The sequence below is a fragment of the Nyctereutes procyonoides genome, unplaced genomic scaffold (assembly GCF_905146905.1).
Source record: "Nyctereutes procyonoides isolate TBG_1078 unplaced genomic scaffold, NYPRO_anot_genome, whole genome shotgun sequence".
Taxonomy (NCBI): domain Eukaryota; kingdom Metazoa; phylum Chordata; class Mammalia; order Carnivora; family Canidae; genus Nyctereutes; species Nyctereutes procyonoides.
The window spans coordinates 1159997-1232085 of record NW_026575137.1 but is presented as its reverse complement, the minus strand read 5'-3'; positions in this window follow the sequence as shown (position 1 = coordinate 1232085).

The following is a 72089-nucleotide window of genomic DNA, read 5'->3' as shown; positions in this document are numbered from 1 at the left end:
AAAAAAAACACCTCCCAAGGAAGAAAAACCCAGTACCAAATGGCTTCATTGGTGAATTACACCAAAAACTTTAAAAAGAATAATGCCAATTATTTCAAAGTTTTCCATAATTAAAGAAGAGGGAACATGCCAAAACTCATTTTACAAGACCAGCATTACCCAGATACCAAAACCAGATGAAGCCACTACAAGAAAGGAAAACTATAGGACCATAACACTGATGAATATGGATACAAAAATCTTCAGTAAAACATAGCAAACTGAATTCAACAACGTTAAAAAAAAAACCATACACCACAGTCAAGTGGCATTCAGCCTGGGATGCAAAGATGGTTCAACATATGCAGATCAATAAATGTGATACACCACATTCATAGAATGAAAGTTAAAAATAATTTGTTTATTTCAATAGATGCAAAAAGGCATTTGATCAAATTCAATATTCATTCATTATTAAAAATTCTGAACAAACTGGAAATAAAAGAAATGTAATATGATAAAGGTCACATATGATATGCCCCAAATTAACATCATATAGTGAAAACTAGAAAGCTTTCTCTCTACAATCCAGAACAGGACAAGAATGACCTTATTTCCATTACTATTTAACATAGAATTAGAAGTAATAGCCAGAGCAATTAGCCAAGAAAAAAGAAGTAAAAGACATTTAAATTCTAAAGGAACATGTAAAACTGTCTTTGTTTGCAGATGACATGATTTTATATGTAGAAATCCTAAAGATTCCACTAAAAAACTGTTAGAACTAACAAATGAATTTGGTAATATTGCAGCATATAAAATCAATACAAAGATCAGTAGAATATCTATACATTAACAATGAACTATCTGAAAAGAAAATCCTAAAAATTTCCTTAACAATAGAATCAAAAATAATAAAATACTTAAGAATAAGTTTAGCTAAGGAAGTGAAATATTTATACTAAAAATTTCTATTGAAGAAAAAAATTGAAGACACAAATAAATGGAAAGACAACCCATATTCATGAATCAAAAAACTAATATTTATAGATGTCTATATTGCCCAAAGCTATCTATAATCAATACAATGTGCATATGTGGAAATTCTCCTTTCATTTTGCACTTTTACTTACAATAATTAGATGACTTCTGTGTGCACTAGAAGTGTTTTGACCGATGACATTTCATGTACTGCAAGCTAATGGCTGCAACTGTAATAATTCTTTGCCTATGTATATCTATGTGCCATAAGTCTTAGTACCTGAGACATATCTCCTTAAATTTATATTAATAGTTTTTAAACCTACTCTAATTTTGTTTCTTGAGGAATATAAAGCCAAAGTGTAAATTTACCAACTTTAGTAATGAATGCAGACTTCCCACTTAAAAATATTGCCTTTCAGACAACTGAAGCCACTTCTTTATTAATCATTCAGGCTTGGATTTGGACAAGACTGCAAAATAATGTTTCATAAATTCTAAAACCTTTTAAGCTGTTAGTGTCTCGGTAGCTTTTTTCACAGTCGTCCCTGGCCAAAAGAAATGTCTAAGAATTTCTTTTTTGAAGTACTTATGTCTAAGGGCATAATAATATTAACCTGTGTGGTATGCAAAAGATGTGTTTGTTTTTCCCCTATAATTTAAATATAACATGGTATCACTATTTGTGTTCTGAGGTGCCACAGAGCTCCTCAGGACACTGTTTATGAATCATAAATCCAGGTGCCCCTGTGTTTTTTAGTATAGATTGAGTAACAAATACATGCAAGTCTTTTTTATGGGCAAATTAAAAAAAACAAATTTAGTGTACATTAAGTAATCAATTTTGCTGGATACAAATGCATGGAATATTGATGATGTGCATACCAGTGAAATTTTATTATATCAATCCATATGATCATTCTGACTAGTTCATGTATGGCTCCTTTTTTTTTTCTTTTTTTCTTGTATGGCTCTTAAAAATCAATGTATTGTGGATCCCCGGGTGGCTCAGGGGTTAATGCCTGCCTTCAGACCAGGGCATGATCCCAGAGTCTTGGGATCGAGTCCCACATCGGGCTACCTGCATGGAGCCTTCTTCTCCCTCTGCCTGTGTCTTTGCCTCTCTCTCTCTCTCTCTCATGAATAAATAAATAAATAATCTTAAAAAAAATCAATGTGTCACTAGAGTATGTTCTATATTTTATATATTTAATTTCAAATTAAGCTTTTGACTCAATGTTTTTAGCAATATATTCATATAGTATTGGGACATGCATTGGGTTATATTTATTATTTACGCAGTCCATGTTCTTTATTTTCCAAAAGATGTGTTTCTGTTTGCTGATACATTCTCAGTAATTCGTTTATAAATATCGTCGAGATTTTTCAAGTTATAGTTTTTGTGGTTTGAACTGACCTTATTTACACTTCTTTAAACAACTACAATTGTTTCTTTAAAACTATTTGCCTTAGAGAAGTAGTTCTAGAACGATTATTCTTTTTCATTTATATGCATTCTGGATTTGTTTTGTTTTCTCTGTAGTAAAAACTTCTAAACTGACTAAAGCATCCTATTAATAGCCTCTTGCCCATTTTTTATTACACTTAGCTTTACTGCTTGATGTACTCCCATCTGCTTTTGAGCAACCTTCCTGGATAAAACTGTTTGACTTGTGTTCAACTTTCCTGGGTGAAATTGTTTGACTCCTTTCAGCAACTTACCAGTCTCTTCTCTGCAGCAATAAAATTTAACTTCCAACAAGAAATACACAAAAGTGCAGAGTAAATGAGACAGCATACTGTCCTAAATATATGAATGGGATAGGAGTCCGCATACCAGGTTAGTTTTTCTAGATTTTCCCCCAAATTATTTATATTAATCTGGGCCTAAATCTCTCTACGTTATTATCCTAATCGTAACTTGAACTGATTGGATATTTGACCCATAAGGTCTTTATTAGCTCTAACAATGTCCAATTGAAAGGTTTAAGATTTCATGAAGAATTGAGGCAGGGCCCAGAAGGAAACTGACGTATATATTTATCGATGCTACCAACAAGGAGGACTCCATGAATTTTGCTGGTACATAAATTATTTAATTTGTGTGGCAAACTGCTACATTCTTATGATTTTTTCTGTATGATATTACATATGAAACTTTCTTATGGAATGTTTAAAATATACCCTAAAATTATTTACTACCCCAAAACTATGCTTAGAGATGTGTAATTACTTTCACTTATTTATTTAACCTATTATTTCCAAGTCATTTGTCCGACTTGCTTATTTATCCCTTTCTAAAGAATGAACTTTGTTGCACTCATCTTCCCATGTGGGTAGCCCTAGCAATGATGCTGTTTTAAAAAGTGCATGCAATGTATATATTGCAAGTTCCTAACTATAGAGACTCCAGCCACTTATTCCTAAACAGACTTAGATATGGGTGGAATCCTGGGCCTTGGATATGTGTGCCCAATTCTACCACAGAATTGCTATGTGCATATTAGACATGATTTTTATTTTATTTTAAAGATTTTATTCATTTATTCATGAGAGACAGAGAGAGAGAGAGACAGAGACACAGGCAGAGGGAGAAGCAGGATCCATGCAGGGAGCCAGACACGGGACTCCATCCTGGGTCTCCAGGATCATGCCCTGGGCTGAAGGTGGCGCTAAACCGCTGAGCCTTTCAGGCTGCCCTAGACATAATTTTTAAAATATAAAATTCTTTATAGAAATTTTACTCACCTATAGGACAAAGTGTAATAGCATCACTTATTTGACTAATTTGCACATGTATTAAAGTAATATTACCTTGATTGAAAGTACTTCATCTCATATGAACCCTGACAATCAATAGTATTAATAAAAAATTGATTTAGCGGGGATCCCTGGGTGGCTCAGCGGTTTGGCGCCTGCCTTTGGCCCAGGGCGCGATCCTGGAGTCCTGGGATCGAGTCCCACGTCGGGCTCCCGACATGGAGCCTGCTTCTCCCTCCTCCTGTGTCTCTGCTTCTCTCTCTCTCTCTGTCTATCATAAATAAATAAAAATCTAAAAAAAAAAAAAAGTTTTAAAAAAATTGATTTAGCATCCATATTTGTCATGGTAAAGATGTGGATTATGGAATGTTACTTTTTCAGTATTTTTTTCCCTTCTCTGCTTAAGGCTAGTTATAATCAAAACATATAAAGCTACAACTCTGATATTTGCAATTTTCACATTTTATTTTGTTAGTATTTCTTCCTTTTTACCAACTTTCTGCTGCATTTAAACAATAATTGTCCAACTTTAGGATAAAAATAGTAATATCATTTAATTCTGAAAAGTTCAGTTTCACATCTTTACAATGTGCTTAAGGCATGAAACACACAATTAGCTTGTTTCTTTCTCAGTTCTCCAAGATACTGCCTTCAGAATGTCAAAGAATTCCTGTTCGAAATCTCACATCGACATATGTCTTATATTAAAACTACTCCTTTTATCATTTTATTTACTGAAGCATGGGGCATATGCACATGTGTATTGTGTGTGTGTCTGTGTGTACATGGACCTAGAACATATGAATATGAAGTAAATGAATTATTTTCATCTACTGAGGGAAACACTAGGATATATTAAAGATTCATATAAATTTTAACTATAAACTGTTTTTAATAAAATTTCTCTTTTTCATTCTCTCTTTGTGTCTTCCTCTCTGACTCTACTCTGTTATGTAAGAAGCTGGACTATTATTTATAGTTAAGAGAGAAGAAGGGAGATGATACATCAGGCCAGTCTTGCTGTTACTAGGGTCTTAGTGCTACACTGAGGTCCGAAGCTTGTGGCCCAGAGAACAGAAGGAAAGGAATTGAGATTTTAGTAGTAATTTAAAAATTTTTTATCTTTAACTCCCTTATGACTAAAGGGCTCACTACTTTGTATCCTACATTGAATACAGTGATGTGAAAGGAGCACATGTTTTTGTAGAAAAGGAAAGTGGAGTCAGAGAGCATATGCAATTTGCCCAAGCAAGTAATTAGTAGAGACAAAATTCAAACTCAGGTTCTATTTTTTGACAGCTACATCTGTAATTAATAACTAATAATGGAAATAACAATCATACTTTAGAATTATTTATTGAATGCTCATATGAACTGTGTAGCAATTAAATTATGGATTTTCCAATTAAACAAAAAAAATCATTGATATTTCTAATCAAATTCCAAGACATTATCTTTTCTCAACTAAGCTGATTTAATCTATTTTAAATTTTCAAAGCATTCACCAAAGCATATACTTCAGTTCAACGAAAGATTCAAATTTGCATAAGAAAAATAACAAGTAAAATCATACATTTGTGTGAAATTAAAACATACCAATTCTCATTTTCACTTAGTTTTTTCCTTCTGTTTAAACGTAGTGAACTTCTATTGTTTGAAAATTATTTTTGCCCACACTTCTTGTGTTTTTTTTTTCTCTTCTTCATGCCTGCATTCTGATCTTTTTTTGGTTCATTAGCACTCGTGCAGAAAGGGAACTGAGAGCCTGAAAGAAATTTAAAAATTCACATCAGCCAAGTGTTTGTTCTCAGGCCTGGCATGCAGTTTGGACTACCAGTGTGACTTTTGGCAGTTCACTACCATACCAGTATACTTGGATAAAGCTTTCATTGAACTTCCTGAACATAAGTTGTGTTTTTTTTTTTTTTTAAGATTTTATTTATTTATTTACGAGAGACACAAAGAGAGAGGCAGAGGGAGAAGCAGGCTCCATGCAGGGAGCACAACGTGGGACATGGTCCCAGAACTATGGGATTACACCCTGAGCCAAAGGCAGATGCTCAACCGCTGAGCCACCCAAGCGTCCCTGAACTAAGTTAACTTAGGATGTTTGCTTCAGGTTACTTTGTGCCTCCACAGAATGGGCTTTTTGATTTCCTCAAAGCAATAACTTTCAACAAATTCATTATCTCTGAAATAAAATTTTGAGTTATTGACTAGGTAATCCATGTAAATGTAATTGGAAATCAAATAGCTTTTAAAAACCATTAGATAGGAGCACATGCATGGCTCAGTCCGTTAAGTGTCTGACTTCAGCTCAGATCAGGATCTCAAGGTCCTGAGATTGAGTTGTGCATCACCATGGTCATCATTGTCCTCCTCCTCCTCCTCCTCCTCCTCCTCGTGCTCCTCCTCCTCCTTCATGGGCATTCTGCTTGTCCCTCTCCCTCTGCCCCTCCTCTCATTTTCTCTCTCTCAAATAAATAAAATCTTTAAATAATAATAATTATTGTAAAAATAAAACCATTAGACATAACAGTTTGCCTGAGGAAGGAAGAACGCATAGGGTAAGAGGTCATCCAAGTTAGAATAATCATTATCACCATGGAAGCATTTACTGAAGTTGAAATAGTAGGGCTTCTTTACCAGCCTTAGAAAAATTGCTTTGTAAACAGTTAAAGAGGCAAAGAATTCTTTATTCAAAACCATCGCAGTAGGGAAGTGATTGATCTCAAGTACCCTGAAATAAAAGGATGAATTTCTAAACCCTGGAGTAAGTTAGTGAAAGAGAGAACTTGGAAGACATAGGAAAGAGGTGGGCCATTGTGATTGGCCATGCCGTGTTTGCTACCTGTCTTATCAGCTGTTCCCCCTGGCCCCCCACAGAGACCTGGGTGTAGGGGTACAGCTTCCTCAGACAATTACTTTTCTGAGGGATGGCTCCTAGGTCTTTGAAAAAGACATTCCTGGGTTGTAAAACTGGCTAGAGGCTGGGAGAGATTTACATCTCAAAAGGCAAGAGAAAGAATTTAAAATCGCAACTATTGAAAGTAAATGCTCTAAGAGAAGGGAGGTCAGGGGCTGACAGCCAGGAAGAAGCCTGCCTAGGATTTGCTCAAGCTTAGTCAACATTCCCCTCAGAATATTGAGATTCTCTTGGTCACAGTGTATATAGGAACATGGAAAAAAGTTCCCGAAGATACAGATCATTAATTTTAATCCACTATTCAATAAGGTCTACTCACTTTAACCTGAGTCCACCGCATAAACTTGAATTCACAGGTATATTATCTAACTTTACCTAGGCTGCATGTTAGGAAAATTTGATACAGCCATAAGTACTTTTACTTAATTAGTCTAACATGAAAAGTTTTGCTGAGCAATCTCTCCCTTGAATTTGCAAAATATAATTGCATTTCTTGTTCATATTCATTCAACTGCCTGCTGAGGGAAGACAAACACTTTCTTTTTAAAGATTTGTGGCACACAGTTCAAGTTGCAATATGCACCACCACAGAATTTTTCAATAATGCAAAAGCTGAAAATAGCTTAGGAAATGTTATCCTTGGGCTATTTATGTCTTTGGCAAAGAAAGTTCATTTAATATAATTACCTATTCTTTACATTTTTACATGGAATATGTCAGTCTCCAAACTATGGTCTCTAGGCAGTAAATTCTAAATTCCAGGAAGTAGATCTTTTTCTTTCTTTCTTTCTTTTTTTTTTTTTTTAAGTTTCTAAAGAAGATTTTGAGACTAGCAGTAGGCAAAGGGCCAACAGCTATACCTAGGCATCAGCTCTTCTTTCTAGTGATAATGAAGTGTATGAAGTCTATAAGGTTATCCATAGACTAATGCAGCTTTAAAGCAATGCCACTGTCGGAGTTGAAGAATTTATCAATCTATAAAATTTGAAATTTATAAGAAAAAAGAATGTTATGATATTTTAAGTGTAGCGATCACTAAATTATTTTAAAAATATTCCTTTTTTTAAAGATTGATTTGTTGATTGATTTTAAAGAGAGAGAGAGAGAGAGGGCACAGGGAAGGGGAGGGGCAGAGGAAGAGGGAGAAAAATCCTCAAACAGACTCCCCACTGAGCAGAGAGCGGGCAGCGGGTTTCAACTGCAGGGCTGGATCCCAGGACCCTGAGATCATGACCTGAGCCACAATCAAGAGTTGTAGGCTTTTTGTTTTTTTCTAAGAATTTATTTATTTATTCATGAGCAACACAGATTGAGGCAGAGATATAGGTAGAGGAAGAAAGAGGTTCCCTATGGGGTGCCTGATGTAGGACTCGATCCCAGGACTCCAGGATCAGACCTGAGCCAAAGGAGGCCGCCCAACCACTGATCCACCCAGGTGCCTCAAGGGTGGGAGGCTTAACTGACTGAGCCACCCAAGTGACCCTTAAAATATTCTTTAAATGAAAATATCATTGAGAAATATATATTTAATTATGCAATTAACTTAAGTAGTTAGTAAGAATTTGTCATGCCAAAATTCACAAATAGATTAAGTTGACTGCTTTTTTTTTATTGCAGAAAGTGGAAACCTGGTCAACTATACCCCCAACACACAAAAAGAGGAAACCTAGCTCAAAGTAATTTAACCGAACAGGGTGATAAAAGAGTTATTAACAAAATATTAACAAAGCAAAGATAATGCTCCATTAATCAAACACACAGACACACACACTACTCTGAAGATAAGACCTCTCCTTCCCAATCCTCCGAGGAGAAGCGCTTCTTCTCTGCTCCCCAGGCATGTAATTGATGGCAAACTTGCCAGAAAAAGCATATTATTTCTTCCTGGGATGTTTTTCCCAGTCACATGGACATTCTAGGTTGTATGCTATGACGTATATTGCTTATCTTCTTGAAAAATAAAGACATATTAATTGACTTGTGTCTTCAATGGATTATTTTTCTCCCTACTTGGTCATTTTGATTCTTTACACTAGAAATATTTAGTTTGATCTTCCTTCTGCTATTGAGTTTAAGAATGACTATAGTTTCTATCATCCCTTGTTTCCAGGGCCCCTTTTTTTCTACTCCTTTTCCTGTTGCACCTTTGCCAAAGAATACTTGGTTTTCACTGCCACTTAAAATGTGTTATTATACATTAGGCACATCATCTCCAAATTACTGTGGAAAGAGAGAACTTAATGAAGATAAAAGTAAGGACAAGGTAGAGTGGAGGGGCGGAGGTACACTGAGAGAGCAAGGGAAGAGTTGAAAATAATTCTATCTGTATCAGAAAGTAGTGAAAGTAGTTTCTGTGCATTTGATAGAGCAGAGTCTGCTCTTCACTGTTATCATTTTGGTTTTGGACTTAAAGGCAGACTATGTGGGGCTTAATCCCAGGACCCTGAGATCATAACCTGAGCCAAAGGCGGACATTTAACTGATTGAGCCATCCGGGTGCCCCTAGGTCTTGCTTTTTATCATCTTAATTTCAACATAGGTAGTACCTGTCAGTCTCTTGCCTATATGTAGTTCAATAAACACACATTGAATGAAATTTAAAATTTCATTAAAATGTCATTGCATTAACAACCTGACCTAAGATGAAATGAAACTTTATTTAGGAAACTATGTGCCAGATAGCATATCAAAAAATTAAGGGTCACCTGGGTGGCTCAGTGGTTGAGCCTTTGGCTCAGGTCGTGATCCCAGGGTCCTGGGATCGAGTCCTGAATTGGACTCCCCACAAGGAACCTGCTTCTCCCTCTGCCTGTGTCTCTGCCTCTCTGTCTGTCTCTCTGTCTCTCATGAATAAATAAATAAAATCTTTAAGAAATTAAAAAATAAAGGCAGACTATAGAATTGGTTACAGACTCTCACTACTTTGATTAGCTTCACCTACTTGGTTTTGTTTCAGAGGATATTGATCTCTTAGACCAGGACTCTTTTTGTCTGATCAACATTGTCAACATACTTTCATGAAACTTGATTCCTTCCTAGATGGTAATGATAAGTTCTGCATTTCAAAGATTTGTATCACAATATTTATTTCAAATCATCATACCTGGTGTAAAATATGCAGACAATAAATTCCTATTTTCACTGAGCTTCCTGCATGCCTTAAAATTCCTTATTTCTATGTCATGATCTAGGATGTATGATTTATGTGTTTATAAATGAGAAATTCTCTATTCCCTTGCAGGACTTAGGGCAATAAACAAAAACTCAGATTTTATTGAGAAATCTTTCTCCTAATCATTAATGAAAATACAAAATAAAATTATTTAACTGCCATTTTGTGTTTATTCAAGAAACCATACATTAATCCATTTAACAATCTTAAAAAATTTGCTTAATATTTACCTTGTCCTTTGTATTTCTAGTGTTATGGAAAATACAAAATATGTTATGAATATCCTTTACCAGGAAAAAACCTCATGTGTCAAAAACATGAAATAATATTTGTATCAAGCAAGGGAGTTTATAACTGAAGGCAAAATTAAAAGACGTGTTGGAAGTGGGGGATAAATTCAAAGAATAAAGAAGTTAATAATGCCAGGGTTAACATTTACTTACTGGAACTATGAAAAGATGAATAGAACATAGGCATTACTCTTGAGGAACATCACAGAGTATACAACAAAGAAACTATATTATAATTGTAAAAGCACATGATAAATGCAAAATAGAGACAAAAACAAGTGTGCAGAATTCTACTCTAGGGAATGTTAGATAGGAGGATACAATGCAGTGAGTTTTGGAGTTTAATTTTTTTTTTTTTTTTAGATCGGAGAGGCTTTGGCTAAGGAGATTTCCTGCAGGAGAAACAACTTCTTTAAAAGTCTGAATATATAAAGAAACGTATTGTACTTAGGAAAGGTTAACTAGCATGTGGAGCATAGGTAATGAAATTCAACCGAAACAGCTGGATTCCATCTGTGTTGTGAAGGGGATTTTATATTTTTTTCAATCATACACTTAGTCTTTTTAAGTAAGCAATGGAAAGTCATTGAATGTATTAAGCAAGAAAATAATATGAACACATTTGATTTCTTTAGGGTGGATTCTGGATTCAGGAAGAATGATACTACAGATGGGAAATCAGTTAGATTAATACAACAGCTGAGAGATGGTCAATAACTATATTGAGTGATGATAGGATAGAGTGTCATAAAGCTGCAGAATAACCGTGTACCATTCATGCCTGCTTTACAGATGGTGTAAAATAGTGGTGGTGTACTGAGTAGTAATACCCCAAAGATATCCAAATCCTAATCTGTGGAACATGTGAATCTGTTAATTTATATGGTATAAGAGGTTTTGTAAACCAGATTAAGTTAAGTGTTTTAAAAGGGTGATAATCCTGGATTATCCATTTAGGCTCAATATAATCACAAAGTTCTCTATAAAAAGAAAACAAAAGGACGAGAAAGGAAAAAAAAAAAAAAGAAGAAGAAGAAGAAGAAGTGTTCCGAAGCCTGGGTGGCTCAGTCAGTTAAGTGTCTGCCTTTGGCTCAGGTCCTGATCCCAGGGTCCTGGGATGCAGGCCCGAGTCAGGCTCCCTGCTTGGTGGAGAGTCTGCTTCTCCCTCTCCCTGTGCCCCTCCCCTGCTCATGATCTGCCCCTCTCTTTTTTTTCTCTCTCTCTCAAATAAATAAAATCCTAAAAAAAAAAAAAAAAAAGATGTGTTAACAGGAGCAGAGGTTAGTTGTGCAAGGTCAACCAAGGAATCAAAGTAGCCTTAGACGTGGAAAAGTCAAGGAAATACTTCTCTCTGGAAGTCTCCAGAAAGATCATCTTGATTTTGGACTCTTAGTTTCCAGAATTAAATACATATGCATTGTCTGAGACCACTAATTTATAGTTACTTGTTACAGCAAATTAAAGATAAATATAAAGTAACTGTCGTGTAACTGATACACTTAATAATTGAAATAAGAATCTTCTATCAGTACCATTGTTCCTTCCTGGCCACCTCAGTCTCAATTTTCTCACATTTTAAATGAGTTGATAATGCTACATGATTTCTGAAAAATCCACTCCAACTAAAAATATGTATGGTTATATAGGACTACCTTGTTATAAATGAGCAAATAAAAGATTTTATGATCCCTTTTATATAAAATAAGTGACCTTAGCTCATCACTGTGAATGTTGACTTTTTAAAAGAGCTAAAACATATTATCTGCAACAAATTTCTGCTAGATCCCCTGAGACTCCAGAATATGCTTACTAATTAACATATCTTCTTAAAATATGTAATTATACTAGCAGAAAAACATTGAAAGCCAGAAACCTGCTGTGACAAAAGGGAATTGTGGGTTCAATCAGTTTACATTTAGAATAACAGATTGTGAAACCATGGGTGGAAAAAAAAGTCTCCTGAGGTAATTTTATCTCTAATCTATAATCCATAAAAAGGGAACAAATTATGTGCAATGCATCACCTTTTAATTGAGCTGTGAATCTGAACTGTTTTAGAAATAATTAAATAAAATCCATTTGCACAATTATATAAATGTATAGTTTCCTTTACATGACAAAAATTATTGTTTTGTAGGGTAATGTGAACATGAGCAATTAATTGTGATGTTAAATTTCAAAACCAACCTTAACATCATACAAAATAATTTATAACTGTATAATTATAAAATTATCGTTCTATGCTTGGAATTATTAATGTTAAGGGTGCTTCTCTGAAAAAGATTGAGCACAATAAATAGCTATACCTTTGCCATTTTAAATATTCATAAGTTGTACAAGGACAATTCAACGGGCACAAGGGAGACAGTTTTTATCTTTTGAACTTAGATATTCTTAGTATTATGCTAAATCCTCTCAGTGATCTTCAAGACTTCTTTGAACATGAAACAATAGTGGGGACTATTAGCTCTTGCCAAATTAATACAGCTAATTATGTTCTCATTTATCTATGTGCATAATTTATGTTCTGGTAATAATTCTGGGTTTAATGTTTAAAGAACTGGAACCCTAAAGTGTGTTCATTTAATTTCAATCGATTTTTTAAAAGTATAATGAAGATAGGGTTTATTATGAAGACAAATATGCAACACAAAATACAGTCCACCTGAATAATTAACTGCTCAGTGACCATCAGAGAATAGAGTTCTTGATTTCACCTACTAAGGTTATGAAGAACAATGTAAAATACAAGGTGGTTAATTTAAAACCTAAGCAAAAACCAGATTTTATTTCAAATATAATTTTCAAATATAGTACTCTCTACTAAAGTCAAACATTATGCATGTTCTTTTTTCTTTTTAAAGATTTTATTTATTTATTCATGAGAGATACAGAGAGGGAGGCAGAGACAGACAGAGTGAGAGGCAGAGAGAGAGAAGCAGACTCCACGGAAGGAGCCCAACGTGGGACTCGATACCAGGTCTCCAGGATCACGCCCTGGGCTGAAGCAGGCGCCAAACTGCTGAGCCACCCAAGTGTCTCCATTATGCATGTTCTTAACAGCATACAGCATATTCATATCATTTGCTTTATTTTCGTATCATTGCTAGAGATAATCAGCATTGTAGACTTTCTTTCTAGTGCCAATTTCTGTTCATAGAATTGGTTATTTGAGATAAGCGGTATTATCATGATCATAATTTTACAAGTAATAAACAAGAGCTGACAATAAAAAAATCTATAAACAAAGGAAGCTACAGAAAGGGTATATAGTTTCTATAAAAGAAAGATTTTGTAGTTTATTAGCATTTCAATGAAATCCATTGGTTGGGAAGCATTTAAGCTGAGAATCTTCTTGAGAACTTATCTTTCATCTCAGGGACATTCAAGAACACATGAAAATCTTTCACTGGTGGAATCTAAATAAATCTTTATATTCAGTTCTATATTGATTCAGTGTACAATGAGATGTAATGCATGTTTCTACATTTTCTGATAAAGTCCAGAACTTTCTCTACAACTGTATTTGTGTTTGAATATAAAGGGAAGCAGCCAATGCAGCAAAAGTAAATGTGGAAAGTTTATTTCATCTCTAAAGACGATCTTATTCTGTAGTCAACGACTAACCATGTGCCTTACAGAGTGACCAACAAAGAAAATGTACAGCTCTAGAATATCCACAGCAAAAAAAAAAGTTATAATAATATATGGCTTCACAAACTCATAAAGGTGCATCCATTTCCTAGAGCCTCTACCTTTTTCTAGTAATGAGATCCTGTCCAAGACCATCCTTGTCACCTACTTTTACGCTTATCTTTATTGCCTGATTTAGCATATAGGATAGTAAGCAATAATAGCGTATTGAACGATTAAGCATGAAATTGATATTTCTTTTCTTCTTATTTTCAATGAAGAACATGCTATTTTATTTGAGTATTACTTTTAAAATACCAGTATTACAATATAAGGAAATTGGAAGACTCCAAATGGTGACAGAGACTTGCTATCTTGCCATGCAGTATGTGTTCTTTTGTGTCTAGCTTCTTTTGCTCAACAAAACATATTTTTTGGTTATTTGGTTATTTATTTATTTTTATTATTTGCCCATGTTGTTGCAGGTATCCGCATAGGTACCTTTTATTGCTGTGTAATGTTTTACTGCACGAATATATGAATTTATCACAATTTGAAATTTAGTCAATTCCAGTTTTTGGTTACTATATATAAAGCTGTTTTTTATTCAAGACTATTTGTGAACATATATTTTAATTTATAATATGTAATATATAGGAATAGGTTTGCAGGTAATATGATAGATATATTTTAAACTTTATGAGAAAATGTATTAACAACTCTCTAACATTCATACCATTTTACACTCCCATTAGAAATATATGAGTTTCAGTTACTCTATGAAGTTGCCAATATATAGTATTGTTAATGTTCTTTTTCCTATTCTAGGAATTGGTATCACAATGAATTATAATTTAAAATTTTATTATGCAGTTATTGAGCACATTGTCATGTGTGTATTGGCCATTAATATATCTTCTATTGTGAATTGCCTTTTTAGATCTTTTGGCCAATTTATAATTTTATGTGTGTTTTTATCATTGACTTAGAGGCATTTTTACATGTTATGGCTAGGACTCCTTTTGTGAAATAGAAGTAGTGAGCATATTTTGTCTTTCAGGAGAATTTACCTGTTCTGTTTTTAGTATCTTCTGATAATTAGAAATTACCCTGCTTAAATAAAATGTATCATTTTTTCTCTTACGTTTAGTGGGTTTTGTTATTGTTCAAAAAATATCTTTGCTTATTCCAAGATCATAAAGTTATACTCCTATTTTTTTTTTCAGAAGGTTAATGGCTCTTGTTTGGCTCAGATTCATGATCCCCCCTGAAATATTTTTAAATTTTTAGTATTGAGATAGGCTCAAAATTTATTTACACATGTGTATACCTGGTTGGTCCAACACCATTTGTTTGATTGGTTTTCCTTTCTTCATCAAATTGCCGTGGTGCAGATATTGGAAATCAATTGATGATATATAAATGGATTTACTTCTGATATTTTTATTCTGTTCCATTGAGCAATTTGTCATCATTTATATTTGTAAAACACTGTCTCAATTACTCTATCTTTACAGTAATATACAAAACAAATTTAAATCTGCCAACTTTGCTTTTGTTTCTTAAGCTTGTTTTGTCCATTATAGAGTCTCTGCATTTCTATATAAAATTTAGAATCAGCTTGTTAATTTTGACCAGGAAAAAAAGTCTACTGGAATATTTTTTGAAGCTATAGATTATTTTGAGGAGGATAGACACCTTAACAATATTTATGCTTGCAATTCATGACACAGTATACTTCTATATTTATTCATATAGTTTAAAATATTTCTCATTCATTATTTTTTCCAGTTCAGGGTGGAAGTTTTGCATATATTTTACTAGCTTTTCCCAAAAATTTTGATGCTTTTGTAAATAATATTTTAAAAGTTTAATTGTCCAAGTGTTTATTTGCTTTTTGAATATAGTAATACAATGAATTTTTAAATAATAACTTTATATCCCTAGGCTTTGCTGAACTCATTTATTAGTTTCAGGATTTTTTGGTAAATATATGGTGTTTTATTTTTATTTTTTTTTTAATATTTTTTATTTATTTATGATAGTCACAGAGAGAGAGAGGCGCAGAGACATAGGCAGAGGGAGAAGCAGGCTCCATGCACCGGGAGCCTGACGTGGGATTCGATCCCGGGTCTCCAGGATCGCGCCCTGGGCCAAAGGCAGGCGCCAAACCGCTGCGCCACCCAGGGATCCCAATATATGGTGTTTTAAACAGACACACAAACATATATACATACATACATATATATGAATGCATTCATAAACATGAAATCAAATTACATTTTAAAAAGTTTTCCCACTCCTTTCTTATCTTTATTAATTTGTCTTTTGCTACACAAGGTAAGACTTCTCATGAAGTACTGAATGGATATGATAAGAGTAGACATACATTGTTGTCTCTAATCAGTAGGGCAAAGCATTTAATGTGTTCCAATTAAGTATGATGGTGGCTGTAAATATTTGTAGAAGCTTTTTATCATACTGAAGAAGCCTGATAAAAATATTCATATATGTATATATATACACAATATATGTTGTTATGTGTGTATGTAAGATATATATGCTTTGTGTATTCTTGCTGAGGATATATGTGTATTTATTCTTAGCACATGTCTTCAATGTATATTCTTATAGTATAAATATCTGAAAGTCCAATTCTGTAAAAACTGTTGTCCATTTTCTCTTCAAATATTTCTTAATGTCCATTACTATTTTATCTCTCACTCTCTGTGACCTTAATTACACATATACTAAAGTGGTGTGGTCTCCTAGATCTCAGATCCATCCTTTTTTTTATGTGTGTGCTTCAGTTTGGTTAATCTCTAGTGACTCACTTTCAAGTTCATTGCCTTTTTTATTCCTGTGGCACTCAGGCTCCTATTAAGCCCATCAAATGATTTTGTCCTTATCTATTTTTTAAAGACTTTTTATTATTTTTTGAATTTTATTTATTCATGAGAGATACAGAGAGAGGCAGAGGCAGAGGGAGAAGCAGACTTCCTGCAGGGAGCCTGATACGGGACTCGATTCCAGGACCCCAGGATCATGACCTAAGCGAAAGGCAGATGCTCAACCACTGAGACACGCAGGCACCCCTGTCCTTATATATTTTGTCTTATAGTTTTGATTTTCTTCTGAAGACGTCTCCTCTTTTTTAATGTGCCACACAAACTGTTCGCTGGGTTATTTAATGTACTTATATTTTCCTAAAAGTTCTTTACTGCCCATTCCAATTTCCACATGCTGGCTTCTAGTACTATTTAATCTTCTGGTCATGGTCTCATTTTTCTACTTCTCCAGCTATTTTGTGCTTGTAAAAGAGCCATAGAGACTGATGTAAAAAATACGTACACTTCCAGTTCTTTCTCCTTCAGGCTGTCTGGATGGAAAGATGCATCACTTTAACTTATAGTTGAGTTACTTCTGTGTTTGTTCGGCTTTTGTATTTATTTTGATTTTATTAATCACTGGCTTCAAATGTTTTGAGATGGAATCAAAACTTTCTTTTAGGCAAAGCTTGGAATCTGAACGCTGGCAATACTCCAGTGATCTCTCTCTTTACAACCCAGTCACCACCTTCTGGAGCTGCTCAGTGGTTTCCTTTATGCACTTTGGGAAGTCTCCCTTAATCTTTTGGCCTTTCCATAGCTTTTTTTGGGTGCTGCCTTCAGTTGTTGAAGACTTCCTGTGCTGAGGGGGATTTCTCTCAGCTATTTTGGTCTTTATACTGCCCTCTCCTGGCCCCTGCTTGGAGCTCAGCAAAGCCTCTGTGTCCTCTGTGTCAGCTCTCTTTTTCTGGCCACTTTCACACAAAAAAAAGTGCTATGCTATGCACTTAAGAAAGGCCATTGCATTTTTGGTAATTCGTTTCAATTTTCCTGTACTACTGCCAGCTTTTGGTGAGCAACCACTGCGTCTTCATGAAGGACTGTCGTATACCTCGAGAAGTTTCTGTTAGCTCTTTTGACCTACCTTCCGTTCTCCAGACGCCGCTGGCTTCCTCATGTATGGTGCACCTAGGTATCCCTCAGGTTATTTCTTTCAGCATTCCTACCCTCCCCAAAGCCTTGGGCCACTTGCTGACCTTGAGTTTGCAAAGACTCCTGGTCCTGAGGTCTTTGCCTCTGCTTATGACATATTGCTGTTCTGCACTCAGTGAAGATCCTTCAGGACAGGAATGGCAAGTGAATTCCTGTGATTGGAATTCTGTAAATTTCTCATCTGTCAGGCCAGTCCTGAAATGGCCATTAAAAGTTAAAAATTACCCTTGTCACTCTTTACCCTGACCTATACAGTTGACAACACAGAAGTTAGGGCACCAACCCATGCACAGTCAAAATTCTGTGTTTAATTTTTGACTCCCCCCAAACCACAGGACTAATAGCCTACTGATACCTGGAAATCTTATCCCTAACACAGATAGTTGATTAACACATATTTTGTACGTTAAGGTTTTATATAGTATATTCTTACAATAAAGAAGGCTACAGAAAGGAAAATGTTAAGAAAATAATAAGAAAAATAAATTTTAGGGTCACCTGGGTAGCTCAGTGGTTGAGTGGTTGAGTGTCTGCCTTTGGCTCAGGCTGTGATCCCAGAATCCCCGGATCAAGTCCCACATCAGGCTTCAGCATGGAGCCTGCTTCTCCCTCTTCCTATGTCTCTGTTTCTGTCTCTGTGTCTCTCGTGAATAAATAAATAAATAAAATCTTTTTAAAAAATACATTTTACTGTAAAAATACTGTAAAAAATATTTTCCTGGCTTGAAGAAAACCCACATATAAGTGGACATGTACAGTTCAAACTAGTGTTGTCTGAGGGTCAGCTTTATGCTGTTGATTCCTCTTTGAACCACACTCAGGATTGTTAGTAGCCATGGACTTATTTTTCATGGAATTTATTTCTTTCTTTTTTTTTTGCATGATGAGCTCTCAAATTTTCTTAAATAGGTAGCTTGTCTTCATTGTTAGGTGGCAATGATGGCTTCTTGTAAATTTCTATATTCTAATCAGAATGGAAAGCCAAATTGTATGAGTTTTACCCTCTGCCATTTTGTTTTATGGACTAAGTACTTGAAAGAGGTGAGTATTATTATTTTACAGGCTCATCTACTATTAAACTAGATTTCCCCCAAAAATTATTCCCACATTTATGATGCCTAATGAAGCTATATATGCTGATCCTGGCATATAGCAAATGAGAACAATCTTGAATAAACTTGTGATTATAGAAATATAAAATTAACAATTTAATTTATTTCAGCTGTAATTAGTAATCTGTTGCTGGCCCTTTTCCCATTTTAAATTAGTGGCTCTTAATAAAATGATATAAAACTTGTGCTTTTTATCTGCCATTGGGGCTTTTCTGTTGTAGTCTATCAAACACTACTATTGTTCTGCCTACATGCAATGACTTTCTCTACTTCTACTTTTAAAACACCAATTGATGATAATGTCCTACCATAGCATATCATTAAAAGTAATTATTAAAGAAAAGAATCTCCCAAATATATATTACTGGAGACACTAGAGGGGCTTTTTTGAGATAGTGAAGAAGTAGTGTATTTTCAGATCAGTAGACTAGTAAAATTTTGACCCCATTCCACTTTCAGTCCTTACATTTTTTTACAAGGTAAAATGCAAGCTTTATTAAGAATATACACCGAAAGTCCATTAAAAGTCATTAGACTTTGCCCTCACACTGGCTTTGCTGATATAATTATGATCTTACCTTTATAATCTTACTCCATTAGATAGGAAAAATATTGTTTTAATATTTTCCAGTTACATTAATGTAATAAATATTCTTGCCATGATTTATGGGGAGCATCGATTTTACATTCACACTCAAGATGATTTTCTCGTTTAAACGATGATTGCCACTTTCAAAGAATGCCTTTGCTTGTTAAAGTATAACATCTGAATTTTGAGCTTAACCAAACCAAACTAGATTATGAGAAAATGAGGCTAATAATATACGTTTATTTTCTCAAAACAGTGCTTTTCATCTAAGTTGTGTAGAAACCTCATGATGTTTTAGGAACTATCCAAATCAATAGTTCTCAAACTTTTGGCCTTAGGATCACTTTACACTCTTAAAAGTAGTTAAGAATCCTGAGGAGTTTTGTTTTTTTTTAAGATTTTATTTATTTATTCATGAGAGACACACACGGAGAGAAAGAAAGAGGCACAGGCAGAGGGAGAAGCAGTCTCCATGTAGGGAGCCTGATGTGGGACTCGATCCTGGGACTCCAGGATCACGCCCTGGGCCGAAGGCAGGTTCTAAACCACTGAGCCACCCAGGGATCCCAAATCCTGAGGAGTTTTAACTTATATCAGTTATAGTTACCACATTAAAAATTAAAAAATATTTAAAATAATCTATTTTTATTTGTAGTATATATTTCATTTATAATATATATATTTATACAAAAATAAATACATTGCATGTTAACATAAATGGTATTTTTGTATAAGATAACCTTATTTCTAAAATATTTTGTTTATTCTCTTAAAGTTTGACTTAATATACATCTACTGGATTTTTATATCTACATTTTCATTTTATCTATTGCAAGATTATAAGAGTATAACCTCAGAAAACCTCTATGGTAATACTCTTGAATGAATGAGAGTAAAAGGGCAAATCATGTATTTATATTATTATAGAAATAATAATAATAAGTTTTTTTTTCAAAGGGCCTGGGCAACACTTTTAGAACCATAGAACCATTGAATAAAACACTCAAATATAATAGTTTGTAGATAATACTTCCAATAAACCTTGATATCTCTATAGTTGTCCCTTATCGATTTAAATTTTCCCCAAAGGTCTAGAACCATAAAAGTTCTATAATCTATTTGGCAAAGGTCCTTTGCATCATATAATGTGATGTCTATAAACCAATTTTATTGTGTATTTTCTATTTCTTTAATATTTATATGTATAGGATCAAAATGATGCACTGTAGCACTTTCTACACTAAATGTAGAGATTCCATTTGGTTTAGAATAAAGTTATGTGGGGGTGTCTGGATAGTTCAGTTAAGTGTCTGACCCTTGATTTCTGGTCATGTCATAATCTCAGGGTTGTAAGATTGAGCCCCACGTTGAGTTCCATGCTGGTTGTGGAGCCTCCTTAAGATTCTCTCTCTCTCTCTGTCCTTCTGCCCCTCTTCCATCCACATGCACAGTCTCCCTATCCTAAAAAAGAAAAAAGCTATGTGTAATTTCTGCTTCTTTCCATCCTAGCACATGACAGATGTTCAATCAATATTTGCATTAATTTAAACATGTATTAATTAAAGACATACTTACTGTGGTAGACACCTTCTGACATGGTTCCCATGACATGCACTTCCTAACATTTAGATCTTTGTTTTCTTCCTTTAAGTGTGGGTGGAAACTAGTGACTTGCTTCGAATCAATAGAATACAACATAAATGAGGAGATATCACTTCTGTGATTAGGCCACAAAAGACTGTGACTTTCTTGCCAGTTCTCACTCTCTCTTACTGTCATTGTCTGATGCCTCTCTGCTGCTTGATCAGATTAAGCAAATTACCATGTTGTGAGATGCTCTATGGAGTGGTCAGATGCTCTGTGGAGTAGGAACAGAGGGACAGGTAACAGCTTGGAAGCATCTGAGGCCTCATTCCAACAATCTACAAGACACTGAATCTAGCCAACAGACACAAGAGTCAATGAGGAAGTGGGTCCTTCCCAATCAGTCTGGAGTTGACGTCCCTCTGTGAGAGACCCAGAGACAGAAGAATTAGCTAAGACCTACGCAGGTTTCTGACACATAGCAACTGTGAAACAATTCCTGCTGTTAATTTAAGACACTTGTTTGTGTGGGATAAATAATTAAAACAATAAGTACTATAATAGGGGATAAAAATGAATGGGGCAGGAACCCTGCCCTTTACATAGATCTTTAGAGAAGATAATACACAATACAGTTATTTGTAGTTTTAGAAAGACTCAGCTCCATTCTAAATGCCTAATTGAGTAAAGGTAAAAAAAAAAAAAAAAAGGTAAATTGAGGTAAAACTCCTCTTACTTAATCAAGTTCTTTTAAAATTGAATATTTTGCATCATTCTGTTTTTATCTTAAACTTCAATCTTATTACTTTTTACAAATAAGTATATCTTGTATAATAAAAAATAACTATATGCTGTCACTTCAATTGTACAAGCCAGAAATCTAGAAATCATCTTAAAACCCCCATCTGTTTCATCCACTGTAACTATACAAAGTCCACTGTAATAAATCATCACGCTAGATCTATTTTCCTACTTATTAAGTTGGTAGACTTTTCAAGCTCTCATTCTTTCTGTATAGATCCACTAAAATTGCTGTAATTTAGTCAGTAATATCCTTCTCTGGCCTTTAGTAATTGTTCTTTAATTGTTTTCCCTTCTTTAACCTTTCTGCCATTCTAATCTACCCTCCAAAATGTTGCTCATGCGGTTGATATAACAATCATTTTTGATCATGTTATTTTTTTCTCAGAATTTCTCAATGGCTACTCATTATTTGAATGAGAAAATCAGCAGTAATTAGCCTTGCTCTGTAAGACTCCCCATGGTATGACCTTCATGTTCTGACTGGTCATGATTCGGCACTGCCATAAGTTTTCATTAATAAAACAGTATTCTTATCTTGTACACTCACCTCTCCATTTATCCTGCCAGCAACACACAGGCAACAATTTTTTCATACTGCTAAATTGCCCTCACGCCATCTCTGCTTCCTCACAAACCCACTCTGTCTAGCATTTTCAGTCCCCATCACCTACCCCATGCTACTCTTGAGGTGACAATTTTGAGAGGTCTACCCTGTGACTATTGCAATGCTAGACAGCAGAGACAAAACTAAGTCACCATCTTGCTTTAGGGGAGTGTAGAATTTAGCAGCAATGAATACTGTCTTTCTCCTGATTTTACTTATTTTTATCATTTTATTTTTATCTTTAATTTTTATTTTATTATTTTATTTTTACTGAGATTTTAAGTCTCTTCTTTAAAATGTTCATCTCTTAGGTTAACCTGACCTTGTAGGCAGAAGGAACTGTTCTTTTAATTATGACCAACATAGTTCTTTTAAATGCATCTAGCACACATAGCATTTGGAATATTACATTTTAAGTGTTTGTATGTCTAACATTTCATTAGACATCCCAAGTCAGTAGTTTATTTTTCTTTTGGTTTTCTTTTTTTTTTTTTAAAGATTTTATTTATTTATTCATGAGACACACACACACACACACACACACACACACACACAGAGGCAGAGACACAGGCAGAGGGAGAAGCAGGCTCCTCACAGGTAGCCTGATGTGGGACTCAATCCCGGGACTCCAGGATCACGCCCTGAGCTGAAGACAGGCACTCAACCACTGAACCACCCAGGGATTCCTTCTTTTGGTTTTCTTACATAGAAATGAGCATGTGGTATGTGCTTAGTAATATCCACTGTATTGACAAGTGTTTGAGTGCCAATCTTCTCAAAGCTCCATGTGTATTTGTAAGCTATTTTCTTTATTTTTTAGATCATGTAAAAGTTGTTGGACTAGCTAACATGTATTAGAATTTGATCAAAACAGTCTTATTAATGAAAATCAATGGCAACACATATTCACATTCCACTCAGTGTGAAAGGCTGTTAAATTTGAGTGGAACCAAAAGTCATCTACTTGAACTTTTCACTTGAAAGATATACTAAAAGAAGCCTTATAAAATAGAATGGGAAAGTGAGGCTTATGACCTGTATCTCTTCCTTTCCAGGGCAATTAATGCTTTCTTTACTGGAGAATACTCTTTTCTTTTCTTTCTTTCCTTTTCTTTTTGTTTCTTTCTTTTTTTTTTTCCTTTTCTTTCTTTATTTTTTCTTTTATTTTCTGTTTCTATCTTAAGCCAAAGAACAGCTTTTTTTCCCTTCAGCTTCTTTACCCTCTGTAAAAAAAAAAAAAAAAACTGAAATTGTCATAAATTTGATTATCTAGGGCATAATTAGCAGTTCACAATATGCTCTGTCCTCAGAAATCAGTTTATAGGGATCATCATTGCTATATAAACAGTAAGTGCCCACTATGTAAATTGGGGTTTGCTTTTCTGCCCATCATCAACTAAGATCATTTTAATTCCAAGAAATAGAAAACTCAATTCAAACTTATTTAAACAATAAAGAGAATATATTGACTCATATAATTAAAATTCCTAGGCACAGTTTACTCAGGGCTCTGGCATGGTTTGTTTAAAAATCTCTAAGCTTGTGATCCCCCTGTATCAAATTCCTCTTCATATTGGCTCTTTCCACTTTAGCAAATGGCTTCAGCAATTACAGGTCTCCAATTAACAGACCATCTTGTGCACAGCAAGTTTTGCACTGAATGAACCATGGCTGGACTTAATCCCTTTAGCCAGGGGATACCATGCAGTAATTATTTCAGGTTTGGTTTATCCAGAACAATCACTGCGGTAAAAGGATTGGGATTGTATTAACTGATTTATCACCCAAACAATGTAACTACCCCATGGGGAAATGATAGAATGAATGTGTAAATAGAACTACAATAAACAGTATAAACTGTCAGATAAGGGAAACATTAACCTAATTAACTTTTTCAAAATCATTGCTTTTCACTTATATGGTTAGAAGAATTAACAAAAAAGTAGTTATTTAAAATATTGTCTAACATATACTGGATCCAGCTATTTATCTTATCAATTCTTCTCCCTCTCCTGGCTGAATCTTTCCATCAGCATACAAAAATACTGCTATTTATCCCATACTCAGAACAAACAAATAAACAAACAAAAACCCTCTTGACTTATTTGTCTTTCATTTGTTATTGAAACACCTCAAAAGAATTCTCCATATATACAAATCTAATTTCTCTTCCTCCATTGTTTTCTAAACCAGTTCCAATGAAAGTTTTGTCTTCACTCTTATTAAGGTCACTAAGAACCTGTATGTCCCCAAATCCAATGATCAGTGTGAATTCCACCTTCTACTTGACCTATGAGGAACTTTTGATCTGCTTGAACTCTTGTTCTCACATGAAATGTTTACTTGGCTCCCAGGACATGGTAATCTGTTTGTTTTCTTTTCCCCTACAAATCCAATCATTTCCTCTTTTTTTCTTCCATTAATTAGTGTTCTTATGTCTAAGAATTGTTGATACAAAAAAACCTTGGGCATCTGGGTAGCTCCGTGGTTGAGCATCTACCTTCAGCTCAGGGCATGATCCTGGAGTGCTGGGATTGAGTCCCCCATCAGGCTCCCCACAGGGAGGTCTGCTTCTCCCTCTGCCTGTGGCTCTGCCTCTCTCTCTCTCTCTCTCTCTCTCTCTCTCTCTCTCTCTCTCTTTCTCATCTCTCATGAATACATAAATAAAAACTTAAAAAAAAAAAAGACCTGGAGTGTCTTCATTTCTCTCTACCTATGCTAGTATCTTGGTGACCTCATGCAATTTCATGGTTCTAAATACCATCTACATAGTGAAAGCTCCCAAATATACAAATCAACAATTTGGTACTTTCACATGAGTCATAGATTCATATGTATAGAATGATCTATTAGGTATGTTTATTTGACTCAGTGAATCTCAAACTTAATCTCAACTTACTCCAAGTCCACCTCTTGATACCTCCTGCAGAAATAGGCCTGATATTTCCCATTCTGCATGAGGCAATTCCATTTTACTAACTATTCATGGCAAAAACCATGGTGATACGTTTAGTTTTTCTTTTGCTGTGACAAAACCACATGTACAGCCTCTCCAAATCCCTATTTTTAAAAATATTTTATTTATTTGAGAGAGAGTGAGCCAGAAAGAGAGAGCATGAATAAGGTGAGAGGCAAAGGGAGAAGCAGACTCCCTGCTCAGTGGGGAGCCCGACACAGGGCTTGATTTTGGGACCCTGACATCATGACCTGGGTTGAAGATAGCTGCTTAACTGACTGAGCCACTCAGGCACCCCGAAATTTTCATTTTTTGATTCAGAATTTGCTGAACTTTTTTTGTGTCCACTGATCAATTCAAAAAAACTTTTAAGTGAATTTTGCTTACCATTATCTTCTTTCCCCAGATTCTGAACATGCCTTCCATTATCTAATAAGAGTGAGTATTGGGGCTAAAAACTAATTAATGAGGACTTTGGTTTTAAAATGAGGTTGTTTATTTACAATATAAACTACATCTTCAAGAGAAGCTAATAAAAATATGCTTTAAAATTCAGTTACAAAAAATGCAAATTGGTTATAGTTTCGTTTTTCAAAATCTTATTCACTAAATCATTGAAACAAACTGTTTCAGTAGTTTCTACCATTAATTGAAAATGTCAATGAACTATTTTTTAATGCTTGGTTCCATTCCCCAAATCATGCAATCAGCTTGCTCTTTCCCTAGTACACTTATGTAATTGTTTTAGTTAAAAGCCTACAGTTTATACCTTAGACAATTAAATGACACAAAGATGGATTGCTCTAAGCAACCATTCATGGTAATTGAACCGCTGTCATTTGTAGCATGTACAGACTATTGCAGAAGTTTGAGCTCTGAGTGCACAACCTACTCTTCACCTTTTGTAGAAAAATTACCTGGTTCCTCAGAGTATATTGTGTTCTCTATACTATCTTGTGATTTTCATTTTCCATGAAAGCATGATGAATGCATTATATATATAAATTCCCAGTCTTTCTAGTAAATGCAGGGTGCAGCCATTAATTAAAGTGTGACCATTCCATTCTATAAAGTATAACTTCAACCAAACTGGCAGATGTTACCTGCTTCATTTCTCTTTGTTCCAGAAGGTGACAAGAAATATAATTAACCTTTTCCTCACTGCATCTGTGCAATTTTATATCTCCTTTATAAAACATGGAAACACACATGCACACATGCATATATATCTTATAAACCAGAAAATTATATGAGCAAATCAATGCATTGGGGTGATGTTAAATATATGTAATCTTTATGTGAAAAATATATTATTAAACTCTATCAATATAAATATCTAATTCCCCAACAAGTATGTTACAAATACATGCAGTATATTAGCATTAAACAACATAGAAGAATTTGGTACTTATGACAGTTCTAAAAAGGAGTAAATTATGCATTTAAATAAATTTAAGAAATGTTTTTAGTGACTTAGGCAAACAGTTCAAATGAGCAAAAATTGCAGGTGTTACCATTCTTGTTTTTGGTCCAGAGGCAGATAATTGCCAATCAGATTTCTGTCTGTGGCTTTATCGTTGTTTTTACCTACACTTTATTCAGATTCTACTAGTAAAAATAATTCTATCACATTCCATTATTGTATAGAATTCTAACCAACTAAAGGAATATTATGTATGAATAATTTTATATAGAAAATGTTAGCCATGGTATTTGTATTAAAAATAACAGCTGCCCTTTTAATCACTGAAAACCAGATACTCTTTAACATAAAGAAATACAATAGTGAATTTTAGCTCTTTGACACTATTCCAAACTTAAACCCTATTGTAATTCTAATGAAAATGAACTATACTAAACTTTGGCCCAGAAATGATGACATTATATAATTTTATAGGAATTCTTTTTTTTTTCTTTTTGTATGCAAAGCTATATCATTTTAATGATGCATGAGGAAGTGAGACAGAGTGAGTCTATGGCAATAGAAGTTTTAAATCAATTGCAGGGTTGTGTTATTCTCCCCAAAATAGATAGAATGTGAATCTAGAATAGTTTCTAGGTTGTTCCCAAGTTTAGCAATGAACTTCTAAATCCTAATAATCTTGTTGAATGAGCTCTTCACATCCTGAGGGGAAAAATATCAAGTATCTTCTATTAATGAAACTAATTGTTTATGTATAGTTTACTTAACAGTTAAATGTAAAATAATTATACTTCTTGAGATAGTCTTGAAACAGCTGAGGCACTAGATCCAATTCTATGAACTGTTATCCTAAGTGCATCAATTATCAAGAATGGTCAGTTCTGTCAAATGTCAATCCTGGATAATAGGTATATCAATAATTAATGGCACAAAATCTATTTGACTGACAGTTTTACAAATATTTTATGATTATATTAAATAAATAATCTGGGTCAGTTTTTATTTGCATCTATTATTTTAGAAAAGATTTATGCCTCTCTTCACCTTCTATAGTTTTATTTTTATAATATAGATTTACTTACTCATCTTGTCAGTTTTAAGAATATGACAACTCTGAATTTTGACACAGGTATTAGGTAGTTATTATATCCATGTCTTAATCAGTTCATACTATTATAGTGCCATGGATGGGGTGGTTTATAAACAACAGGAATTTATTTCTTGTAGTTCTAGAGGCTGGAAGTTTGAGATCAGGGTGCCAACCTTATTGGAATCTGGTGAGAACCTTCTGAGTTGCAGACTGCTTGCTGTCTCCTTACATGGTGGGAGGGATGAGAAAGCTCTCCAGGGTCTTTTTTATAAGCGTACTGATTATATTCATGAAGGCTCCACCTTCATGACCTAATCACATCTCAACATCCTTACCTCCTAATACTATCACATTGAAGGTTAGGGTTTCAATATATGAATTTTGAGGAGACTCACATTCAGTCCATAACAAACCATAATGAGTTATATCTTTATAAGTTTTGATTAATAAAAATGTGACCCTCATTTCCTTAACTCAGTGTTAGGAATACATAAGCCCCTATTCTACAGTTGAAGTTCTTTTTTTAAGACTTTTTAAAATTATTATTCATGAGAGACACACAGAGAGAGGCAGAGATATAGGCAGAGAGAGATGCAGGCTCCCCGCAGGGAGCCCGATGTGGGACTCAACCCTGGGATCACGACCTGAGCTGAAGGCAGACACTCAACCACTGAGCCACCCAGGCATCCCTCTTCAGTTGGGAGAAATTGGGCTATCTCAAATAGGCGTGTTTCTGCTTGTTAAATGTGAAGGGTGCTGTGGCAGGAGAGGGCTGAACCAATCATAAATTGCTTACATTGTACTCTAAGACATAACTCAGATTTTCTCTGACATTGTTGTAAAACGATGTCCAAAAGAGAAGCTTCAGATTAATCACATCAAAGTCTAGGAAGGGCCATCAATGTAACACTTCTTTTTTTACCACGTCCTTCCTAGGGGATTTTGTTGCTGTGGCAATTTAGGCTTTGGATCAAATAAAGTGAAAGGGGTGTGCAATTATGCCATTTCTCTTTCCAATCTTTGCCTGTGGCCTCCCCGTTTTAGTGGATTTTACAAGTTACGATTTATTTGATACATGAGAGTGGGCTCCAAAAAAATGGAACCAATCTCATCTCAATGTGAAAAACATCTGCTCATGTTTCATGAGCCAACTCTTTAAAATTTGAAACTCCAAAAAAATTTTTTTTGAAACTCCATGAACAACCTCCAATCATTCTCACCCTTTTCCCCCTAATGACATATACATACTTACCACATTGCTTTAGTTTTATGGATTTATATGTATGTCTCTTGTACTAGATTGTAAACTTTCATGATAAGGAACTTTCCCTTACCTATCTTTGTTTCGCCTCCACCCATAAAACCATTGTGATTAGCATGTGAATACCCAGTAAATTTTGATGAAAAATAAATGAAGAAGCAATTTTTTCTAACTTATTTTACAATTTCATTTCAGTACTTTCATGTGAAGCACTTAACACCCCATGCATGGGGTATTATTTTAATATCTCAGGATCTATTTCCACAAATAGGAAATAAGCTTTTTACTAAGGAATACTGGTTGGATAGCTCAAACAAACTTTGAAGCAGTTCATTGCAAACTATTAGATATCAGCAAATGGAATTTTATTTCAGCCATATTTATTGTGTGATTTTTAAGTAACATAGAGAAAAGTCAGTGGACTTTAGTGGAAAAATCAAATGATGAAGAATTTTCGGATTTAGAATTCCATTGAATAATAAAATGGTCATTGGTTTTCTATATGGTTTTGCCATGTCACTTACACACATTAGTAGCATTCTCTCAATTGCTTAAATAAAATTGTTAATTTGATTAAAACAATTGCCTCGGGCATACATTGTTATTACATATGAAAACATTCTGACATATAGTGATGGAAACTACTTGATAGAAATGTAATTGGCCTCTTGGAATAATTTTACTTATACTCAACCCATTTCATGCCAAAAAAGATACTATTACACAATAACCATGTCAATTTGAAATATTACTTGAAAGCTGCTTTTGTGTAATAATTCAAGAAATTAAATTATGGAGTTCAAATAATGATAGTAGAGAGTTTTAATAACATTTCCAGTCCTCAATATTCCTGACCAAAAACTTGTAAAAGTAAAAGTGAAAAAGCTACAGTTCTCATTTGTAAGCGAACTATGTAAAAGAAACTGAAAGTATGAACATGCTTTCCATTTGGAAAGTAGGGGATATTAGCTTTGTCAACAATAAACACAGCTTGCTGTTCAATACAGTAGTTGAATTTGATTGTATCGTTATTTTGAAATATGTTTCTGTCTTTGTGTATATTTCTTTTGTTTTCATTACCAAAGACTAAATATTGCTTGAATGGCCTTGGAGCTATGGTCATTTATATCTTGTGGGAACAGGCCTTTAGAGACTATAAGTGTATCAAACTGCAATGAAGAAGGAAACAATTTCCTAATCTCATACACAGTTTTGTATTTCCAAGGGCAATCAGATAAAACATTTGTGACCTTCCATCTTTATTTTTAAAAATGAACCATGATTGAAACATTTATATATAATACATTCTTTAGAAGAGACCTTGCTGATAACAGGGTTCTAAAAGATTGATGCTCAGAATAAAAACTATTTTGACCTTCAATTCCTAAATTTACAATGCCTTTGAAAAGACATCTTTGAAATTTCAATAAAAACCTTAAAAACCATATTTAACATATAATGTATGTTGACTGGGCATATTGTTTTATTACAATAACAATCTTGAATAAAAATTGTACATCTTCAATATCTGCAATTACTATTTAGTTCAATAAAAAGTGTGGTCACAGACAGAATAGGCAGGCAGCCAAACTTTAAGTATGAGACAAAAAACAACTTCAGCATTGTGCTGGGGCAGAGCTACAGCCTACTGAGAAATGATGGAGGGAGAAGAAAGTCCAGCAGAGAGAGAGAGAGAGCAGTCAGAAAGTGGCCAGGTTTGTGGATTAAAGACTTTGGGCAAATTCCAGGTCTATAACAGTCAAAAATGAGTCAGAATACAAAATTAAGAAGAATTTTACGTGTTTTTGGAATGAAAGAAACTAGGATCACAATTTCTTCAAAATAGCCAACCTCTGAAATATCCTTATATTATGAATGAAAAAAGAAAAAAATGTTTATATACTATAATAATCTTCATTACCAAACCAATTTTCTTAAATATGGGAAAGTGTAACTTTGCACAACTGCTAGTATTTCTCAAGCTCAAGAATTGGATAGCTACTTAATTATATTACATATCAAATATGACCAACCATATCTTGAAGGCCAAGATAACTACACAGTATGAAAGGTGGTAAAAGTTATACATGCCTAGATTTAGCTGTCAAGCAAGACCAAGGTCAAGCTTTACTGCTTTCTCGATGGTTCACTTAGAAGCAGCTCAATTTTGGTGACTGCCATGATGATAAGCCTCATGTAAAGGAAACTGCCAAACTCATAGGCTTGATTGAGGGAATGTCTCAAAGAGTTCCCTGGGAATAGGTAGTTATGTTTTTAATCAGATGAAACAGCCACCTTGGTAACAGCTGACTGAATCTGAAATGGTCAATCAACCCAAGGTAGAGAATCTATGGGCTTGGCAATGGCCTGTAAGCTCTGCTTGGCAAGAAGGCTTTGCAAAAGAGAGATCATAGTCTTATCTGGGCCAATCTCATTCTCTTCAAAATGTAAATTGGAAAGATGGAGAGGGAGCTAACAGTGGATATGCCTGGGTAGAAACAGAGAAATAGCTTCTGAGAATGTAGCTGCAAAACAGCAGTGATTACGCAAACACACTGCTGAGGGGTGGAGAAGTACAATCTAGAGTTGGGATCTTTTAAATTTTTTATTTTCTTTCTTTCTTTTTCTTTCTTCTTCTTTCTTTCTTCTCTTTCTTTCTTTTTCTTCTCTTTCTTTTTCTTTCTCTTCTTTTTTAAAGAGACAGCACGCATGCAAACGGAGAAGGGCAAAGGGAGAGGGAGAAAGAGAATCCTCAAGCAGACTCCTGGCTGAGTGCAGAGCTTGACACACCCTGAGATCATGACCTGAGCTGAGACCAAGATTCAGCTACTTAACCAACTAAGCTACCTAGGCACCCTTAATTGTCGGGTCTTTTATCTGCAATGCTATCTTCCTGTCTTCATAAGTGCCTTGAAATTCCTATTGCCAACAAAATCCTATCAATTGGGTTATTAGAGTGCATATCTTTTTTTTATGACATTATTCTTACTTCCATTAAATCCCATTACTATTTTTAGGACCCATTTTAACACTTAAGAACCTGCTTTTTCATTTAGCAGAATTTCATAACCTTACCTAAACTCTCTCTTCTATAGTGCATAATGGATATCAGCCACTCAAAACTCCTCAGTAATGAAACTATCACACAATTAAAAAATATTATAAAAATTCAATCATTTTCCAGCTTATAGGACTTTTATTTTTACACATACTATTTCCTTTGCTCTGCATAACATCTGTAATGAAAGTAGAGAATCTGTTGACTCTTCAACATAATAGGGCTAGAGAGATGAAGGATATATGAAGAAAATATACTACCCCCAGGATGTAAACAGAGTTTGTAGTTCCAAATCCAAATCTAATATTCTTTCCCATATACCATGGTTTTTAAAATAATATACATTACAATATATGTTTAAATGTATATATTTAGAACTTAACAAGGAAAGGATTTCAATTGGTAAGCTGCTTCTGCATTCTCTCTTCTCTTATGAATTTTATTTTCTCACCAGCCTTATAGAGAACAAAACTTAAACTGCACTGAAACTGGCTTAATGATTTCAAAGAAGCTCACTATGTGATTAGGGCATAAAAATGTTTTAAATCAACTAACTTTTAAATACCTAAAGACACAGGGAAAGCTAACACATTGAGCACAAAACTAGTAGTGAAATCAGAAATAGAAAATGATCAACTTTTGGGGATCCCTGGGTGGCGCAGCGGTTTTGCGCCTGCCTTTGGCCCGGGGTGCGATCCTGGAGACCCGGGATCGAATCCCACATCGGGCTCCCGGTGCATGGAGCCTGCTTCTCCCTCTGCCTGTGTCTCTGCCTCTCTCTCTCTCACTGTGTGCCTGTCATAAATAAAATTAAAAAAATTTAAAAAAAAAGAAAATGATCAACTTTTGAATTATAACATATGTACATATTTACCCACATGATTAGATGAAGAAATTGTCACAGAAGTTTTGGAACAAATTTTTTTTAATAAATTAATTTTTAATGGTGTTCAATTTACCAACATACAGAATAACACCCAGTGCTCAGCCCGTCAAGTGTCCCCCTCAGTGCCCGTCACCCATTCACCCCACACCCCGCCCTCCTCCCCCTCCACCACCCCTAGTTCATTTCCCAGAGTTAGAAGTCTTTATGTTCTGTCTCCCTTTCTGATATTTCCCACACATTTCTTCTCCCTTCCCTTATATTCCCTTTCACTATTATTCATATTCCCCAAATGAATGAGAACATACACTATTTGTCCTTCTCCGATTGACTTACTTCACTCAGCATAATACCCTCCAGTTCCATCTACGTCGAAGCAAATGGTGGGCATTGGTCGTTTCTAATGGCTGAGGAATATTCCATTGTATACATAAACCACATCTTCTTTATCCATTCATCTTTCGATGGGCACCGAGGCTCCTTCCACAGTTTGGCTATTATGGACATGGCTGCTAGAAACATCCGGGTGCAGGTGTCCCGGTGTTTCATTGCATCTGAATCTTTGGGGTAAATCCCTAACAGTGCAATTGCTGGGTCGTAGGGCAGGTCTCTTTTTAACTCTTTGAGGACCCTCCACACAGTTTTCCAGAGTGGCGGCACCAGTTCACATTCCCACCAACAGTGTAAGAGGGTTCCCTTTTCTCCGCATCCTCTCCAACATTTGTTGTTTCCTGCCTTGTTAATTTTCCCCATTCTCACTGGTGTGAGGTGGTATCTCAGTGTGGTTTTGATTTGTATTTCCCTGATGGCAAGTGATGCGGAGCATTTTCTCATGTGCTTGTTGGCCATGTCTATGTCTTCCTCTGTGAGATTTCTCTTCATGTCTTTTGCCCATTTCATGATTGGATTGTTTGTTTCTTTGCTGTTGAGTTTAATAAGTTCTTTATAGATTTTGGAAACTAGCCCTTTATCTGATACGTTATTTGCAAATATCTTCTCCCATTATGTAGGTTGTCTTTGAGTTTTGTTGACTGTATCCTTTGCTGTGCAAAAGCTTCTTATCTTGATGAAGTCCCAATAGTTCATTTGTGCTTTTGTTTCTTTTGCTTTCGTGGATGTATCTTGCAAGAAGTTACTGTGGCCAAGTTCAAAACGGGTGTTGCCTGTGTTCTCCTCTAGGATTTTGATGGAATCTTGTCTCACATTTAGATCCTTCATCCATTTTGAGTTTACCTTTGTGTATGGTGCAAGAGAGTGGTCTAGTTTCATTCTTCTGCATGTGGATGTCCAATTTTCCCAGCACCATTTATTGAAGAGACTGTCTTTCTTCCAGTGGATCGTCTTTCCTCCTTTATCGAATATTTGTTGACCATAAAGTTCAGGGTCCACTTCTGGGTTCTCTATTCTGTTCCATTGATCTATGTGTCTGTTTTAGTGCCAGTACCACACTGTCTTGATGACCACAGCTTTGTAGTACAACCTGAAATCCGGCATTGTGTTGCCCCCAGATATGGTTTTCTTTTTTAAAATTCCCCTGGCTATTTGGGGTCTTTTCTGATTCCACACAAATCTTAAAATAATTTGTTCTAAGTCTCTGAAGAAAGTCCATGGTATTTTGATAGGGATTGCATTAAACGTGTAAATTGCCCTGGGTAACATTGACATTTTCACAATATTAATTCTTCCAATCCATGAGCATGGAATATTTTTCCATCTCTTTGTGTCTTCCTCAATTTCTTTCAGAAGTGTTCTATAGTTTTTAGGGTATAGATCCTTGACCTCTTTGGTTAGGTTTATTCCTAGGTATCTTATGCTTTTGGGTGCAATTGTAAATGGGATTGACTCCTTAATTTCTCTTTCTTCAGTCTCATTGTTAGTGTATAGAAATGCCATTGATTTCTGGGCATTGATTTTGTATCCTGCCACGCTACCAAATTGCTGTATGAGTTCTAGCAATCTTGGGGTGGAGGCTTTTGGGTTTTCAATGTACAGTATCATGTCATCAGCGAAGAGGGAGAGTTTGACTTCTTCTTTGCCAATTTGAATGCCTTTAATGTCTTTTTGTTGTCTGATTGCTGAGGCTAGGACTTCCAATACTATGTTGAATAGCAGTGGTGAGAGTGGACATCCCTGTCTTGTTCTTGATCTTAGGGGAAAGGCTCCCAGTGCTTCCCCATTGAGAATGATATTTGCTGTAGGCTTTTCGTAGATGGCTTTTAAGGTGTCGAGGAAAGTTCCCTCTATCCCTACACTCTGAAGAGTTTTGATCAGGAATGGATGCTGTATTTTGTCAAATGCTTTCTCTGCATCTAATGAGAGGATCATATCGTTCTTGGTTTTTCTCTTGCTGATATGATGAATCACATTGATTGTTTTACGAGTGTTGAACCAACCTTGTGTCCCGGGGAAAAATCCTACTTGGTCATGGTGAATAATCTTCTTAATGTATTGTTGGATCCTATTTCCTAGTATCTTGTTGAGAATTTTTGCATCCATGTTCATCAGGGATATTGGTCTGTAATTCTCCTTTTTGGTGGGGTCTTTGTCTGGTTTTGGAATTAAGGTGATGCTGGCCTCATAGAATGAATTTGGAAGTACTCCATCTCTTTCTATCTTTCCAAACAGCTTTAGTAGAATAGGTATGATTTCTTCTTTAAACGTTTGATAGAATTCCCCTGGGAAGCCATCTGGCCCTGGACTCTTGTGTCTTGGGAGGTTTTTGATGACTTCTTCAATTTCCTCCCTGGTTATTGGCCTGTTCAGGTTTTCTATTTCTTCCTGCTCCAGTTTCGGTAGTTTGTGGCTGTCCAGGAATGCGTCCATTTCTTCTAGATTGCCTAATTTATTGGCGTAGAGCTGTTCATAATATGTTTTTAAAATCGTTTGTATTTCCTTGGTGTTGGTAGTAATCTCCCCGTCCTCATTCATGATTTTATTAATTTGAGTCTTCTCTCTCTTCTTTTTAATAAGGTTGGCTAATGGTTTATCTATCTTATTAATTCTTTCAAAGAACCAACTCCTGGTTCTATTGATCTGTTCCACAGTTCTTTTGGTCTCAATTTCGTTGAGTTCTGCTCGAATTTTAATTAACTCTCTTCTTCTGCTGGGCGTCGGGTCGATTTGCTGCTTCTTCTCTAGCTCCTTTATGTGTAAGGTTAGCTTTTGTATTTGAGTTCTTTCCAGTTTTTGAATGGATGCTTGTATTGCGATGTATTTCCCCCTCAGGACTGCTTTTGCTGCATCCCAAAGATTTTGAATGGTTTTATCTTCATTCTCATTAGTTTCCATGAATCTTTTTCATTCTTCCTTAATTTCCTGGTTGACCCTTTTATCTTTTAGCAGGATGGTCCTTAACCTCCACGTGTTTAGGTCCTTCCAAACTTCTTCTTGTGATTGAGTTCTAATTTCAAGGCCTTATGGTCTGAGAATATGCAGGGGACGATCCCAATCTTTTGGTATCGGTTCAGACCCGATTTGTGACCCAGTATGTGGTCTATTCTGGAGAAAGTTCCATGTGCACTTGAGAAGAATGTGTATTCAGTTGAGTGTGGATGTAAAGTTCTGTAGATATCTGTGAAATCCATCTGGTCCAGTGTATCATTTAAAGCTCTCGTTTCTTTGGAGATGTTGTGCTTAGAAGACATATCGAGGGTAGGAAGAGCTAGATTGAAGTCACCGAGTATAAGTGTATTATTATCTAAGTATTTCTTCACTTTGGTTATTAATTGATTGATATATTTGGCAGCTCCCACATTCGGGGCATATATATTGAGGATTGTTAAGTCCTCTTGCTGGATAGATCCTTTAAGTATGATATAGTGTCCCTCTTCGTCTCTCACTACAGTCTTCGGGGTAAATTTTAGTTTATCTGATATAAGGATGGCTACCCCTGCTTCCTTTTGAGAACCATTTGAATGGTAAATGGTTCTCCAACCTTTTATTTTCAGGTTGTAGGTGTCCTTCTGTCTAAAATGAGTCTCTTGTAGACAGCAAATAGATGGGTCCTGCTTTTTATCCAGTCTGAAACCCTGCGCCTTTTGATGGGGTCATTAAGCCCGTTCAAGTTCAGAGTTACTATTGACAGATATGAGTTTAGTGTCATCATGATATCTATTCAGTCCTTGTTTTTGTGGATTGTTCCACTGAACTTCTTCTTAAAGGGGAATTTTAAGAGTCCCCCTTAAAATTTCTTGCAGAGCTGGTTTGGAGGTCACATATTCTTTCAGTTCCTGCCTGTCTTGGAAGCTCTTTATCTCTCCTTCCATTTTGAATGAGAGCCTTGCTGGATAAAGGATTCTTGGTTGCGGGATCCCTGGGTGGCACAGCGGTTTGGCGCCTGCCTTTGGCCCAGGGCGCGATCCTGGAGACCCGGGATCAAATCCCACATCGGGCTCCTGGTGCGTGGATCCTGCTTCTCCCTCTGCCTATGTCTCTGCCTCTCTCTCTCTCTCTGTGACTATCATAAATAAATAAAAATAAATAAAAAAAATTAAAAAAAAATTAAAAAAAAAAAAAAAGGATTCTTGGTTGCATGTTCTTCTCATTTAGGACCCTGAATATATCCTGCCAGCCCTTTCTGGCCTGCCACATCTCTGTGGAGAGGCCTGCTGTTACCCTAATATTCCTCCCCATGAAAGTCAGGGACTTCTTGTCTCTTGCTGCTTTAAGGATCTTCTCTTTATCTTTGGAATTTGCAAGCTTCACTATTAGATGTCGAGGTGTTGAACGGTTTTTATTGATTTTAGGGGGGGATCTCTCTATTTCCTGGATCTGAATGCCTGTTTCCCTTCCCAGATTGGGAAAGTTTTCAGCTAGGATTTGTTCAAATACATATTCTGGCCCTCTGTCCCTTTCGGCGCCCTCGGGAACCCCAATTAAACGTAGGTTTTTCTTCCTCAGATTGTCATTTATTTGCCTTAATCTGTCTTCATGGTCCCTTAATTGATTGTCTCTTTTTTCCTCAGTTTCCCTCTTTGCCATTAACTTGTCTTCTATGTCACTCACTCGTTCTTCCACCTCGTTAACCCTCGTCGTTAGGACTTCTAGTTTGGATTGCATCTCATTCAATTGATTTTTAATTTCTGCCTGATTGGATCTAAATTCTGCAGTCATGAAGTCTCATGAGTCCTTAATGCTTTTTTCTAGAGCCACCAGTAGCTGTAGAATAGTGCTTCTGAATTGGCTTTCTGACATTGAAGTGTAATCCAGATTTTGTAACTCTGTGGGAGAGAGGACTGTTTCTGATTCTTTCTTTTGAGGTGAGGTTTTCCTTCTAGTCATTTTGCTCAGTGCAGAGTGGCCAAAAACAAGTTGTATTGGGAAAATGAGAAAAATAGAGGAGAGAAAGAAGGAAAGAAAAGAGAAAAAGAAAAAAGAAAACAGGAAGAAAAAAAAAGAGAAGAAAAAGAGAAAGAAAAAGAAAGAAAAATGGTGGGGGAGCAAACAGAAATCAAAAAGCGCGCGCGCACACACACACACACACACACACACACACACACAAAACACGGGGGAGTATCTTCTGATTCTGTATACTTTAAGTCCCTTGAGGTCCCCTGGAACTTGTCCTTCTAGCTGGTCTTCTGGGGAGGGGCCTGTTGTGCTGATTTTCAGGTATTAGTACGTGGTGGAGCTGCTCTGCCCCCTGCCTGGTGCAGGGGTCAATGGGGGTTGTTTACCCCGTGAGGCCCCAGGAGGAACAGCAGCAGTGGCGCCGGCCAGCTCTGGAGCCCTAGAGTCAGCTCCTGCAGTAACTACTGAGCTCTCTGTCCGCAGGGCCTGGAGGGCAGGAGCGTCCTTGCTGTCCTGGGCCCTCCCGGCCTCTGCCTGTCCCGGGGGAGGCTGGATCCTGGGCTGTGTCCCGGCGCCCTCTGCTCCGGGGCCTGCGCTGTTGGATTCGCGCTCCCGCCCCGTAGCTCCCCCCGCGGAGCCGCCGCCCGAGCCCCTCCGAGCTGCTCCGGCCCCGCCGTGCACGCTGCAGCCCTTAGGGAGCTCGGCGCACTCTCCCGGGGCGCAGGTGCCTGTTAGTGTCCCCGGGAGCCTGAGGGCATCCCCGCTCTCCTGGGTCCTGCTCCAACTCCCTGCGAGCCCCTTGCCGCCCGCCCGGGAAGGTTGGTGCAGCTCCTGCTCCTCCGGGACGGGGCTCTCCTGTCCTGGGGACACTCGCCCCGGCCTCAGCCCGGCTCCTCCGGGGCCCCTCCCCCTCGGAGGCCTTTTGTTCCTTTATTTCTTTTTCCCCGTCTTCCTACCTTGATAGAAGCGCGAACTCTTCTCACTGTAGCGTTCCAGCTGGTCTCTCTTTAAATCTCAGGCCGAATTCATAGATTTTCAGGATGATTTGAAGGTTATCTTGGTAATTTTTTGGGACAGGTGATTTGGGGACCCTGTTCTTCCGCCCTCTTGCCCCTCCTCCTGATTCTGTACTTTTAATTAGACTTGGACTATTTTCTAGATTCTCTGGATAAAGAGTAGTGGTCTCAGTCAAAGCTGATATAGTTGATGTGTTTTCCTCATAATTATCTAAGATGGGCTAATATTGGAGCCTTTGTTATTTTATTTCTTTAATTATTAAGGATAGCTATGTAATAATAGTTCACTCTGTCTCGAAATGCATGATGCTTGCTTTTCACTTAATAAATATGTTCACTGTAATTTTACTTGCTCAAGACATTTGTATAAGCTATTAAGAAAGAAATAAGTAAATACTCATGTACTAGGAATTAGTTGCTGACTAATAATTTTCTTTCTTTCTTGATGCAAGGTGAGAAAAAAAAAGGAAACAATTATAAAATTTATAGTTGGTAAGTGAATGACTTTTATAATCTTTGTTTTAAAAATATTTGCAATGAGTGGCATCTGGGTGGCTCAGTGGTTGAATGTCTGCCTTTGGCTCAGTTCATGATCCTGGGATCAAGTTCCTCATCAGGATCCCTGCAGGAAGCCTGGTTCTCCCTCTGCCTATGTCTTTGTCTTTCTCTGCATCTCTCATGAAAAAATAAATATAATTAAAATAAAATAAAATAAAATAAAATAAAATAAAATAAAATAAAATAAAATAAATAAAATAATAAATAAAATAAAATAAAATAAAATAAAATAAAATAAAATAAAATAAAATAAAATAATTTGCAATGACTTTGATACCAGCTACCAGAATCAGGCCAAACTTCACATCCCTTCGCTGGAGGACTGCCCTCACTTCACACACCAGACACCACTTGTGGGTTCCTAGGACCATCCTCGCTTCAAACAAAATAGCCCCAAATCTGGAAGTTTCCACTACCTTCTTTGATTTGTCAATTCACAGGACAACTTATACAAGACTGAAAAACACTATGATAATGATTACTGATTTACTATAGCAAAAATGCATGAATTAGAACCAGCCAAAAGAAGTGATGCATAGGAAGAGGTATGGGTGGTTTTCAAATGTAAAGGCTTCCATTGTCCACTCTCTGTGAAGTGGAGATATGCAACCATCCTGGCCTATAGATCTATGACAATATACAAAGGATTGCCACATATGGAAGCTCACCTAAGCTTCAATGTTCAGAGGGCTTTTTTTTTTTTCTTTTTTAAGATTTTGTTTATTTATTCATGAGAGACACAGAGAGAGGGAGGCAGAGACATAGACAGAGGGAAAAGCGGGCTCCATGTTGGAAGCCTGATGTGAGACTCAATCCTGGGACTCCAGGATCATACCCTAGGCCAAAGACAGACGCTCAACCACTGAGCCACCCAGGAGTCCCCAATGTTCAGAGTTTCGTGTTTTTTGTTTTGTTTTGCTTTGTTTTGTTGTTCATAGTTTTGATTGGCATTTCATTATACAGGCATGCTTAGTTGAATCATTGGCCACATAATTAAATTCAAACTCCAGCACCTTCTTCTCTCCCCAGACATCAAGTTGATATCACTTGGCTTAATGCCCCAACACTCTGATCACATGATTGGTCTCTCTAGCATGACCAGGTCCCATCCTGAGTCATCTTGTTGGCATAATATATCAAGGGACCCGCCACGAGTCACCTTGCTAGCATATAACACTATGAATAGGAAAGTCTCTCCTGTTGCTCAGGAAATTCTAAGGGTCTGGAGGCTACCTCCCAGGAACCAGAGACGAAAGATTAGCCAAATTCTTTATTACACAGGAATATCCAATTGAGCTAAGCAGGATTCATAATGTAAAATTCATAAGATAGCTTTTATGAGGCCTTAAGTTGATTAACATCAGTAAAATTTCTCAAGTCCTTAAGACATGACAGGATATGCTTCATTTATGTGATTCCAAAATTGCAGTGGTCACAACCACTAAATAGAAGCTCTGGTATAAGAACAATCATCTTCTGCTTCTCTCTCACATGTTATTCTATCATCTAAATGAAGAAAAAGTTATTATACAACAAATAACACCTAATGTGTTTTTTGGCAGTGTGTTTACTATTAAAGCAATCTATAGCTGTTCTTCCCTTTGGCCTTACCTACAGCTGTTGTTCTAAAAGCAGAACCAACATGACTGCAAACCAATCTGAACTTCTCCCCAGAAACAGCCTTGGACTGGGTTTCTGTTTCCCCTAGATACATGTTCATATGCAATTCTACAAAATCAGCAGCATATAAAATTTCTTTCCTAATGAATAATTTTATTGTATTTTTTTGTGTGCATTGATGCAATAATTTGCCTGCTTTTTCTGTGGAAAAATCTTTATCCTCCATGTTTTCCTCAAATCTAAAATGTTTTCCATGTTCCTCTCCACTAATTTGGGACCCTACTCCTTTACTTTCTTCCTATAGCATTCCTCAGATGACTCTCAGACATATATTTTACCCTTCTACAACTTTAACAGAATCAATGAAAGCGTTTCAAAATGACACATGATGCAGTTATTTTCTATGGATGGATCTCTTTTTCATTGAATCATCAATGACCTAAGGACTGGATAGATCTTAAAATTTAGTATTCTCCATGGAAGTCTAATGCAAAACACATAGAATAAACTGCATAGATATGTATCTGCTTCTCCTAGCTATTCTCGTTCAGTTTGTCTATTTCTTTCAAGTAAAAATTTTCATAATAGCCTTTATTGCACTATGGGAGAATTTTAAAGAATATCATGTGGTCGCTAAAATTAATGTTTATAATTTTATGTGGATTATATGCACTGTCTACTAGGAAGTTCCTCTTGGAGTTATAAAAGAAAGTTATGGTCCACTTCTATCCAAAGCTGAGTGCATCAGGGATATTGAAGGGGCATCTACAGACGCGTTTTCAATAGTTGCATGTTTTGGTTAAGGAAGATGAGAAAATAGATCAAGTTCTCCCAAAAAGATGTAACACTCAGTAGAATCTGATATATAAGGTTTACAGGGTTATTTGTGCTAGTTGCCATATAAGGAAGCATTGGAGACTGAACGTTAAGGAATAATGGCCTTCCATTAGGTTTTTCTGCATCTTGTTTCTTGATAATTGACTCTGGAATTTTTATGGTTTATTATCTTAGAAGAGTTCATTTCCCAACTTAAAACCCTTTATAATTTCTCTGTCTACCAAACAAAATACAATACAAACATTAGAGCCTTCTAGAAATTACCCCAAAAAAATAACTTTGAGTTTGAGAGCATGCATATTCTTTATGTATTAAAGAATTTAGCAGATAGTATGCACATGGGTGATATTACTCATTTAATCATCTGTGTCTAGGATGTCCATGCTACTGTGTCTTATATGCAACAGTTAAAATCCAACTTTCCTTCAAGATCCAGTTCAAACATCATGTTCTTTATGCAGACTTTTATGATTCCAGAACTCTTCTTTCAAAGCATCAAAAAAGGGCTTCTGGAGTTTGGTAATGATCTGTTTCTTGATAGGAATGCGGGTTGCAGTGACCATTCATACATTTAACATGTGTGCATTTTTCTCTGTTCATGTTGCCTTTAAAGTAATAAATAAACTAACTTAGGTTTAGATATTCAAGTATCAATGTTGTCACTATGTACTAAAGCCTTTCAGAAGCAATGAAAAATTGTATCTCACACTGCCATGGAAGTATTTTAACATATTATTCAAAATACCAATGATAATATTACACTGAAAACAAAAATGTATAAAGATTGATAGACACTGTACAACTTTTAAATATAAAGTTTTTCACTAGCAGCCAAACATTTTCATTCTTCTCTGAAGTGACATATAATTATACTCATTTTACGACACATTTGATGCCTTCTTTAATAATATATTTATGTATATATCAGCACCCAGTTTCTCCTATTATCACATCCCATATTACATTGGTATGATACATTTGTTATAAAAAATGAACTGACATTGAGACATTATTATTAAGTGAAGTCTGTACTTTACTCAGATATCTTGGTTTTTACCCAATGTTCAATGTTTTCTGTTCCAGCATATTATCCAGGATTTGACTTTACAGTTCATTGGCTTGTCTTGTTCAGAGCCTCTTGACTATGATATTTTTCTCTCATCAAAGAGAAAAAACTTGGGCAGCTTGGGTGGTTCAGTGGTTTAGCGCCGTCTACAGCCTGGGGCGTGATCCTGGAGACTCAGGATTGAGTCCCACATCGGGCTCCCTGCATGGAGCCTGCTTCTCCCTCTCCCTCTCTCTCTCTCTCTCTCTCTCTCTCTCTCTCTCTCTCTCTCTCTGTCTGTCTCTCATGAATAAGTAAATAAAACCTTAAAAAAAGAGAGAGAGAGAAAAGACTTTCCTGGCTTCAATGACCTTGACAGTTTTGTGGAGACTTGGGCAAGTATTTTGTCCCTCAGTTGATGTTTTCCTTATGGTCAAAGTGGGTTCATAGTTTTCAAAAAGGAAAATCACGTAGGAAAACTGCTATTATCATCACATCATATCTTGGATACGTACTTGGATAAGTCAACATGACTTATTAACTGTTGTTAGTCGTGGTCACCAGGCTAAAACGGTGCTGGTCAAATTTTCCCATTATATAGTTACTCCTTTTTCCCTTTCCATACTGTACTCTTTGGAAAGAAGTCAAGATTCACAGGTCACACTTCCTGGTGGGGAGTTCTGTGCCAACTCCTTGAGAGCTGAATATTTTCTTAGATTACTTGGGATTCTTCTGTATGAAATATTTGTCTTTTGTCCCTTTATATATTTGCTCAGTCATTTATTTGAGTCAATCTGGACTCATGGATGTTTCTACTACATTTTGGGTTTTAGCCCAACACTACATTATTTCTTTTGCTCAAATGTTTCCAGCTTTGACCACCGGGAATTCTTTTGGTTAGCTCCTGGTCTCTTTAATATACTTCATTTGTGTGAATATATATGTATTGTGTGTGTGTGTGTGTGTGTGTGTGTGTGTGTGTTTATTTAGCATTCCATAACTTTCTGGCAATGCAAGGTACTCCAAGCTCACTTTGTATTTTTTTCTGCTCCTTTGTGAGAACCAGCCATTTATCCAGGAGTTCTAATTCCTTTTACTGGAGAATGGTATTAGAAACTGAAATCTTGGGATCCCTGGGTGGCGCAGCGGTTTGGCGCCTGCCTTTGGCCCAGGGCGCGATCCTGGAGACCCGGGATCGAATCCCACGTCGGGCTCCCGGTGCATGGAGCCTGCTTCTCCCTCTGCCTGTGTCTCTGCCTCTCTCTCTCTCTCTGTGTGTGACTATCATAAATAAATAAAAATTTAAAAAAAAATTAGTGTTAAAAAAAAAAAAAGAAAAAGAAACTGAAATCTTGTAACTAGGTATACCCATTGCTATTATCATGCTTGTTGTTTCTAGTTCTTGGAAACTGAATATGTATTAAGATAAACATGAGTTATTCTGATCATGTGGTCATGAATCATTGTAGCCTTCTTTTCTCAATTATGTGTAACTTCTCTCACCATTAAGAAACTTAGTTTTTACTATCTGTCATCTATGTATTTAATTGTTCAAATTCATTATACATCTAGAGTAGTTTCAGAATCATTAATAGATACCATATGGGAAATGACTTTATCAATTAGAGGACAGTGCTTGGTGTAGTTTCTTTAGTCTTTAATTCCACTCATTTAAAAAGTTGCTTAGGTCAGTTCCATTTCTCTCTGCCATCTACAGTGATATTGGTTCCTATATTTGTAATACAATTAGATTGTTTCTTCAAAGTTTGCATTACATTTTGAGATTTTACAAACTCCTAAGTAAACTTTTTAATTTGCAGAAACTAAGATTTACTTTTTTGTTGTGTAAAGTTTCATGAGTTTTAACAGATGCAGTGTCCCATATTCACCACTATGGTATTAGAGTAAGTTATACCACTCTAAAAAATGCCCTGTGCTTTATCTACTCAAATTTTGTCTGTCTGCATCCCGAACTACTTAATGTCTCTATAATATTGCATTTACCCAATTTCCATATTTCTTTCTTTTTCTCTCTTTCTTCTCTTAGTAGGTTTATTTACCAAGTTGAAGAAGTTCCCTCTATTTCTACTTTGCTGAGAGTTTGTGTTATTAATGGGTTTTGGATTTTGTCAAATGCTATCCTGACATTAACTGATATAATCATATTATTTTTATTTTTTAGCCCATTTGTAAGGTAGATTGCATTGATTACTTTTCAAATGTTAAACCAGCCTTGCATAGCTGGAATTAATCCCACTTGGTTGTAGTGTATAATTCATTTTATACATCATTAGATTTGATTTGCTCCTATATTATTGAGGATTTTTATATTTATGTTTATAAGAAACATTGGTCTATAGTTTTATTTACTTATAATGTCTGAATATGGTTTGGTATTAGAGCAATACTGGACTCATAGAATGAGTTAGAAGTATTCCATCTTGCTTGTATTCTCTTGAACATACTGTGGAGAACTAACACTATTTCTGCCACAACTTTTGATAGAATTCACCAGTGAAAACATCTAGGTATACTGAAATTTATTTTGGAAGATTTTTGATTATTGATTTAAGTTCAAACAATAGTATAGGTCATTTATATATGCTTGTATGAGTTGAGATAACCTGTAACTTTTAAGAAATTGGTTGTATTGCCTAAGTTATCAAATTTGAACATACTTTTGTTCATATATTTATTTATTATCCTTTTAATGTCCATGGGATTAGTAGAGATGATGTGTATATATATCTATGCTGTCTTAATTCAGCCTTCTCTGGCAGCCTTCTGTAGTTCAGAGAAAGTAATAAAGAGTCCTGCATTTTATCTATTGTGTCATGACATTTGGTCCTACCATCAATTTTTTTTTCTTCCCTGCCCTGATTTCTCTCTCTCCTTTGCAACTCTACTTAAGTGTATGTTATATATATTTTAAATATTTTATTTATTTATTCATGAGATACACACATAGAGAGAGGCAGAGATATAGGCAGAGGGAGAAGCAAACTCCATGGAGGGAGCCCAATGTAGCACTCGATCCTGGATTCTGGGATCATGCTCTGAGCCGAAGGCAGACACTCAACCCCTGAGCCACCCAGGCGTCCCTGTAACATTCTTTTATATCATCTAACCTGAAACTCTGTTCAATATTTCCAAATTGTTTTTTCTTGATATTGATCTGTCTTCAAGTTTACATACACCTTTTTTCTGTAATTCTTCATTTATTTTAAGGTCCATCCAGTGTCTTCTGTATTTCATATATTGTATGTCTCATCTCTAGACTTTTAATTAGGTTTAAAAATAGTTTTCTATTATATTGCAGAGATTTCCTATCTTTTTATGGAGATATAATTGACATACTATGTTAGCTTCAGGTATACAAATAATGATTCAATGTATATATGTATTAGGAAATGATCATTACAATAAGTCTAGTTAATATCTGTCACCATGCATGGTTGCATATTTTTTTGTGATGAGAACTTTTAAAATCTACTTTTTTGGCAACTTTAAAACATACAATATAGTATGTATACAATGGAATATTATTCATTCATTCACTCAAGAATGAAATCTTGCCATTTGCAATGATGTGGATGGAGCTAGAGTGCATTATGCTAGGTGAAATAAGTCGGTAAGAGAGAAGCATATCTTATGATTTTATCCACGTGTAGAATTTAAGAAACAAAACAAATGAACATATGGAGGAGGAAAAAGAGGGAAGACACTAATACATTTCAGAAATTATTATGAATCAGAGTACTAATTATTAAAAGCTATTAGGTAGTTACATGTTAATATGGCTCAAACAACGAGGAGATGAATGTTTCAACAGGTAAAGTTATACTCTCTATATTTTTTGTATTGATGTTACTTAAGATTTTTTGAAAAGTAAATATTATTGATATTCCAAAATATTCTGGCTTTTTTTCAGTAATGAAAACTGAAACAATATAGTCTTCTGTTTTAAAATGAGGATACTTATTTTTAAATTAACTTAATGTAAAAGATTTGATGTTGCCCCTATACCTAACAAGCTCTCTTGAATAATGATTGCTGCATTCAGTTTATTTTACTAATTTAAGTCATTGCTAGTTGTTATGTCAAGTGACTATGGATTATCAAAAATAATAGGTTGTTTCTAAAATGGTAATATAAGCCCATAGAAGTCAAGTACAGAAATTTAACAACATGAATTGAAATTGGCTGAAAAATCCTGCCAAAGATTTTGGTAATTCAGTTACATGAACCTTGACTATTTCCATTCATAAGCTATTTGTAGAAACATTTCTCCTATTCATAAAGAATAAAAGTCTCAAGATTCTGATTAAATTTCAAACTTCAGTTAGACCCAAGAGATAATATAAACTGGAAGTGACTAATATCACCTTTCTTACTGATGAGATGCTCTCAGTTAATATCCTATATATAACTAACTGTTGTTGAGAATAAAAATTATTCCAATCTACATTCTGTCCACTGTAATATTTGTAGTGATCAGGTGCTCATTAGATTTCTGATGGCTTTGATTATGAGGATTCAGCTCTAGGAATTTTTATCATGATATCCCTGACTTCTATCTCACCATTAATGGCTTGGACTTATATCAAATTGATTTCTTGTAAATTTTTCATGATTGTCTAGAACATAGTAAGGACTGAAATAAAACCCTTTAAAAGAATAAATGAATGTATGCCTATACATGAGCAGAAGGAGTTCATATTCATTCCAGCTGTTTCCAAATAAGCTGTCAGGGAGTTTTGATTCTAAAGAAAAACTTATTTGAAGGTTCAGAGCTGATGCTAGAATGTCTATTCAAGTGAAACCTTATGTTTCTGTGTGATTCTGTATGAAGGATAAAGAACTCCTGGAATCTAGGACAAGAGAGCATGAAATGTTTTGACAGGGTCTGGAAGTTATTAGATTGAAATAATACCCACAATATTATGAGTATATACACTTATTAATGGAAAGTATAACTTTTATCAGATTCTAAAACAGAAGCATTAAATAACAACATGTGCATGAAATATGTCTGACTTCTCCACATATTATATTATAAACATCAATTAGAAATTTTGTTTTTAATTGAAGGGGAACACATATAAGAATGCACAGAACATAAAATAAAAGAGGTTGAAAAAATTTTATGTTTTTAAAAGTTTAGTTATTTCCTTTGAAATTCAAACTTAAAAAAATTCAAACTTAATTTTAAAAAAGAATGTTTTTATAAAAATGTTTTCATCTATGGATTTACTTGTTTTCTTGGAGCTTTTTACTCTGATATCTTAGAATCTTGACATAAGCAAATTTTTAACAGTAGATGAAAAATTATATTAGAGTAAGTGAGCATATATTCCAAGAAGTATTTCTAGTATATTCACATGAAACTTGCCACTGTTCCAAAAGTAATGTAACCATGGTGATTAATGTTGATCTACATATATTGGGCTTCTGTTTATTTCTGAAAATACCCAGTGTGTTTGCTACAAAAATTGGCCTTGATACATAGGGAGGAAAAAAGACTAATAACCTAGACAAATTATTTTAATGCTATGCACTAATGCTTGATTTAAAAAAATGTACAGCCAACACAGTAGATCTGAAAAATAATCTAATTTTAAAAATGAACTAAATAAAAAGATTTGTAAGATACTATCAAAATGTTTGGTAAGATGTTATTCTCTTACATAATGTGAGTAAAGTAAATAATCTACCTGATTTTCAAAGGTTGCTTTGAACTCTAAGAATTATGTATGTGTATAGCACATCATCATTTCCCCAGATTCTGAATGCTTTGTTTCCTTTATGTAGATCTTTATAATTTTAAATACATAAACTTATTTGATTATAACAAAAATCTATGAGTTACACAGGAAGGAAATTATTTCCTTCACACTTCTTTCCCCATTCTATTTGATCAGGAGATCAAAACTCAAAACAAAAGAGGTGATGTTTCTATGGTCAAACAGTGATGAAGCAAGCATTAATATTAGACTTTCTTGGTTTTTTAAGTAGAACAATGTAGGAAATTAGTTCAGGTTTTTAAATAGTTATTGAAATATGATTATCTGAGATATACTTATCAATCATATAAGTGGCTCACCAAATTTCACATACATAATCTTATATTCTTTCATCAGTGATTGGGCCAAAGGGTCTGTGTAACTCATATATTCAGAGATACATAAACAGTGTCTGAATCATGATGTCTCCTATTTATTTATTTATTTATTTATTTATTTATTTATTTATTTTTCATGATGTCTCCTAAAAGCATTTTGGTTACCTCATTTCAAGGGACAACCATATGGCATGGCTTTTTATCTTAGGTCCGCTTGCTCTTCCTACTTTTTTCTTACCTGAAATGCAAATGTGATGCCTGATATAAAGCAATCTTTTTATGACTATGAGGATGAGAATGAAAGCCAATACATTAACTATGATGAAGCTGAAATATTAAATGTTAGATTACTTGCTCTAAGCAAATATTAGCACATTAGCAAAAGAAAAGTCCAGAATTAAGGACCAGAAACTTTCCAAATTTAGTAAAGTACATCAAATTACAAATTCTAAAAGCTCACTGAACCCAAAGAGGATCTTGGTTCAAAACCCTCTTGGAACTTCCGAAGTATAATCTAAAACTGGCCACTGTACTCAGAGGGTAGCGAGGCAGGGAGAGACCGTAGAAAAAGGCAGGTCACTCCAGGCTGGTAGATAGTTTGGATTTGTTTTTTTTTGTTTTGTTTTGTTTTGTTTTTAAGATTTTATTTACTTAGTTGAGAGAGAGAAAGAAAGCATGAGCAGGGGGAGGGGCTGAGGGAGAAGGAGGAGCGGACTCCCCCACTGAGCAGGGAGCCGGATTCTGGTGCTCCATACCAGGACCCTGAGATCATGACCTGAGCCTAAGGCAGACATTTAACTGACTGAGCCACCCAGGCGCCCTGGTAGGTAGCAGTTTTCATGAGCAAAGGGAACTTACATACAAGGTTTGTTTTAGACCACAGCAAGGTGAGTGGATCCTGCACCCACTTGACAAATCTTAAAAATTTAGAAGGAGGCCTTAAATGGATTTAGTCACTTATACTGTGTAGGTGTTCTCAGCCACTCATTATCTCAAGTTCTGTCCTGAGACATAGCAGTCTCTGAGAGCAGGAAAGATAAGTAGAATCAACATTTCAAGGACAGGGAAGGGGGTGAGGAGTGCCCGGACCCAGCTTACAGGTCAATTGGCAGTCATATCTTTTTGATGAACTTCCCCAACAAGGATAAATAGGAAAACAGTTATTTCTGGGACATTGCAGACAAACTGCTGAAAAGACAAGTTAAAAAAAGGAAAAGGACATATTATCACTAAAAACAATGATTTAAATGAGGATAGATTTCTTATCAGAAACTATTAAGACAGAAGACAAATACCAAAAAAAAAAAAAAAAAAAGAAGACAAATACCTACATAGTGCTGGAAGAAGACAACCAACATCCAGAAATTTCTATCTAGTGAAAATCTCTAGATTGACAATAACCATCAAGAATGAAGGTAAAATAGGGATCTCTGGGTGGCTCGGAGGTTTAGCGCCTGCCTTCAGCCCAGGGTGTGTTCCTGGGGGACCTGGGATCATGTCCCACATCGGGGTTCCCAGCATGGAGCCTTCTTCTCCCTCTGTCTGTCTCTGCCTCTCTGTGTCTCTCATGAATAAATAAATAAAAATCTTTAAATTTTTTTAAAGATTCACATCATTCAGTAGAGAATAGGAAATTCATTTAATGATTATTTCAGTGTTCAAGTATAACAAACAGACATTACTTGAACATAGAGAAGTTTCACTTTTCTCTCTTTGCTAATTGTATCAGATATTAATGTTTTATTAGTTTTATGCCATGTTCCCTTAAAAGAATATATAGATGCCAAATGTGTTATTTTGTGGTGCTTTCTTGAGTGCCTTTTTTTTTATTTTGTATATTTTTATTGGGGTTTGATTTGCCAACATACAGCATAATACCCGGTGCTCATCCCGTCAAGTGCCCCCCTCAGTGCCCGTCACCCCATCACCCTATCCTCCCACCCACCTCCCCTTCCACTACCCCTTGTTCGTTTCCCAGAGTTAGAAGTCTCTCATGTTCTCTCACCCTCACTGATATTTCCCACTAATTTTCTCTCATTTCCCCTTTAATCACTTTCACTATTTTTATATTCCCTGAATGAATGAGACCATATAATGTTTGTCCTTCTCCGATTGTTGAATCCCTTCTTTGAACTTTCAGAAAAGCCATAATTTTTCTAAAATTTTCTTGAGCAAATATTTATCCATTTCTCAGTTATATAATTCTTCCGTTTTATGATGTAATTCTCTTGACATGTTTTTCTCACCTGTCTTTTGTGTATTTTTTTCCTTCCTTTACCTTTGCATTATGTATGGTGTAATGATACTGTGGTCGCTTTATTATCAATAGGTATTTTTGAATGGATGCATGGCTTTCTCTTGTGTGGCTTTTCTCCAAGATTTGTTTAGAGAAAGGGCTAAGGATCAGAAGTTTGAACAGCTGGGGCACCTGGATGGCTCAGTTGATTAAGCATTTGACTTTTGATTTTGACTGAATTCCTGATGTCAGTATCCTGGGATCAAGCCATGCTCAGCATGGGAGTCCACCTGAGATTCCTTCTCCCTCCCTCCCCTCCACCTCTGCTCTTCTCCACCACTTGAGCTCTCTCCACTAAATACATACATACATACATACATACATACTCTAAAAAAAAAAAGCTTGAGCAACATTGTTGGAATCACATATTAGTTAGTGTACTGTCTCACCACATTTTATCCTGGAGATTTGACTGCTTTTTTTCCTGGTTCACAGTATAACCTCTTTGGCAACCCTTTCTTATGCAGGGTCTTCACAATGATTTCTTCAGCTGATCAAAAGTAGTAGCTGAAGCATGAATTTCTATTCCACATCACCTCCACCTTTTATACTTGGTTTCCCCAGTTGAATTAAGATAGTTAGTAAATACAGGGGTCCAGCATCCAATCTACCACCTCCCCATACACACACATACAATAGCAAGAGTGTATTTGCTTCTATTTGATATATTTTGTCTATATAGGGAGAATCTTACTGCTACATACAACTTGCAGAATAATTCATTTATACTCAGCATTGTCCTTTAATTTTGTACAAACAATAGTGTATTTAAAAGCTAGTTTTATAAAAAAATTAAAAATCTAGTTTTATTAGTTTATAGTTTGAGATTATAGCTGGTTCTTGGCATTGAATTCTGAAGTTTTCTTCTTTACTTTTTCTCTCTATATTTTATTTAGTGTTTGCTTGGTTATTCAGAGTGGTAAATACAGTAAAACTGCTTATATTCTAAAAATTTAACCATATTTCTTCTGTGTATATGTGTGTATGTGAGTGGTTGTGGTGTATTAATTTCTTTCCTATTTTGTAGTTGTATGTATATGTTAAAATTCGAAGAGGGAATGTTGGCAACCATATCACACTTCTCTTTTTTATTAACGTTTTCTGGGCTTTTTAATAAAGATTGAGATAGAAATAGAGCTATAGTGTGAGACAAAGAGATATATGTAGAGATAGAGCTCCAGATACAGACATAGATAGAAATATAAAAATATTTTATATACTTTATCTTCCTTACGAACTATCATACCACTTTTTTTTAAAATTTGGGAATACAATATTACAATTTAAATTTTTAAAAGACAAATTAAAAAATTAGCTAGTTTTCCAAATTTCTTGTTTCATGGTAAGCCATGTCATTCCATAAAAATCATCTGGGTTTGTGAGGGACAGTAATGTGCAAGTTAATGTTATTGTTCTGCCTAAAATCATGACTTTAAATAGGATCCTTCACAGTAAGCATCTGTGCTCTAAATGGCTCTTCAGCTTATGGAAAATACTCAGTATCAGAATTCACTATAGCCAGATTCTGGCAAATATAAAAGCACCAAGAGACAAATCTATGGAACTCAAGCTGGTAATGCAAAATGAATCCCAGGACAGTATTCATTACTCACCAGGAATTACTCACCAGGAATCCACTGCTTGTCCACCTCACCTATACAATCTGGAAACCTATCTTGATATATACTTTTGGCTTTATTATTCACATAGAATTCTTACTTGATTTCTAATCCATATCCTTTTACTCATTTAAAATGTATTTATAGGTGTTGCTATGCGTGAGTCCTATTCTGGACAAAGTGAACAGAATGAAATTCTTACTTTCATGGAGTTTATCATATGGAAGGGAAAGCAGACAATAAGCAACCAAACAAATACATAATAGTCAGATGATGGTAAGTGCTATAAATAACAAAAATTGTGTGTAAAGGCAGAGAGAGTGCAGGGAATCTTCTTTTCAAAAGAGTGTTCAAGAAAGACCAAGGGAATATTTGAGCAAAGATTAGGAAAAATAGAAGATCCTAGTGGTGATATCTAGGGATGACCTTTAAAGATAAAACCAACAGAGGGAAATGTCCGTGAGGGCTTAGTGTATTTAGTAACATCAATAAATCTGTATGACTGGTGGAGAGTAAGTCATTGAGGGAGTTAATATCAGAGGTTTCGGGGAGCTAACACATAGTAAGGATTTTGGATTTTGTTTTGAGAGAGATGAAAAGCTTTGGAGTTTTTAGCAGAGATGTTATATGGTTTGCCAGTAATTACTCTCATTGCCATGTGGAGAATACCTACCAATATGAGTGAGGTATAGAAAATACTCTGTGTGTGTGTGTGTGTGTGTGTGTGTGTGTTGACATGTGGGCAGTTAGAAGGCTATTACTATAGTAGGTAAGGAAAGAAGATAAAGTGGTTTGGAATGTGGAGGTGAGGGTAAGCGATCAGATTCTGAATATATTTTGAAAGAAAATCCATCATAATTTGTTGATGAGTTCTTTCTTGAAGAAAACAAGTGTTCAAAGATTACTAGACAGTGTTTATACTGAAGAACTAAACTAATAGATTATCATTAACGAATATGGAAGCCTAGGGTTGGAGCACATTTTAATATTGCAAACCAAGTTGGTATGTGGAATAAGCAGGCACATACAATGGGAGTTTAAAAGAACATCTGAGATAAATAGATACTTATCAAAAACTTATATGATAAGCATGGTTATAGAAACAAATGAATTACTTACGAAAGTGTATGTATATAGAGAAAACAGGAGATCTGTAGTGGATTCCAAAGTGTGCCAAAATTTACAGATAGAAATGATGAGTGGCATACAAAAAAGAAATTGAGAAGTCAATGAATTAAGAAGGTAAACAAAAGAGAATGACATCCTTAAACTGGAGCCTCTTTCTGAAGAAATGGAAAAATAAGGTATGATGGTTGTACACAGACAACTCAGAGGAGATTTACTTGAAAGGGAACAGGGAAGTGAAGAGTATCTGAGATAGAGGAAGTCTCACACCAAGTTTCTGTGTTTTGTTTTGTTTCATGTTGGGCAATATGGCCTGCTTATATCCTGATGAGTATGAGGAGAAAGAGAAAAGCAAATTATGATACTGAAACCACTGAGCAATCACAAGTACAAAGTTAATAATTATGTTGGCCATGTGAATAATGTTACAACAAACATGGAACTGTAGATAGTTCTCTGATATCCTGTATTCATATATACACCAAAGTGTATGATATGATAGTCCTATTTTTACTTTGGTGGGGAATGTCCATACTGTTTTTCATAGTGGTTGAACCACTATACCTTCCCACCAACTGTACACAAGTGTTCTCTTTTCTCCACATCCTCGCCAACACTTATTTCTTGCCTTTTGATGATAGCCATTCTAACCAGTGCACATCTCATGCACAGCGTAGTGATTTTATTCAACAATACTGTATGATATACTTCAAAGTTGCTAAGAGACTAGGTCTTAAATTTTCTCACCACAAAAAAAGAAATGATAATGATGTGATGGATGAGTTAAATAAAGCTAAGTTGGTAATCATATTGTAGTATGTACCATATCAACACATTTTATTCCTTAAACTTACACAATGTAATATGTCAGTTATATCTCAAAAACAAACAGACAAGCAGACTGAATGGCTATGAAGGAAGGAGTTGAATCTAATGTACTTATGTTATTGCCCTCTGACGGCAGCATAGGCTGTTCATTCTCACAGGAGAAAGTTAGAGTGCTAGGGAAAGACACAGCCCTGTTCATAGATTTCAAGGTAGAAAAATGTGAGGGTTCATTTTCTATTTTCCTGTGTATCATTAAGATATCTGAAAATATATCGACCAGCTAAAGCTGTGGAGAAGCAAGGAGTAGAGTACATTTGAAGGGATAAAAGACACTGGAGGGAAAAATGTTCTCAGAAAACAGGAAAGTTGGTGGACTAAAGAAAGAACTAGAATGTCTAGTCACCACGGAAATTTCTGGTAATTAATTTAAAATAAGAACAATTAATCATGTTGTGTTTTCCTCTAGCCACAATATTACTTGAATGCTGGCTCAACAGGATAGATGGTTGATAGATAGATAAATAGGTAGATAAATAGATGATAGATATAGATAGATAGATGATAGATAGATAGATAGATAGATAGATAGATAGATAGATAGAATAAAATTAAATGGCCCTTCTACCCAAACACAGACAAATACTTTGTCCTTCCTTGAAGTCACATCCAGGTCTGACTCAGGTAAGTGCTTGTCCCTCATTCCCTCATTTTCCAGATTATTCAGGGTAGTTTCCAGCTCAGAATTCCTTTGTATCCACAAACAGCTTCTGTATGGCATGGTCAAAAGTTTTTCAGACCGAACCTTTCTAATTTTACAATTACTACCTCAGTTCTCAACTCTTTAATTTTATTTTATGTTACACTCCTTACTCCATATTTTTGGTTGTGATCACTCAAATGAAAACATTATAAATACTATTAAGGAAAGAAGGGAAGTTCTATTTAAAATATTTGTTTCTCTAATTTAAACCAACATTACATGTCAGAGGAGTACCTTGTTTTCAGTCAGTGAATATATTATTATTGACATATTTTTCTTAAATTATCTTAACTCAGAGAATGACCATAGGTATTACATTTAAGGAAGATGATTTGGATCTGTGGTATTCTCTCTCTCTCTCTCTCTCATGCACGATATATATATTTTATTTATATATATTTATATATTTTTATTTATATATTATATTTATATTATATATATATATATACTGTAGGGAAAAATGTTCTATATATATATAGAGAGAGACATACATCTGAAAGATTATCTACTTTCTATCTCTACCTACAGAGAGAAAGGTACTAGTTTTTTTTTAAATTTTTTCAGTATTAAAGAGAGCTAAAATATTCTATATTAGTGATTATTACCAATGATATAACATTCCAATTTTAAGATCCTTTTTTTGTAATGTGAACAAGTGTAACTCAATAATTCCAATGAGTCAAGAGAAAATCATCTAAATTTTTAAAAATATTATAAATTATCATCTGAAGCAGATGTGCTTAAATATGTTCTTTCAATTTGGTTAAATTGCACATTCAGAAAGTAAATTATTAGCACCATGAGCAAATAAAATAATGAGTACATTTTCCTCAATAAGATGGATATCAGTTAAATATGAAATTAATGTTATTATTTCTGCTAATAGAATCTTGGGAGCTGGTGATATTTAACAATAAAATGCCTATTACAGCAGCCTCTATAACCGTGGTTACATTTAATTCTAGGTCAAGAATAAAACTAGATCAAAATTTGTTTTAGAGATTGCATGCAATTTCTGATGTTGTGGCTTGGAAAAACAGAATAAAGAACAATTTTTAAAAATTAATTTTATTTTGTTTTTAGTATTATAGTGTTCATCAGAACTATTTCATTTTTTAATTGTCAAATTTTTAAATACCTTGGGTCTACCATTTATGACCCCATTGACTCATTGGAAACCAGCCAATTCCAAATTATTATAATTGCTAGAAGCTCTCATTTTAAAATGTAGAAAGTAAGTAGCTAAGGAAGAAGGCAATAGATGTATCTCTTAAGTACATTTGTGTGACAACAAAAGCTGAAATCAAATTTTAATTTTTTTGAGATTTAACTGCAAAATTAATAAATTTCATGATTCTATAATAGGTTTCCTGCTTATTGCAAAACTCTTTAATTGCTGCAAATATAAGACTTCATGTAGAATCTTTATGTCAGCCACTTTACATAACAGATTAGAAAATGAGCTTTACGATATGATAGAAAAGTTCAATTTCCTAGACAGTCTAGTCTATAGAGATGCTTCTTTCCATTATAGTCAAATCCCAGGTAACAAGAATTAACAAATGATTCTGTTTCAAAATTCTCTTAAAAAATGGAATCTTCTGTTATTTTTTTATTGTTCCCTTGGATATTTAAAAACAAAAGTATTTCCATTATTCTTAGACCAATCCATTTTACAGAAGCTTAGTAGAAAGGGTAATTTTCATACTCCATTTTTATTTCATTGTGATCATTGGAATACTTATATAGAGGCAGTCTCAGCTCAGAGGTGTCTTTTAGTTGTGAGATAAAATGAAGAGTTTTTTAAAGGTCTATATGTGCCATGTTACCCAGAAGCTAAACACCTGTGATTGATATACAAGTATGCTATTTAGAGAAAGGCCTTGGTCCTTATATGATAGACTCCATTTCATAAATTATCACTTTGAGTTTAATACTACACAGTGTTATTACAAATTAAATAATGAAAACGCATTGTATTTTTAATAAAGTATTAAAGTATTGCTCTTAATAGAATTCTAAAAAAGTTTAAATCAACTTTTCCCCCTACATTATTTTTCCTAGCTCGTTTTAGTATTCAATCATAAAATTTGTTTTGTAAATTATTTTATTTTGGTAATACTCTCCAAAGTATTTACAAAATATTTATTTGAATTAAGAAATTGTTATATTTTTATGATGAAAGGACTCATGAATTGATGGTTAGCTTAACAATGAACACTATTTATTTAACATATATTTTCCATGATATAGATTATATACAAATGGCATATGAAGAATTCCAAATGATGTTTATTTTCCTTGAACTGATCCACTTTCTTAAAGATGGCTATAACTGAAAACATAGCTTTGCAATTCTGTTGGATTATGAAGTATGTTAAACCAAAATCCTATAAACAAATAATATTGTATTTAATATGTATATTGCAATTTTTAATGTTTTTTAAATTTTTCCAGAGCTTTCTAATTATATCAGGTTAAAAAATATAATACAATATCATTTAAAAGTGTTGGTAAAATATTTTGATATATTTCTCAGATACCATGAGTAACCCTAAAGAAGTAATATATATTTTTTTGAAAATCAAGATGGTTTTAGATCTTTTATTTCAAGAACAAAAAAATAGCAAGACTTATTTTTGTTATCAGCTTATCATTAAACATAAACAATACATTTTACTTAATTCCACTCTGTTTTCTTTTTCTTTTTCTTTTTTCTTTTTTTTTTTTTTTGGAAGGGTGGAGGGCATGAATTAGGTAAGTGGAAAATACTGAGTACCATTGCTATTATGGAAATTCTTTATTTCCTGTCTGCTGTACACATAAATATAATTTCTAAATGATAATGCCTAAAAAAATTAAAATATAACTACAGTGAATGTTTTATTGTAGCAGTAATAGTTGAATATTGATGAGATTATTTTTAATAATTTACAGTGGTGTCAAATAATTATTGTATACGGACTCCAGTATTATTGAAAAATCAATAGTATATCAGTACCACATTTTTGCAAGAATATAAAAGTTTGATGAAAGTTGCAAAAGACCCAATTTAATTAGCTATCTATTATAAATAGTGCTTAAAAAATGCCTGAGTTGATTTTTAAATTTTATATAAATTTAAAGTCTTAAGAAATAAAAACTATTGCATTTTGGAGAAACTGTGCTAAAAGGCAAAAAATAAGTCTGTCAAATATTGTTAATACACATCAAGGTCTACATGCAACCTGGCCTTTCCAAGTGGCAGTTTTCTAGAAAACATGTGATTAGTTCTAACCAATGAACTATAAAGTCACTCCTGGTCTGAGACCAGCTAAAAACTGGGCTGCTATTTCCATTTCACTCTTTCCTTCTTCAGTAATCTTTGGGGCTTTTTGTTATAGTTGGCATGGATTCATGTTGGAAGACAACCTACTATTCTATATCACTCTTCTTTGTGTAAGAAAGAACATTTGTGATATTAAACAACTTTAATCTTAGGGTACTTCTTACTATCATAATGACAGTCCAAATGGAAAACACAAACTTAGTGTTTGGGAAGTGAGCAGCAAAGAGATTTTTTTTAAACCTGAAAAGATGAAAATCCATATTACCGATGCTTAAGTATTTGGTAAATGTATCATTTGTCATAATTGATAGAACTGAATGAAAGGTGAACATGGAGTGTGAGACAAAGATGAGTTACAGATGACTTGGAGTACATTAGCTACAGCAAGATGCAATCTTTGTTTTCTGAAACGAAATACTAAAAGAGGAATAATTTTGGTGTTAGTAAACATTACGAATTAAGTTTCATGTATATTAATTTTAAGATGCTATTTAAACACCCAAAGAAATGGTTCAGGGATTAAATCCTAGAGTTTTCAAACATTTAGGTGTTGGAATATAAAGAAGACTCAGTGTGGGAGTAAGTCAGTAAGGTCAGGAAAGGAGGTAGAGAAAGGGAGAGAAAGTAAAAGATATGTTAAGGAACTTGTATGTTAAGCAAAGTTTTCAAAAGAAAGAATGTAAGATCAGCTTTGACAAATGCTGCTTCTGATTAGTCAAGAAACATGAGAATCATAAATGACCAGTGAACCTGACATGGTAACATTGAAAAAATATTAATATACTTGGTGAGATGATAGGATCAAAAGTCTGATTGGAATGTTTTAAGAGAGAGAGAATAGGGGACAGTGGACAGTGTTATGGACATATAATTCAATGATTTTTTAAAAATTTTATTTATTTATGATAGGCACACAGTGAGAGAGAGAGAGAGGCAGAGACACAGGCAGAGGGAGAAGCAGGCTCCATGCACCGAGAGCCCGATGTGGGATTCGATCCCGGGTCTTCAGGATCGCGCCCTGGGCCAAAGGCAGGTGCCAAACCGCTGCGCCACCCAGGGATCCCCTCAATGATTTTTTTTAATCTCAAGTAATGAGATCAAAAGTCTCAGTTGAATTCGTAAGTGGGAGACAAAGATTTCCATACATATATGTAATGTGCAGAAATAGCAATATGTTTGCAGTCCGGTGGTTATAGTCTAGTAGAGAGAGAAAATGAAAGATACATAAGAGATTAAAAAAAAAAAGTGTTGGAGCAGTTCCTAACATAGCTTGAAGTCTCAAAGAAGTGACCTTAACTAGGTGCGTGGGAAATTTATGATAACAGTAGAGGAGGTAATGTGCAAATGAACTTCCCATATCCACTAATGGGAAATGGTGGGAACACTATCATGTCCTTCAAACTAGATTTTAATTTAAAAATTGCTTACAAAAAAATAAAAAATAAAAATTGCTTACATCCTCAAATATTTGTTTTATTAAATATTTTATTTATTCATTCATGAGAGACAGAGAGAGAGAGAGAGAGAGGCAGAGACACAGGCAGAGGGAGAAGCAGCCTCCACGAAGGGAGCCCAACGTGGGACCCGATTCCAGGTCTCCAGGATCATGACCTGGTCTGAGGGCAGGCGCCAAACCACTGAGCCAACCAGGCATCCCACATCCTTAATTATGTGACTCTGGAGTAAATACTTTTACATATATTTTTCCTATCTGGAGGACAAAATAATTCATTTGCTTTCCAAAGGGCAGAAGTAGAAGCAAAGAGTAGAAGTTGTATCAGGAGAAATTTCAGCAAACCATGAAAAATAATGTTATAAAAATTAAACTTTATGTAGAATGGAATAGCTTTGGAAATACTTTAATGTTGTATGTTACAATAGGATTTATACTTGATGATCCCTATAATTCCTCCTATGCACTAAACTATTTCTGTGATTTGGACACATTGGAAATATTTAATAATGTAAATATATCACCAGTGGTTTTTTCTAGACTGTTGTTGAGTATACCACTAAAACTTACTGGTTCCCTTAGTTCTATATTCATTCATTCACAATTTATTAGTCTCTTTATTAATTAAAATATTTGAGTGTGCCAACTCTTTTCTGCCAAGATTTAAACAGTAACATGTTTTATCTTCTAATTTTATTTTATTTCATTTTTAAAGATTTTATTTATTTATTCATGAGAGACTGAGAGAGAGAGAGGCAGAGACACAGGCAGAGGGAGAAGCAGGCTCCATGCAAGGAGCCCGATGTGGGACTTGAACCTGGGAATCTGGGATCACGCCCTGAGCCAAAGGCAGACCCTGAACCAAAGGACGCTCACTCAGTTCAACCTCTGAGCCACCCAGGCATCCCTCTTCTAATTTGAAAGAATCTTCAACTCTTACCCTTCCCCTGTCTTCTTTCTTTGGTCTTTGCATTAGCATGACACAGTAAGGAATTGAAAAAACATTATTGGATTATGTGGTTTCACATACAGACTATTAACCATCTGCATCTGATATTGAGGCCTCTGAGACACTGATAGTCATCAGCTTGTAGTACAATAAATGGCTCTACCACAACCACTCAAACTTGTATCTAATCTTCTCTGAACATTTAGACGACAAAGCTTTTATCAAGTCATTTTAATTGAAATCTGTGTCTATAGTCAATGAATAATTTGAATAGTTTCATTGTGAAATACAATATAAAACAAATTAATACAATAGACAAGGTTACACAGTAAACTGATTTATCCCCTGTTGCTACTGGGATTCCCTAAATGTATATGCTCTGCAGAAGAGTATCAATGAGGTAATAAGCTAGGTCATTTAAAAAAATTAATCTCAAATTATCCTCCTTTCTACCTCACTTAAGAAAGGTTTTGAGGTTACAAATACTTTGTTTTTATATGCATAGTATAGGAATAATGAAGCATTAAAGAAATAAATATCATTGGATCTCATGCAGGCTCCTGGCAAGTTGAGAGGAAGATAGTGTTAAATAACGGGGATTCCAGTTATATACAATATTTGACTCCAGATCAAAGTTTCAACGGATGAATTTACAGGAAGAATTTGAAGCAGAAGTTTGGTGATTCTATAGTTCTTGTAACTTCACAGCAGAAGAGCCATATCAGATTTAGGCCTACTTCTAACTTGGACACATATTTTTTTTATTCCTAAATCATTCAATCCAGAAATATTACCATAAAGAAATAGTAATAAGCCTAAAATAAAGACTTTGTTTGCTTTGCCTGACATGTGAAGGATAGAACACTGTGTTCCTGGTGATGATGCTAAAAAATTCAGTCATTTTCACTCCCAGCAAGAGTACATAGGCAGACAAACAAACAAACAAACAAAAATACACAGTGAAGAGAATAAGAATAAATGAGGTAGAGGAACAGGATTTGCCAGAAAGTGAGCGGAGCGGGGCAAGTAAGTTAACAAAGAAAAATCACAAAGTGGTATCAGAGAGAGTAGAAACAAAGGTGAATAAATTCAATGAAAATCTTAAATTAAGGTCAATAAACCTAACAATGGAAAGGCTAAAATGAAAAATGAGTACCTTTCAGACAGAGTTTGTGAACAACCTCCAATGTACCTAACTATCTAGATGAGACATTTTGAGTAATCTCCCAAGATGGGATCAATAAGAACAGTCTTAGTGTTGCTTTAGAAGAGAACAATTAAACCAAGAACAAGACAGAGAAATAGATTGATGGAACAGATTCATTGCTTAGTCAGTCTTCTCCTTTGCTTTTTATTTTCTTATTTTGTTGTTTTCTCATTTTTTCTATGTATCTATTTTTTATAAGGAAGAAAACAATCATTTTAAGTAAAGACATTTGGTGAACTGAATCGGGTCAGATTTGCATTTTATATAATATTGTGGAGGAATTTTTATAATACAACTCAGGATGAAATCCAGTTTGTTTTCTTTAGTGGATTTACAATTCGCTAACACTGCTATTTCTTCCCTGAAAGCTACTGCAGAGATCTCATATATGCAGAGCTAGCAAACCAGTCTGAAAATACCAAATATCCTGACAGGAAACTTTGAAACATAGTTTTCTTTCATACAGAGACATTCTTATGCTCCATTACATTATCCTTCAATAGAAAGTAATATTTTGTTATCACCCAAAAGCAAGTGACATATATTTAATTCTGCCATGGATATCTAGCAATACTGATCAGAATGCAGTCAAAAACAATAAGGAAACTACTCAGCTAAAATATATCTGACAAATTTAACTGTCATTGTTTATTTGTTTTGTTTTGTTTTTTCTAAATTTCACCAAAGAACTTAAGGCATTTAAAATGTAACTCGTTAAAAACATAAATAAATGAATGGCTTGAATAAATAAATACACGTGAATCATTAAATCTCAATGAATCTCATAGGACGGTAATATAGATTCACATTCAAGGAATCACAAAGTTCTGTGGATCCAGTTTCTTTCACCCACATGACAAGTTCTCCGAGGACATTTCAATGCAGTATGAATCTCAGAATTTCAAGTTTTCATATTTGAAAACAGGAATGTATACGTAAATATGATTATCTCCCAATCCCATAGTGGTATTTTTAGAAGCCAAACCTCACTGCTTCTCCCTCTGCGTGTGTCTACCTTCTTTGTCTCTCATGAATAAATAAATTTAAAAAATCTTTTAAAAAATCAAGTTTTCATTAGAAGATAGATTATAGAATGCAAGGTTAGTTATTCTCAAAAGAAAAACCTCCAGATGAAAAATTTAGCAGCATCAAGATTTGTATCTATTGCCTTATCCTCAGCATGACTGTTACTGGGTCACTCAGTTCTTGTCCCAGATGCACCAAAGAACTGGAGACCCAATACAAGAATGGGACGATAGAGTTTATTGAGTAGATAAGAATAGTACACTTGCAAGGGTGAAAGTGGGCCATTGCTGGAGCAACAGTGGTAATGGCTCCCAGAAGCTCTAGCTGCATCCTTTTAAGACTACTTTGTGTACATGTAAATTTGGCTTTGATTGATGTTTTTGATCCAGAGCTGGTGGTTATATAACATTTTAGCCCTGTGCATGTGCCTCCCCGTGATGCATTCTGTTACAATTGTATTTATTTATGTTTTGTATATTTATGAGCGTCTAATGAAGTTTTGTTGTGACCTCAGGGTACTCAAGGGCAAGTTGCACCTTTTGCACATATGTTCAGCTCTTAGAAGACCCCTGTGGCTAACCCCTGTGCCTAAACCTTGTCCCCTAACAACTCTGTGGTTAGGCCTTTCCTGCACTGTTAGCTCTTAGAGGTGGCTCCGAATGTGTAGCTGTTAACCCTCAGAGGTGGCACTGAGGATGTGGCCAGCACCTGCTTTGTCCCTCCTCGCTCATACCTAACTATCGGCCTAACATGATCATCTCATCATAAAATACCTATAATTCCTGGAGGACATTTATCAGTTCTGGAAAGTTCTGTTCCAATACTGTATACTGCAAGGTTTTTCTCCAGAATTTATGTATAGAAGGGTCTTTTGAACTGGCCACAAGAAAATATATGTGTAAAAAGGTGGAATGGAATGACAGGGAGTTTCTGTTGTTTTTGTGTTTTCATACCAGGCAAAACATTTGGGAAAAGTCCATATGACATTTCTTGGGAAGCTATGATTCTATATATCTTCTTTTATAATACTTATGTCTTAACATTTCTCTCATTGTAAAGAGAAAATTGTGTATGTGAACAGTTAAGATGTTGGTTGTCTGTCAGTTTGGGCATCTGTAACAAATTATCATTGACTGAGTGGCTTAAAACACATATATTTCTCACAGGTTGGGGAGCCTTAGATCAAAGCACTACCATGTCTGGTATCTCTCCTGGTTTACAGATGGCCATGTTCTCCTTGTATTCTCATATGGGAGAGAGAGACTGAAAGAGGGAGAGAGAGGACAAAAGACTGTGCAACCTCATCTGTCTCTTATAAGGACACTAATCCAATTCATGAGAGCTCCACCCTCATGATCTAACTGCCTCCCAAAGGTCCTACCTCCTAATATCATCACATTGGAGGTTAGGGTTGCAATATATGTATTTGAAGGGTGGGAGCCCAAATTTTCAGTCTACCACAGAGGTAACCAAATCAAAAATGTTCATTATCCGTGCACGAGCTGATGGGCACTGAGGGGGGCACTTGACGTGATGAGCACTGGGTGTTATTCTGTATGTTGGTAAATTGAACACCAATAAAAAATAAATCTATTTAAAAAATGTTCATTATTACTATAAGCTACAAGATTTTTCTACAACTATCAAAAAATTTGTTCCAGGAGGAGGGGCAATGTGGCGGAAGAGTAGTGTCCCCAAATCACCTGTCCCCAAAAAATTACCAAGATAACCTTCAAATCATCCTGAATATCTACAAATTCGGCCTGAGATTTAAAGAGAGAACAGCTGGAACGCTACAGTGAGAAGAGTCCGCGCTTCTATCAAGGTAGGAAGACGGGGAAAAAGAAATAAAGGAACAAAAGGCCTCCGAGGGGGAGGGGCCCCGCGAGGAGCCGGGATGAGGCCGGGGCGAGTGTCCCCAGGACAGGAGAGCCCCGTCCCGGAGGAGCAGGAGCTGCACCAACCTTCCCGGGCGGGCGGAAAGGGGCTCGCAGGGAGTTGGAGCAGGACCCAGGAGGGCGGGGATGCCCTCGGGCTCCCTGGGACACTAACAGACACCTGCGCCCCGGGAGAGTGCGCCGAGCTCCCTAAGGGCTGCAGCGCGCACGGCGGGGCCGGAGCAGCTCGGAGGGGCTCGGGCGGCGGCTCCGCGGAGGGGGCTGCGGGGCGGGAGCGCGAATCCCACAGCGCAGGCCCCGGAGCACAGGGCGCCGGGACACAGCCCAGGATCCGGCCTCCCCCGGGACAGGCAGAAGCCAGGAGGGCCCAGGACCGCAAGGACGCTCCTGCCCTCCAGGCCCTGCGGACAGAGAGCGCAGTAGTTACTGCAGGAGCTGACACTAGGGCTCCAGAGCTGGCCGGCGCCGCTGCTGCTGTTCCTCCTGGGGCCTCACGGGGTAAACAACCCCCACTGAGCCCTGCACCAGGCAGGGGGCAGAGCAGCTCCCCCACGTACTAACACCTGAAAATCAGCACAGCAGGCCCCTCCCCCAGAAGACCAGCTAGAAAGACAAGTTCCAGGGGACCTCAAGGGACTTAAAGTATACAGAATCAGAAGATACTCCCCCGTGTTTTGTGTGTGTGTGTGTGTGTGCGCGCGCGCGCTTTTTGATTTCTGTTTGCTTCCCCCACCCTTTTTTCTTTCTTTTTCTTTCTCTTTTTCTTCTCTTTTTTTTCTTCCTGTTTTCTTTTTTCTTTTTCTCTTTTCTTTCATTCTTTCTCTCCTCTATTTTTCTCATTTTCCCAATACAACTTGTTTTTGGCCACTCTGCACTGAGCAAAATGACTAGAAGGAAAACCTCACCTCAAAAGAAAGAATCAGAAACAGCCCTCTCTCCCACAGAGTTACAAAATCTGGATTACAATTCAATGTCAGAAAGCCAATTCGGAAGCACTATTATACAGCTACTGTTGGCTCTAGAAAAAAGCATTAAGGACTCATGAGACTTCATGACTGCAGAATTTAGATCCAATCAGGCAGAAATTAAAAATCAATTGAATGAGATGCAATCCAAACTAGAAGTCCTAACGACAAGGGTTAACGAGGTGGAAGAACGAGTGAGTGACATAGAAGACAAGTTAATGGCAAAGAGGGAAACTGAGGAAAAAAGAGACAGACAATTAAAAGACCATGAAGAAAATTTAAGGGAAATAAATGACACTCTAAGGAAGAAAAACCTACGTTTAATTGGGGTTCCCAAGGGCACCAAAAGGGACAGAGGGCCAGAATATGTATTTGAACAAATCCTAGCTGAAAACTTTCCCAATCTGGGAAGGGAAACAGGCATTCAGATCCAGGAAATAGAGAGATCCCCCCCCTAAAATCAATAAAAACCGTTCAACACCTCGACATCTAATAGTGAAGCTTGCAAATTCCAAAGATAAAGAGAAGATCCTTAAAGCAGCAAGAGACAAGAAGTCCCTGACTTTCATGGGGAGGAATATTAGGATAACAGCAGACCTCTCCACAGAGACCTGGCAGGCCAGAAAGGGCTGGCAGGATATATTCAGGGTCCTAAATGAGAAGAACATGCAATCAAGAATCCTTTATCCAGCAAGGCTCTCATTCAAAATGGAAGGAGAGATAAAGAGCTTCCAAGACAGGCAGGAACTGAAAGAATATGTGACGTCCAAACTAGCTCTGCAAGAAATTTTAAAGGGGACTCTTAAAATTCCCCTTTAAGAAGAAGTTCAGTGGAACAATCCACAAAAACAAGGACTGAATAGATATCATGATGACACTAAACTCATATCTGTCAATAGTAACTCTGAACGTGAACGGGCTTAATGACCCCATCAAAAGGCGCAGGGTTTCAGACTGGATAAAAAAGCAGGACCCATCTATTTGCTGTCTACAAGAGACCCATTTTAGACAGAAGGACACCTACAACCTGAAAATAAAAGGTTGGAGAACCATTTACCATTCAAATGGTTCTCAAAAGAAAGCAGGGGTAGCCATCCTTATATCAGATAAACTAAAATTCACTCCGAAGACAGTAGTGAGAGACGAAGAGGGACACTATATCATACTTAAAGGATCTATCCAGCAAGAGGACTTAACAATCCTCAATATATATGCCCGGAATGTGGGAGCTGCCAAATACTTAAACGAATTATTAACCAAAGTGAAGACATACTTAGATAATAAAACACTTATACTAGGTGACTTCAATCTAGCTCTTTCTACCCTCGATAGGTCTTCTAAGCACAACATCTCCAAAGAAACGAGAGCTTTAAATGATACACTGGACCAGACAGATTTCACAGATACCTACAGAACTTTACATCCACACTCAACTGAATACACATTCTTCTCAAGTGCACATGGAACTTTCTCCAGAATAGACCACATATTGGGTCACAAATCGGGTCTGAACCGATACCAAAAGATTGGGATCGTCCCCTGCATATTCTCAGACCATAACGCCTTGAAATTAGAACTCAATCACAAGAAGAAGTTTGGAAGGACCTAAACACGTGGAGGTTAAGGACCATCCTGCTAAAAGATAAAAGGGTCAACCAGGAAATTAAGGAAGAATGAAAAAGATTCATGGAAACTAATGAGAATGAAGATAAAACCATTCAAAATCTTTGGGATGCAGCAAAAGCAGTCCTGAGGGGGAAATACATCGCAATACAAGCATCCATTCAAAAACTGGAAAGAACTCAAATACAAAAGCTAACCTTACACATAAAGGAGCTAGAGAAGAAGCAGCAAATCGACCCGACGCCCAGCAGAAGAAGAGAGTTAATTAAAATTCGAGCAGAACTCAACGAAATTGAGACCAGAAGAACTGTGGAACAGATCAATAGAACCAGGAGTTGGTTCTTTGAAAGAATTAATAAGATAGATAAACCATTAGCCAGCCTTATTAAAAAGAAGAGAGAGAAGACTCAAATTAATAAAATCATGAATGAGGACGGGGAGATTACTACCAACACCAAGGAAATACAAACGATTTTAAAAACATATTATGAACAGCTCTACGCCAATAAATTAGGCAATCTAGAAGAAATAGACGCATTCCTGGAAAGCCACAAACTACTGAAACTGGAGCAGGAAGAAATAGAAAACCTGAACAGGCCAATAACCAGGGAGGAAATTGAAGAAGTCATCAAAAACCTCCCAAGACACAAGAGTCCAGGGCCAGATGGCTTCCCAGGGGAATTCTATCAAACGTTTAAAGAAGAAATCATACCTATTCTACTAAAGCTGTTTGGAAAGATAGAAAGAGATGGAGTACTTCCAAATTCATTCTATGAGGCCAGCATCACCTTAATTCCAAAACCAGACAAAGACCCCACCAAAAAGGAGAATTACAGACCAATATCCCTGATGAACATGGATGCAAAAATTCTCAACAAGATACTAGCCAATAGGATCCAACAACACATTAAGAAAATTATTCACCATGACCAAGTAGGATTTATCCCCGGGACGCAAGGCTGGTTCAACACTCGTAAAACAATCAATGTGATTCATCATATCAGCAAGAGAAAAACCAAGAACCATATGATCCTCTCATTAGATGCAGAGAAAGCATTTGACAAAATACAGCATCCATTCCTGATCAAAACTCTTCAGAGTGTAGGGATAGAGGGAACTTTCCTCGACATCTTAAAAGCCATCTACGAAAAGCCCACAGCAAATATCATTCTCAATGGGGAAGCACTGGGAGCCTTTCCCCTAAGATCAGGAACAAGACAGGGATGTCCACTCTCACCACTGCTATTCAACATAGTATTGGAAGTCCTAGCCTCAGCAATCAGACAACAAAAAGACATTAAAGGCATTCAAATTGGCAAAGAAGAAGTCAAACTCTCCCTCTTCGCCGATGACATGATACTGTACATAGAAAACCCAAAAGCCTCCACCCCAAGATTGCTAGAACTCATACAGCAATTTGGTAGCGTGGCAGGATACAAAATCAATGCCCAGAAATCAATGGCATTCCTATACACTAACAATGAGACTGAAGAAAGAGAAATTAAGGAGTCAATCCCATTTACAATTGCACCCAAAAGCATAAGATACCTAGGAATAAACCTAACCAAAGAGGTAAAGGATCTATACCCTAAAAACTATAGAACACTTCTGAAAGAAATTGAGGAAGACACAAAGAGATGGAAAAATATTCCATGCTCATGGATTGGCAGAATTAATATTGTGAAAATGTCAATGTTACCCAGGGCAATTTACACGTTTAATGCAATCCCTATCAAAATACCATGGACTTTCTTCAGAGACTTAGAACAAATTATTTTAAGATTTGTGTGGAATCAGAAAAGACCCCGAATAGCCAGGGGAATTTTAAAAAAGAAAACCATATCTGGGGGCATCACAATGCCAGATTTCAGGTTGTACTACAAAGCTGTGGTCATCAAGACAGTGTGGTACTGGCACAAAAACAGACACATAGATCAATGGAACAGAATAGAGAACCCAGAAGTGGACCCTGAACTTTATGGTCAACTAATATTCGATAAAGGAGGAAAGACGATCCACTGGAAGAAAGACAGTCTCTTCAATAAATGGTGCTGGGAAAATTGGACATCCACATGCAGAAGAATGAAACTAGACCACTCTCTTGCACCATACACAAAGATAAACTCAAAATGGATGAAAGATCTAAATGTGAGACAAGATTCCATCAAAATCCTAGAGGAGAACACAGGCAACACCCTTTTTGAACTTGGCCACAGTAACTTCTTGCAAGATACATCCACGAAAGCAAAAGAAACAAAAGCAAAAATGAACTATTGGGACTTCATCAAGATAAGAAGCTTTTGCACAGCAAAGGATACAGTCAACAAAACTCAAAGACAACCTACAGAATGGGAGAAGATATTTGCAAATAACGTATCAGATAAAGGGCTAGTTTCCAAAATCTATAAAGAACTTATTAAACTCAACAGCAAAGAAACAAACAATCCAATCATGAAATGGGCAAAAGACATGAAGAGAAATCTCACAGAGGAAGACATAGACATGGCCAACATGCACATGAGAAAATGCTCTGCATCACTTGCCATCAGGGAAATACAAATCAAAACCACAATGAGATACCACCTCACACCAGTGAGAATGGGGAAAATTAACAAGGCAGGAAACAACAAATGTTGGAGAGGATGCGGAGAAAAGGGAACCCTCTTACACTGTTGGTGGGAATGTGAACTGGTGCAGCCACTCTGGAAAACTGTGTGGAGGTTCCTCAAAGAGTTAAAAATAGACCTGCCCTACGACCCAGCAATTGCACTGTTAGGGATTTACCCCAAAGATTCAGATGCAATGAAACGCCGGGACACCTGCACCCCGATGTTTCTAGCAGCCATGTCCACAATAGCCAAACTGTGGAAGGAGCCTCGGTGCCCATCGAAAGATGAATGGATAAAGAAGATGTGGTTTATGTATACAATGGAATATTCCTCAGCCATTAGAAACGACAAATACCCACCATTTGCTTCAACGTGGATGGAACTGGAGGGTATTATGCTGAGTGAAGTAAGTCAATCGGAGAAGGACAAACAGTGTATGTTCTCATTCATTTGGGGAATATGAATAATAGTGAAAGGGAATATAAGGGAAGGGAGAAGAAATGTGTGGGAAATATCAGAAAGGGACACAGAACATAAAGACTTCTAACTCTGGGAAATGAACTAGGGGTGGTGGAGGGGGAGGAGGGCGGGGGTGGGGGTGAATGGGTGACGGGCACGGAGGGGGACACTTGACGGGATGTGCACTGGGTGTTATTCTGTATGTTGGTAAATTGAACACCAATAAAAATTAATTTATTAAAAAAAAGTACAGAATCAATGTAAGTAAACATTTAAAAATTCTGTCTCAATACTGAACCCAAAGGCTAGCGTT